The following is a 72,089-nucleotide window of genomic DNA, read 5'->3' as shown; positions in this document are numbered from 1 at the left end:
AGATACTATGAGATTCTAGTCCTGTGTACAGTACATGCAGATCCAATCACTTTTTTTTTGAGTAATGAAGCTGAACAGGGTGATACAATAACAACGCTGGATAAAGATATAACAAGCCGACAAAAAAGGAAGAAAATCACAACGAAATAGACAAGGAAGTGAAGGGTCCACATTACCATACTCGGGAGCCATTGAATAATCTTATATCAGCAGAGTAGTAGGTCTCCCCGGGCCTGGAGCTACGTGTTCCCAGGCTTTTGTACCTATGCCTATGCTTTCCCGATCTTTTCCAGAAAACAGATCCGCTGTCAAATTTCCCTCAGTGAGACGCGTTCAGTGATGCAGGATCGCTTTTATAAAGCGTCTCTAATGGACACAACCCGTACAGTTTCACCCATTTTTAATAACTCTCCTCGTTGGATAGAACCTGATAACGTTCATGCTTCAAAGCATTGCTAAATTTCGCAAAGACACGGCTCCAGAAAAATTAAAAAAAAAGACAGGTGAATGTGTAATAACTGTCCGAACACATCTTCATTTACCCATCTTCAGGCCTTGAAATATCACAGCCGGGTAAGACGGTCTTACGCGTGTTAACCCCGCGACACACCTGCCCACGGCATCACCTGCGGTCGAGATGAGGTTAAAAAAAGGACAACCTCCTCCCCTCATTCCGGATTGGCACTCACATCTCCACAGCCCGAACATCGAATTTCCAAACATCCGCTAACATTATGATTGCAGGACGTCTTTGGAATCCCTGAAATAGTCACAGAGGTTTCCGGGGCAACAGCTGATATCAAGTCGCCGTCTGCGAAGTGAGGTAACCAGACCGTTAAACAGCAGTGACTTCGGGATCCCAGAATCGCACGTCGGGGCGGAGCAGTGCAGCTGAACCAGCCGGACAGTGCGACATGCAGGGCGGAACTGGGGGTCACAATGTTGGCGGTGCTCTACAGTAACAAACACAGGTTGTTCCACTGGGGAAGAGAAAGGGATAAAAACCGGCAAATGCAGAAAATAAAAGCATTGAATGGATGGTCAGTGAGCAAGTGTGAGGAAAGGAGTGGAGGGTTATGGGCTGAGTGCGGGTAGGTGGGACTAGGTGAGATTAAGAGTTCGGCACGGACTAGGAGGGCCGGAATGGCCTGTTTCCGTGCTGTGATTGTTATATGGTTATATGGAATCATCCGCGATAGTAAAGTGGGTGGACAATGATCTAACAAGGAAAACGCCGGACTCTATACTCATTCCTGCCTGTTTATGCCCCTCACTAAGTACTGCTCAACGTTGCTCTCGTATCTGCTGACATCAGCGCGTTCTCAATAACAGTGTGCCGCCCACATTATTTCTCCATGAAACTGGTCCCTTTCGCGTTAAACCGAAGCCCACTTACACTTGAATATAAAACGTGGCAATTGCTGATCCAGATGCATAAAATATTGTCTGGACTGCATTTGCTGATTATGGTCCCTTTCACTGCGGAAGAAGCCTGCAATTCATGAAGAATTAGTCAGGAGACATCAGTGATTTATGAGATCCTTCCGAAAGTGAGCGCCACCGGATATTTTATCGCGATTTTGAGTTGCTCCCTGAACTTGGTCTGGGTGACGGCGTAAAGAGCCGTGTTTGTGCAGCAGCTCAGAAGCTGCAGCATCGAGCCCAGTCCTCGCAGAGAATCAGGAGGAAGCGTCACCGCAGAGGAAGCAGACAGCCGGTTCCACGCAGAGTACACAGTGAACGGTGCCCACAGCAGGACGAATTTGCCAGAGATGATTAGTAGTAAAACGAGGGATTTTCTGCGTGTTTCCATCTCCGGGTCTCTGGCACCCTGTCCGTTGTCAGCACACCGGAGTCTCCTGCGCCCTCTGCTGGCGATTAAAACGTGTCGGACGGTTAAACCATTCGTCAGGAGAACCAGCAGGAATGGGATTACAGGAATGAGAAGGTAATTAAAAACATTGATTGGCATTGAGACAGATAAAGACAAATAATACGCCGTATCGAGACAAATAAATGGAACAATTATCCCTGCATAATGCCCTGCGAGCCGAAAATACCAGTACGTGTTTCTTAAACAGCTGATCACAGTCACCATCCCCAGAACAACAGCCGCAGTTTCCCCGGTGCAGTATTTAGTTTTCAGCTTCTGGCAACAAATGGCCACAAACCGGTCAAAGCTGAAAGTGACGGTGAACCAGACCGAACAATCGGTGGCGGCGTAAAGCAGGACGGCGTGGATTTTACACACTGGTGTATCCCTACCCCAGAGGAAAAGTTTCACTGGCACGTAAGTGTACGGAATCTTGCTGAATATCAGGTCCAGGACAACGACCATAAGATCCGCCGCTGCCATGGCAACCAGGTAGCGAGTGACAACTCTGGAGAGACCGCACTTTCCTCTGGACAGGATTAAAATTGTCACCAGGTTCACTGCAAAGAGTATGAAAAAGATAATCAGTGGGCACGCATCCGGGAGCGTCCAATGTTACATGAACATACAATTTATCCGATTTGTTCCCGGTTCCTTGTCGTGTTAGAAAATCCTCAGGAAGTCTATCGAAAAAAATCAATCATTTGAATCAAGTCTTAAGTGAAGCCAATGAAAGATCAAACGCAATAGTTGCGGACGGATATCACCCAAAACAGCAGCGAATAATACAGATAACAACCACTGATAATTGGTAACTTTGTACATGATGAGGGAAAAGATGTAAATAGGACATAAAATGCGAAATCTACAGACACTTAAATTTCATTAAATAACTTTCCTCAACCCTGACTGTTTAGATCAAATGCAGGCTCCCTCTCCTGATCACTGTACACTATTATGCAAAAGTCTTAGACACATATATATAGTTGGGGATGTTGGGAATTATTGACAATTACAGAATGTATCCCTGGTGCTGCCCGCTCCATTCACTCTCTCACTCTCCCACTAAAAAAAACCAATTCCAACTATGATGCCCTCTCCCCAACTCCATCCAACTCTCAGTCTACAACAGAGACCCATATCAGAATCAGGTTTATCAGCACCAGCTTACGTTCACAAATCAGTTCCTTTTTTCTTGCGCCAGTAGTACAGTGTAATAGACACAATCACTAGGGTACGGTCTCGGGCATCCTCGCTATATATACAATGCTGTCACCGATCATCCTGTCAGCAGTAGCTCCGTTCAATCCGCTCGGTGAGCGAGTGATTCCGAACAGCGGAACCGAACCAAGTCTCACCCGACCCATGAATAGACACAATCACTAGGGTACGGTCTCGGGCATCCTCGCTATATATACAATGCTGTCACCGATCATCCTGTCAGCAGTAGCTCCGTTTAATCCGCTCGGTGAGCGAGTGATTCCGAACAGCGGAACCGAACCAAGTCTCACCCGACCCATTAATAGACACAATCACTAGGGTACGGTCTCGGGCATCCTCGCTATATATACAATGCTGTCACCGATCATCCTGTCAGCAGTAGCTAAGTTCAATCCGCTCCGATTCGAAGCCGCTGACCTAAAGCTGGGAGAAACTGGTCGACTCTCTGGGACATGTTGAGCGGGAGATCCGACTTTGCTGCGGCGGATGTTAGCTCACAGGCCGAGAGTTAACTGGGCAAATCGTATTCCTTCGGAATCTTTCCTACAACGTTCTTTATCCGCTTCAGATACTCCTGCCCTTATCAAAGAGATTTCCCTCCATTCCTTTGCATTTATTACACTCCCGATTAAGTTTTCCTTACCCGCATTGACATCCGTCTTTTATCCCCAAAGAAATGCATCACTGTCTGAATGTCATGGCCTGTTTGTCATCTTCCAGTTTGCAGACTTTCTGAACAACCACCGGGTGGAGAGTCAAATGTAAACGCAGACGGTAATAAAATAATCAGTTGAGGACGTTTTTGAATTGCAATCGGAGGAGGGAATCAGTTAGAGCGAGGACTACTCTAAATCATTGAGATCACAGTGAAATGCGGGGGCCGTGAATTAAAAACAGGACAACAGTAAGGACATTGGCGTTTTATAATTGCCGAGTTCCAATTGCAGAATGACGTCTGATGCAGACATCGTTTGGAGGAGGATAGTCAGAGGAGAGCGTGTGATCGTGAGATTACTTTAACGCAAATGCACTGGAAATTACGAACCCTTTCCTTTTTTTTTTGAATAGAATTTAAATGAAATTCGTCGAATAATTCCAAGCTTGGAACGGTATTGCACAATTCAGTCGATGCAGGCAACTACATTGTCTGTTGTGCAATGTTATTCAGATCAATATTGTGTGAAATGAGCAGAGAATGAGAGAGTTGCAAATATTCACCATAATGTAACTTTGTTCATGAGAAGACAGATGAGCCGTCTCTATTTTCATTGTAACACAATTCTGCGAAATCCTCAGAGTGACATTTAGAAAGCGAACATAGGATTTAAAAAAAAAATCACGTGAATTAACGTAAGAAAGGGCAGTGGAACATTTCGAAGCGATTGTCTGCGAGAATAATGCGTATTAGGAAGTCAAATTAAATTGCGTTGCAAACACACCGAGTTGAAGCATTTCCGAGGGGAATATGGAGAGACTGAAAGGAGGCAACGCTCCCGGAGGCAAAATATCAAAGCCTCGGTCATGAAATGATGTGAGCAACGATTGAACGGAATTTACCGATTGGATCATTGGCCATTACACCCGCACAATTACAAGAGCCACAGTGAACAGCATCGTTGCAGAATTTGGAGATTTCTTACCTGGAGGGTGCGACAGGAGCAATAATTTCAAATGGGTGATAAACATTAGAGAACAGTTAAATACTGTTGTGTAATTGAGCTTTGGAGAGAGACTCACCGGGAAGAGCGATGACAGCGAGGATGGGGAAGTAAATCACTTGAATGACTGTTAATGCGTGTGAGATTCGAAGATCCAAGGTCATCCATTCATACTTCGCAAAGACAAACTGAGCAGCCCAGAAGGCATTCTTCGGAATTTCTGCCACACTCCACGCTGCTGTTCCCGGACTCTGATCCATTACGGAACCAGCAAAACGTCCTTCTGCAGCGTGCTCTCTCTGTCCCGCTGTGTGGATCGGCGAATCACTGTGAGTGCCGGAGCGGCTGTTCAGTGAGAGCTCAGTGATTCAGATGCTTATTAATAGGAGAGGGAAACTCCCTTGTGACGCTGAAACCCTCCGTGGAAATAACGATATCGGCATTTAATGAAATGACAGATGCAGCTAACCCTTTTTGCATAGTACCTGAGCAGCAGGTGTGGAGAAGTGTTGTCAAACAGGTTTTATCTGTGCATAATCTGTATCTCAACAATTCAGTAGATTTAGCAAAAAATGAAGCTAAGCAAAATTTGAAGATAAAGGTAAAATAAAATGTGCAGATTCTCGTTTACAGGGAAATGATATTTGTCTCAAAAGCTTACTTTGAATATTGTGAATGTAAAGAAGAGTGGCATGAACATTTGTCTTAGAGAGAGAGGGAGAGAGAGAGAGAGAGAGGAGAGAGAGAGAGAGAGAGAGAGAGAGGGGGGAGAGGGGGGAGAGGGGAGAGAGAGAGAGAGAGAGAGAGAGAGAGAGAGAGAGAGAGAGAGAGAGAGAGAGAGAGAGAGAGAGAGAGAGGAGAGGAGAGAGAGCGAGAGAGGGAGAGAGAACATTATTATCCTTTGCACTCGGTCTTTCTGTTGCTTTTTAAGTGTTTAATAACCAGTTTTTATCTCGTCAGAATAAAGTGGTTTTCTCCATGAAACGTGCGGGAGAGTTTTTAAAGTACAAAAGCCGTTGCATTGAGGAAATACCACTCTCTTGACCTCAGAAGTCCATGACGCAGGTCCGTGTAGGAACAAGCGTCATAAACTGACCTCTTTCTTGGTTACAGTGAAGAATCATCAGGTCATCTGTGCCTTGACATGCCCTTCGCTCTCTCCGGAGCGTTGCAGTACCGAATGGAAACAGATATTTTCAGAATTAAAATCAGGTTTATTATCAACGGCATGTGTCGTGAAATTTGTTAACTTTGCAGCAATAGAGTGTCGGCGTGGGTGTAGGCCATTCGGCTATTCTAGCCCGCACCGCCATTCACTGTGATCATGGCTGATCATACACAATCAGTACCCTGTTCCTGCCCTCTCCTCATATCCCTTGACCCCGCCATCTATAAGAGCTCTATCTAACTCTCTCTTGAATGCAACCAGAGACTTGGCCTCCACTGCCTTCTGGGGCAGAGCATTCCACATATCAAGTTCTTCCGCATTTCTGTTCTAAATGGCCTACCCCTCATTCTTAAACTGTGGCCTCTAGTTCTGGACTCACCCATCAGCGGGAACATGCTTCCTACCTCCAGTGTGTCCAATCACTTAATAATCTTATATGTTTCAATCGGATCCCCTCTCATCCTAAATTCCAGTGTATACAAGCCCAGTCGCTCCAATCTTTCAACATTCCGCCATTCCGGGAATTAACCTTGTGGACCTATGCTGCACTCCCTCAATAGCAAGAATGTCCTTCCTCAAATTAGGAGACCAAAACTGCACACAATACTCCAGGTGGTCTCACCAGGGCCCTGTACAGCTGCAGAAGGACCTCTTTACTCCTAAACTCAATTCCTCTAGTTACAAAGGCCAGCATGCCGTTATCTTTCTTCACTGCCTGCTGTACCTGCATGCTTGCTTTCATTGACAAATCTACAAGAACACCTAGATCTCGCTGTACTTTCCCTTTTCCTAACTTGACTCCATTTAGATAGTAATCTGCCTTCCTGTTCTTGCCACCAAAGTGGATAACCTCACATTTATCCACATTAAACTGCATCTGCCATACATTTGCCCACTCACCCAATCTGTCCAAGTCACCCTGCATTCTCATAACATCCTCCTGACATTTCACACTGCCACCCAGCTTTGTGTCATCAGCAAATTTGCTAATGTTACTTTTAATCCCTTCATCTAAATCATTAATGTAAATTGTAAACAGCTGCGGTCCCAGCACCGAACGTTGCGGTACCCCACTGGTCACAGCCTGCCATTCCGAAAGGGACCCGTTAATCGCTACTCTTTGTTTCCTGTCAGCCAGCCAATTTTCAATCCATGTCAGTACTTTGCCCCCAATACCATGTGCCATAATTTTGCCCACTAATCTCCTATGTGGGACTTTATCAAAAGCTTTCTGAAAGTCCAGGTACACTACATCCGCTGGCTCTCCCTTGTCCATTTTCTTAGTTACATCCTCAAAAAACTCCAGAAGGTCAGTCAAGCATGATTTCCCCTTCATAAATCCATGCTGACTCGGACTGATCCTTCTACTGCTATCCAAATGTGTCGTAATTTCCTCTTTTATAATTGACTCCAACATCTTTCCCACCACTGACGTCAGGCTATTGACTCCAGAATCTTTCCCACCACTGACGTCAGCAGCAGTTCAATGCAATACGTAATATAGAAGAAAAAAGTAAATCAGTTAAGGTATATGTATATTTAATAGATTAACAAATTGTGCAAAGCAGAAATAATACATTTTTTTGAAAGTTAGGTAGTGTTTGGCAGAGAAGAAGAAGCTGTTGTTCAGATGGTCTAAGGCCGTGTGAAGAGCTATTTAGATTGCATCTGCCGTTGACCTGTTGTGGCGATAGGCAAACTGCAGTGGGTCCAGGTCCTTGCTGAGACAGGAGTTCAGTCCAGTCATGACCAACCTCTCAACGCATTTCATCGCTGTAGATGTGATTGCGACCGTGCGATGGTCATTAAGGCAGCTCACATTAATCTTCTGAGACACTGCTATAATTTTTGCCTTTGTGAAGCAAGTGGAAACTTCCGCCCGCAGCAGTGAGAGGTTGAAAATGACCTTAAATACATCCGGCAGTCGGATGGCCCAAGTTTTCAGAGCCTTACCGGGAACTCCATCGGAAGCTTTCAGCTTGTGAGGGTTCACCCTGTTTGAAGACAGCCCAACATCGGCCTCTGAGACAGAAATCACAGAGTCACCAGGTGCAGCGGGGATCTTCACAGCTGTAGTTATATTCTCCCTTTCAAAGCGCGCAGAGAAGGCGTTGGGTATATCTAGTAGTGAACCATCGCTGCCATTCATGCCATTGGGTTTCGCTTTGAGGGAAGTAATGTCTTGCAAACCCTACCAGGTTTGTCGTACATCTGATGTCGCCTCCAACCTCGTTCAAAATTGCCTCTTCCTCCTTGAAATGGCCCTCCGCAAATCATACCTGGATTTCTGGAACTGGCGCGGGAGGCCAGATTTTAATGCCACTGATCTAGACTTCAGCAGACGGCGTGCACTCTGTTTCATCCACGGCCTTTGGTTTGGGATTGTACAGTAATTCTTTGTAGGAACATACTCATCCACACAGGTTTTACTGGAGTCCGTAAGAACTACACCATACTCATCCAGGTTGGAAGATGAATCGCTGGATACAGTCCAGCCCGCCGATTCAAAGCCGTCCTCTAAGCGCTCCTGTGCTTCCCTGGCCCAAACGTTCTTGGTCCTCACTCCTGGTGCTGCGGTCTTCAGTCTCGGCCTATACTCAGGGAGCAGAAGTACAGCCAGGTGATGAGACTTCCCGAAGTGTGGGAGTGGAACCGCACGGTTGATGGTGGTGTAAGAGTGGTCCAGTGTGTGGTTTCCTCTGGTACCGCAAGCGATCTGTTGATGGTAATTGCTTGGTGATTTTTTTCAGACTGGCCTGGTTAACATCCCCCAAATCGCTGGTGAAGGCGTTAGGGGGCGCTGTTTCCTGCATGTTGATCCCATTGCTCCTTCCCTATGCCACCGAAAGTAGGGTTCACACCTATGAAGTTTGTGACTGAAATGTCTGTTCTCTCTCTTCTCTCTAACAACCTGGAAACCAGTGGAGTGATGGTCATTGGTCACGAACGAATTCCCCACTGACACAGGAGCGACGTGAAACGTCTCGTCCCCTCACAAGTGATCGAGTGTAACGGTCTGACTCTCAGTATCATCTTCATTTCACTTCTCAAAGCGGTCCCGGAGGCACATAACACATTTGACCCGATCTACATTGGTGGCACTTCGACAGTCTTGGCAATATTTGGGAGGAATTCTTCAAGTATTACTACTACTTCTAATATTATTGCTATTATAGCTATTATTATTCGGGTACCTATCTCAGAATTCCACACGTATTCTCACCTCTATTTCCTGCTCGCGACTGGGTGTCCTGGTGTGATATCCCAGGTATTATGGATTGCCCTACCCGCAATACTGGATCGCTCGTCATGTTATTGTCGGCCTCTGACTCTAAAACAGGAGGCGGATTGTATTTATAGTAATGTATGGCATCTTTTATGGGATTGCCTTTTAAAACAACATTTTGGTGAATGATGTTTGCCACGTGGTTGTGTCCGTGTCAGTAACCAGATGAGAAGCTCCCGCACGGGAGGCCGGTCACGAAGGTTCAGTCGCTCGGCATTCACGATGAGGTACTAAATGGGATCAGACATCGGCTTTGTAGTGGAAGCCAGAGAGTAGAGGGAGATTGTCGCATCTCTGACTGGAGGCCTGTGACTCCTATAGTGCCGCAGGGAGCAGTGCTGGGTACGTTTTTGTTTCTCGTCTATATCAACCATCTGAATGATAATGTGGTTTCCTGGAAATCTGCGGATGACAGCCTGATTGGAGGTGTAGTGGACAGCGAGGAAGGCTGTAATGACTTACAGCGGGATCCGCACCAGCTGGAGAAATGAGCTGAAATGGCTGAAGGAATTTAACGCAGAGAAATGCGAGGTGTTGCTCTTCGGTAGAACTAACCAGGGGAGGCTGGACGGTCGGGCACTGAGGAGTGCGGTAGAACAAAGGGAGCTGGCAATACAGGTCCATAATCTGTTGAAAGTGGCGTCACAGGTAGATAGGGTCGTAAAGAAAGCTTTGGGCACATTGGACTTCATGTATCAAAGAGTTAAATACAGGAGATGGGACGTCACGCTGAAGCAGTGTGATACATTTTTGAGTAAATTTACAAGGATGTTGCCGGGTCTGGAGTTCATGCTCTTCCATTGGTTAACAGTGTCTACTGTCGTGATACTTCCCTCAGTATTCATCCTTGTGCTTTCATTTAATTTCAGTTCCGTGTACTTCTTATCAGAATAGTATATGTTCGTTGGAGTGGTTAATCATGTCTCCATTAATGAAAATATATCCTTAGAAGTTTTATCTGACTGTTGTGTAAAGTATTTATGTCTTATTCTGTTCACCCTTCTTTCCCAGGTGGAGTTAATGTAAATAGGTTTGAGTGTACATGGTGTTTTCTGAAATTCCTCATTTCAGTCCTTATTTTCCTTTGTAAGGTTTCCAGATCGGTTTCAGACCGGGATATTATGTGATATGTGTGTTATACACGTCAATATGTATTATTTTGTTTTCCTCGGCTCAAAACCAGAGGTCCGGGCACACTCATTTCTCAATTGTTCAGAACTTTCCGACTATTCTAATGGTGGTCAGTATTGAGCTTTTCTGGAGATTTACTGACATACTGCTGTGTGAGGATGGTGACGGGTGAGGAGGATGGGGGGATGGAGGAGGTGAGGAGCGTGGACAGGGGAGAGAAGATGGTGAGGGAGCTACACACACTCAGACAGGGGATTGGGAAATTCCATTCACACTGACCCAAACACAGTAACCAAGTTAGCACAAGGGGAGGGGTCTGAGTTTCCCATTCTCGCTCCGTTCGCCATTTCCTCCTGTTCCCGAGCTGCGGTGCGAGTTTCCGCTACCATGGAGACGGGGAGACGGTGGGGGGGGGGGGGGGGGTGACGGGGAGTGTCAGTCACTGATTACAGATGGACAGTGCCGGGTGCGACCGGGTAAAGTTGGACTGCCGTTCTCCCGGTCGCACTAACTCTCACCGACCGGAGCGGTCCGACAGCAGTAGGGAGGAGGAGTGGAACAACTGTAGCAACCGTAAACAGGACAACAAACAGGCTGCGTTAACCCTCGCTGCTGGCAGCAGGCAGTTTCTGTCTGGATGTCCATGGCGATCCCTTCTTGTCCTTTCATCACAACCAGCGGGGCGGAGTTTCCCTGTTAAACTCGGCGAATCGAAAGCTGCGAATTTGCTCCAGCCCGGTTTCTGGGAGGGTCTGTGCTCCGCCCAGTGTGAAACAGTGCTGCCCGGCACAGAGCGAGTTTCAGCTCAAACAGCCCTCACCAGGGAGACGCATTTCTGCTGAAAGTAGACAAAACACGTTCGACAATTTACTCCCACCCAACAGGAACAAATTTTGTCAATTATTTTCTCAGTGATTCTAGAACTAAAGGAGTCTATTCACGTTCATTATTTAACACTAACATTAAGAGATTATTACCATACCATCCGGACAACTGCTGTCGCAAGAAACCCCCTCCTCCAGGGTAAACAGCCGGTTTCATTTCACAAGCAGGGGTTGTTGCCCCCACCCAACCGGAATGATTTGTGGAATTTGTCTCCCTGAAAGTCCACAAGACAAAATGACCATAAGACATCGGTGCAGAATCAGCCCATCAGATCCATCGAGTCTGCGCCGCCATTTCATCATGACTGATTCCGTTTCCGTCTGAGCCCCAGTCTCCTGCCTTCTCCGTGCATCCATTCATGCCCTGACCAATCAAGAGACGATCAAACTCTTCCTTAAATATACATAAAGATTTGGCCTCCACAGCAGCCTGTAACAAAGAATTCCACACATTCACCGCTTTCTGGCAAAATAAATGCCTTCCAGAAGGACGCCTCTCCATTGTGAGGTTGCGTCCTCTGGTCTCAGACTCTCCCACCAGAGGGAACATCCTCTCCACATCCACTCCGTCAAACTCTTCAGTCAGGCTTCAATGACGTCACCTCTTATCCTTCTGAAATCCATTGAATACAGGCCCAGAGTCAAACACTTTTCATATGACAAGTCATTCAATCGCAGAATCGTTTTCGTCAACTTCGTTTGAACTCCTTCCAGTTTCACGACACTTTTTCTAAGGTAATGGCCTGAACTGCTGACAGTGCGGCCTCACCAGTGCTTTACAAAGTCTCAACAGGACATCTTTGCTTTTATATTCTATTACTCTTGAAATGAATGCTAATATTGCACCTGCCTTCCTCACCACGGACTCACCCGGAAACTCACCTTTAGGGAATCCAACCCAAGGACTCCCAAGTGCACTTGCGCTTTCGTGTTTTTTCGTAACTTCTCTCCATTTCTAAAATACTCAATCCTTCCACTTCTTCAGTCAAAGAACCTGACAGTACATCTGTGGACACTGTATTCCAACAGCCACTTCTTTGTCCATTCTCCTAATCTGTACCTCCTCAACTTCCTCAAAACTACCTGTCCCTCCACCCTTCTTCAACTCACCTGAAACTTTTCAACAAGGTAATCAATTACATCATCCAAATTCTGGCATACAACGCAAAAAGAAGCAGTCCCAACACATGTCCCTGTGGAACACCACTGGCCATTGCCAGCTAACCAGAACAGGCTCGATTTATTCCCGCTCTTTGCCGCCTACCAATCAGCCACTGATTTATCTATGCCAGAATCTTTCCTGCAATACCACGAGTTCGTAACTTGTTAAGCAGCCTCAGTATAGGAAGGATGTGGAAGCATTCGAAAGAGTACAGAGGAGATTTACCAGGATGCTGCCTGTTTTAGAGAGTATGGATGATGATCAGAGATTAAAGGAGCTAGGGCTTTACTCTTTGGAGAGAAGGAGGATGAGAGGAGACATGATAGAGGTGTACAAGATATTAAGAGGAATAGATAGAGTGGATAGCCAGCGCCTCTCCCTCAGGGCACCACTGCTCAGTACAAGAGGACATGGCTTTAAGGTAAGGGGAGGGAAGTTCAAGGGGGATATTAGAGGAAGGTTTTTCACTCAGAGAGTGGTTGGTGCGTGGAATGCACTGCCTGAGTAAGTGGTGGAGGCAGATCCACTAGTGAAGTTTAAGAGACTACTAGACAGGTATATGGAGGAATTTAAGGGGGGGTGTTATATGGGAGGCAGGGTTTGAGGGTCAGCACAACATTCTGGGCCGAAAGGCCTGTAATGTGCTGTACTATCCTATGTTTTATGTATGGAATCTTGTCAAAGGCCTTCTGAAAATCCGAGTACACAGTTTCGATCGATTCTCCTTTGCCTCTCCTGCTTGTTATTTCTTCAGATAATTCCAACAGATTTATCAGTCGAGATTGTCCTTTGAGGAAACCATGCTGACGACGGCTTATCTTACCATGTGCCTCCAAGTACCCTCAGAGCTACTTAATAATAGACTCCAACACCTTTCCAACCCGAGATCAGCCTAACTGGCCTACAATTTCCTTTCTTCTGACTCTTTCCCTTCTGGAAGAGTGGAGTGACACATGCAAAATTCCAGTGTTCCGGAACCTTTCCAGATCCCAGTGCTTCTTGAATGATCATCACTAATGCTTCCACAATCTCTTCAGACACCGCTTTCAGAATCCTGGGATCTCACCATCTGGTCCAGGTGACTTATCTCCCTTCAGACCTTTTAGTTCCCCAACAACCTTCGCTCTAATGATGGTAACTTCACACACTTCATGAACCATGACACCGGGAAATCCCACCATATTGCTCGTGTCGTCCACAGTGAAGACTGATGCAAAATACTCAATCAGTTCGTCCGCCATTTCCTTTCCCCATTACTATCTCTCCAGCGTCTTTTCCCAGCGTCCGACACCTGGTCTCACATTTTGCTTCCGACTGTACGTTTCGAAAGAAACTTTCGATATCCTCTTGGAATGTCGCTTATTCCAAAGGGCCGGATGATTTAACACGGGAAAGAGTGATGGGCTGATCAAAACTGGGAACCATGGAGGCAGTGAGGCAAGAACTTCAGTAAGAATTGTTGTCAGAATGTCGTCTGGGAGGGAGAGATGAATTCACTGAAAATCTTCACCTACGTTAAAATGCCCGAAGGGAGGGTATTGCGACCTGATTGACAATCAGAGAAGGAGTGAGCCGCGGATTGAAAATGGCCACCCGTGATGAAATGCACTGACCTCTTCAGGCTGTAGAGCGGGGAAGGTGTCTTCAATGGATTTCTGTGCCAACTGGAGGCGAGGTTTAAAGGTGCGAGTTGGTTAGCGTCAATCAAGACCATCTTCTACAGGGGACATGGAGAGCGGGAGAGGGTGATGGGAAGAGATTGGGGAAGAGAGTGGGGAAAGCGAAGTGTAGAAGAGGAGGAAAGATGAGTGAAACCATCATCACCCCTGTGTGCTCCATCTCCACTTACCCTTCACATTTCTGTCCCTCTCTGCACGTCTTTTCACTCACTCTGCACTCTCTCAACCCCCTCGCTCTCCGCCCACACTCTCGCCTCTAGCTCTGCACCGCTCCGTCAGCACCCCTCTCACCACCACTATACTCTCCTCTGCACATCCTTTGTCCTTCATTCCCCTTTCCCCCGGTCTATCCCTCTCTTCCCATCCCTCCGCTCCATTAACCCTACCTGTAAGCCTCATAATTTGTATAATCTCTATCAAATGTCCCGGAAATCTACATTCCAAGGAATAAAGTCCTAACCTATTCAATCTTTCCTTATAACGTAGGTCCTCAAATCGCGGCATCATCCTTGTAAATTCTCAAAGTATTCTTACAAACCTATTTACATATTTCATGTAGTTAAGTGACCAAAACTGCAGACAATACTCTACATTAGGCCTCACCAACTTCAACATAACATCCCATCTCCTGCACCCAGTACATGAAGTCCAATGCGTCAAAACATTTCCTTACGACCCTATCCACATAGGACGCCATTTCCAACGCATTGTGACCTTGTATTCCCCGAACGCATTGTTGTACACACTCATCAGTGTCCAACTTTTAATCTGTAAACCCTAGTCTCCTGGTTCCCACCGAAGGTCCATTTGCTATTTTCCAGCTGATCCAAATCCCTCTGCAAGATATGATGGCCTCCTTCGCTGTCCAATATACACTCACTTGGTGTACATACAGAAACTTGGTTAAGTACATGGATGGGAGGGCATGATCTGACGGATTTACAGTTCGACACAATGATCGGGAGCAGTGCGTGGAAATCGCAATACCCCCAACCCCCGCCTCACCCCACAACACCCCCTACCCCACCCCAGCGTCGGGTTGCAGAACCGGGGCCATGTGCGGTAAAAGTTTCGCTGTGGGATTCCGAGACGAGGGCCACAATCTCAACTATGACTAACATATTCGCCACTGTGGATAAATAACTGGTTAGTTTAATCATTCTGACCAGACGCACCGCCTCTCACTCATCCATGACTCCTCACTGCCGCTCCCCGTCACAGTGGACTCTTTTTCTGGCCTCTCCCTCTTCCCTTCCAAATCGCTCCACACTCCTCGCCACCCAAAACACTGAACCCTCCTTTCTATGAACCCGAGCAGGTTACCACACTCTCCACACTGCACTCATTCACTCATTTACGCTGCAAACTCGTCTCCCCTCTCCTTTCTCTTGACGCCATTTTCACTCACCTCACCTTCCTCGCCACCCCTATAGCTCACCCCCACCACCTCGGTATCCTGCACACCCATCCTTCCTCACCCCTTTCTGTAGCCCACCACGCCGACTCCCCCCCCCACCAATTCCACCTTTCCATCCCAGTCTCCGTAAAAAAAACCTCCCACTCCCTTTCTTTTAGCCCTCTATCCCTTTCTCTCTACCTCGCTCTCCTCACTCTCCAGCTCTCTCCCCTTGGTCCAACCATCTCTAAATCCGCCTCTTTATATCCCCCGTGACTGTCCACTCTCAACATCAAACATTGCCAGGTGTGATGATGCGGCCATCACTGAATTGTGGCTGAAGGATGATTGCAGTTGGGAGCTGAATGCCCAAGGTTACGTGTTATACAAGAGGGATAGGAAGGCAGGCAGAGTGGGTAGTGCGGCTCTACTGGTAAAGGTAGGGAGATGTTACATAGGACCGGAAGATGTTGAATCCTTGTGGATTGAGTTAAGAAACAGCAAGTGTAAAAAGACGCTGATGGCAGTTATATAGAGGCCTCTAACAGTGGCCGGGAGGTGGACCACAGGTTACAACAGGTAATAGAAAAGGCGAGTCAAAAGGGCAATGTTATGGCAGTCATGGGACATGTTAACATGAAGGTCAACTGGGAAAATCAAGGTAGTAATGGATCTCAAGGGAGTGAGTTTGTTGAATGCCCGAGGGATAGCCTTTCAGAGCAGTTTGTCATTGAGCCTACTACGGAATCAGCTGGACTGGATTGGGTGCTATACAATGAACGGGAGGCGATTAGGGAGCTTAAAGTAGAAGAACCTTTGGAAAATGTGATCGCAACACGAGTGCGAGCAACTGAAATCATTAGAAGGGAAAAGATGAAATATGACAGCAAGCTAACAAATAATATCAAAGTGGAATATAAAAGTTTTTCCCCAAGTGTATATTAAAAATAAAAGAGAAATTGGAGTGGATCAAGGACCGCTAGAAAACGAGGCAGGAGAAATAATAACCGGGTACAATGAGATGGCTGATGAAACTAATTGAGTATTTTGCATCATTCTTCACTGTGGAAGACACTAACAACACGCCTGATGTTGTGGTGTGTGAAGGAAGAGAAGTGGGTGCAGTTACTATTACAAGAGAGAAGGTGCTCAAAATACTGAAAGACCTAAAGGTACACAAGTCACCGTGACCAGAAGAACTGCACCCTGTGGTGCTGAAAGAGGTAGCGTTAGAGATTCTGCTGGCATTAGAAATTATCTTGCGATAATCATTAGACTCCAGCATGGTGTCGGAGGACTGGAAAATTGCAGATGCCACTCCACTCTTTAAGAAAGGAGGAAGGTAGCAGAAAAGCAACTATAGACCAGTTAGCCTGACCTCAGTTGTTGGGAAGATGTGAGAATCAATTGTTAAGGATGAGGTGATGCAGTACCTGGTGACACAGGACAAGATAATACAAAGTCAGCATGGTTTCCTTCGGGGAAAATCCTGCCTGGCGACTCTTTCGGAATTCTCGAAGGAGATTACAAGTAGATTAGATAAAGGTGATGAATTGGATGCTGTACATTTGGAACTCCAGAGGTCCTTTGACCAGGTGCACACACATGAACTGCTTACCAAGTTAAGAGTCCATGGTATTACAGGAAATTCACTAAAATGGTTAGAACATTGGCTGATTGGCAGGACGCAGGGAGTTAAAATAAAAAGAACCCTTTTCTGGTTGTTTGCCAGTCACTAGTTCCACAGGGGTCAGTGACGGGACCGCTTCTTTTTATGCTTTATATAAATGAGTTAGATAATGGAATAGATTGTTTTGCGGCCAAGTTTTCAGATGATGCGAAGGTTGGTGGAGGGGCACTAGTGTTGAGGAAACAGGAAGGATGAAGAATGATTTAGTTTAGGAGAATGGGGAAGAAAGTGGCAAATGAAGTACAATGTGGGAAAATGCACGGTCATGCAACTTGGTAGCAGAAACAAATGGGCGGACTATTTTATAAACTGTGAGAAATTCCAGGAATCTAAGATGCAGGGGGAGATGGGAGTCCTTGTGCAGAACACCACGAAGGTTATCTTACAGTCTTAGTCGGTGGTGAGGAAGGCAAATGCCATGTTAGCATTCATTTCAAGAAGTCTAGCATACAAGAGCAAGGATCAGATGCTGAGGCCTTATAAGGCACTGGTGAGGCCTCACCTTGAGTATTTTGAACAGTTTTGAGACCGCACATCTTAGAAAAGATGTGCTGCCATTGGAGAGGGTCCAGAGGAGGTTCACAAGGATGATTCCAGGAATGAAAGGGTTATCACACGAGGAGTGTTACATGGCTCTGGTGCTGTACTCGCTGGAATTCAGAAGGATGAGGGGGAATCTCATTGAAACCTTTCGAATATTGAAAGGCCTGGGCAGAGTGAGTGTGGAAAGGATGGTTCCATCGTGGGACAGTCTAGGACAAGAGAGCACAGCCTCAGGATAGAGGGGCGCCCTTTCAAAACAGATCCGGAAAAATTTCCCGAGCCAAAGTATGTTGAATGTGTGGAATTCGTTGCCACATACAGCGGTGGTGGCCAGATCGTTGGGTATGTTTAAGGCAGAGATTGTCAAGCTCTTGATTAGACATGACAATGAACATTACGGGGAGAAGAGCGGGAACTGGGATTAAGGAGGAGGGAAAAGGTTTAATCATGATTAAATGGCGGAGCAGACTCGATAGGCCAGATGGCCTCAATCTACTCCCGTGTCTTATGGTCTGTCTTTCTCCTCCTCTCTCTTCCCCACCATCTCTCCACACACTCACTTTCATCTGCAGCTACCCGCTCTCCACTTTCCACACACAACTTTCTCAACACCTCACTCTCCTCCCATTCCTCAGCAATGGAGGGAGGTAGCGTTCTACCTCTACCTCCACCCTCATATAAAGATCAATTAACAAGTCAGTAGCTCTGTAACCGCGAACGCTGCAGATTCCAGATTCTCGGTAATGTTCGTTATATTGAGGAAATCACAGTTAGGAACGCCACGTGCTGGTTTATGTATGTTGCAAGCGGGGGGGGGGGGGGTGGGGCGGGGGGGTGCTGGTAGCGGATCCAAATGCAAGACACAGACACTGAAGTACTGGGAGCAGGGCTAAGATTATCATGAAAGCAAGGGAAGTCAGGAGGAAAGAACGCTGGACATGGATACAAGCCCTGGACGAGACACGCACACTGAGCCTGGTCTAGGACTCAGACTGTGAAAGCGGGACCTGGATGAGGAACTTGGAACTAGATGTCTGGACTAGGACTCCGAGTCAGAGACTGGACAGGGACCCGGGACATGGGTCTTGACTCGGGCTCGGAACCCGGATGCAGTCGAGGACTCGGGACTAGGAACAGACTAGACACAAGATAGCACTGGGATCACAGGGACGTGGCTTGGACTAGACCAGGATCTTGGACGTGGCTAGGACTGGGCGAGGAATCTCCAGCACCAGGCTGGGCGAGGTACTCCTGGGCTCAGGGAGGCACCAGAACTGGATGAGGACACGAAGCTCGGACTTGGACGGGGCTGGAACATGGCGCCCTGACTTGATCTTGGAACACAGAGCCTTGGTGTTGGAGTACAGGGTCACAGAGTCGGGACCCCTCCTTTGGAACAGGTCTGAGAGTCGGGGTTCTACACAGAACACAGAACCAGGACCCCTCCTTGGGAACAGGACTGAGAGCCGGGGTTCTACACAGAACACAGAACCAGGACCCCTCCTTGGGAACAGGACTGAGAGCCGGAGTTCTACACAGAGTCAGGACCCTCCTAAGGCCGGGACTCTTTCCTTGACGGACACTAAACACAGGGACACAAAGGGACAGATCCAAACTCAGTAATAGATACCTCCATATCTTGGCATGGCGAGGCTCCAGCCTCACTCCGGCGGTTGAACTTGACGGCGATACAGGCAAGGACGCAGGCGAGGTTACAGGCAAGGTAGCAGGCGCAGGAAACTGACGAAGGTTAGTGCCAAAATAACTGTTTTTTAAAAAACTTTTTTTTATTGTGTTTTCAGATAATTACAGAAAGAAGAAAAAAAAAATACCCTTCCCCCTCCCCTTAGCCCCTCCCCCCTATCATCCCTATAGAAAAAGAAAGAAAGGAAGGAAGGAAGGAAGGAAGGAAGGAAGGAAGGAAGGAAGGAAGGAAGGAAGGAAGGAAGGAAGGAAGGAAGAGTGCCTGGATATCAGAAGATCCCCACATGCTTCACGGAGTTCGTAATAACTTTAGTATGTATATTTCTTTCTTTCCCCAAATAGCCAATTACTTTATCTTCAGAGCACCTATATATTTAATCCTGTCTTTTGTAAATGAGGGCGCCAAACGTTCAAAAATGTTTCATATTTATCTCTTAGATTATAAGTAATTTTTTCAAGTGGAATACAGCTGGAAATTTCATTCTTCCAACGATCTATACTTAAGTATGCATCTGATTTCCAAGTAAATGCAATAGCCTTTTTGGCTATTGCCATTCCATTTTCATAAATTCTTTCTGATATTTATTCAATTTGGGTTTCGATTTTATCCCTTCAATATCGCCTAATAAAAATAATATTGGATTATGTGGAAGTTGTGTTCCAGTAATTTGGTCCAATAAAACTCTTAAATTTGTTCAAAAAGGTTGAATTTTAGAACAAGACCAAGTAGAATGTAAAAAAGTACCAATTTCTTGGTTACATCGGAAACACTGATCAGATAAATTTGGGTTTAATTTATTTATTTTTTGTGGTGTAATATATAATTGATGTAAAAAATTATATTGCACTAATCTTAACCGGACATTTATTGTATTTGTCATACTATCAAAACATAGTCTTGACCAAGTTGTTTCTTCAATTTTAATGTTCAAGTCACTTTCCCATTTTTGTCTTCACTTATGGACTCCTTGTTTAAATGCCTGTTTTTGAATCAAGCTATACATACAAGAAATAATTTTTTTAGTTTTTCCTTTCTGAATTAAAGTTTCTATTTTATTTAGATTTCGGCAATAACATTGTTTGTCCTAATTTTTCTCTTAAATAAGCCCTTAATTGGAAGTAACAAAAAAGAGTGTTGTTTGATACTTTATATTTATTCTTTAATTGATCAAATGACATTAATATACCTCCTTCAAAACAATCTCCTATATATCTAATCCCTTTTTGAAACCAATTATATAAAAGTTGATCATCGATTGTAAAAGGAATAAGTCTATCTTGAATTAAAGATCTCTTTGCTAATAAAGATTTCTTTGTCTCATCATCAACATTTATCTTATTCCATTAGTCAATCAAATGTTTTAATATAGGAGATTCTTTCTTTTCCCGTATCCATTTAGATTCCCATTTATATATAAAATCTTCTGGTGTATTTTCTCCTATTTTATCTAGTTCTATTCTAATCCATGCCAGTCTATCTTTCTCGAAAAAAGATGCAATAAATCTAAGTTGATTTGCATTATAATAATTCTTAAAATTTGGAAGTTGTAACCCTCCTAGATCAAGTTTCCACGTCAATTTTTCCAACGATATTCTTGACAGCTTACCTTTCCAAAGAAACTTCCTCACATATTTATTTAACTCTTGAAAAAACTTCTGGGTTAATTGTATTGGTAGTGATTGAAATAAGTATTGTAGTCTAGGGAATATATTCATTTTTACGGTATTTACTCTACCTACTAATGTTATTGGTAATATCATCCATTTATCAAGATCTTCTTGAATTTTTTTCAATAATGGTAAGTAATTTAATTTGTATAAGTTCTTTATATCATTATCAACTCTTATACCTAAATATTTTATACCATTTGCCGGCCATCTAAATTGAGTTATTAATCGACATTGACTATAATCTCCTTTAGTAAGAGGTAAAATTTCACTTTTGTCCCAATTTATTTTGTAACCTGATATTTTCCCATATTCTTCAAATCTATAGGATAATTTACGCAACGAGTGCAATGGGTTTGTTAAATAAAGCAGAACATCATCAGCAAATAAGATAATCTTGTATTCTTCCTGATTAACTCTGAAACGCTTAATATCTGGGTCCATTCTAATTAATTCAGCTAATGGTTCTGTCGCCAACACAAATAAAGCAGGTGATAATGGACAACCTTGCCCTTGTTAACTGAAATGGTGTTGAAATTTGACCATTTGTCACTACTTTACAGATATTATGAACTAGGTGAAAGATGACGTAAGGTCCTTGCATGGCAGTTAAAAACAGACCAGACTTCTAAAACGATAAATGCAATTCGAACAAGAGTAAATAAAATTACTTATAAACCTTTAGAAATTAATGAAACTTTCAAGAATTTTTATTCTGAATTGTATGAATCAGAATCACAAAATGATAATGTCAAGATAGAAAGGTTTTTATCACAAATAACTCTTCCAAAATTAAATACGGAAGAACAGAATGCAGTAGATATGCTTTTTACATTAAAAGAGGTTGAAGAAGCTCTAGGATCATTTCAAAGCAATAAATCTCCAGGAGAAGATGGTTTTCAACCTGAATTTTATAAAAAGTTTAAAGATTTATTAATTCCTCCTTTTGTGGAGTTAATACATCAAGCGGAAAGAACTCATAAACTTCCAGAATCTTTTTCGACAGCTATTTTAATGGTATTGCCAAAGAAAGATAGAGATCTTTTAAAGCCAACATCATATAGACCTATTTCTTTGTTAAATACTGATTATAAAATAATAGCAAAAATCTTATCCAACAGACTATCTAAATACTTACCAATATTAATACAGATGGATCAAACAGGATTTATTAAAAATAGACAATCGGCAGATAATGTAACTCAGTTATTTAGCATAATTCATTTGGCTCAAAAGAGGGAGGAAATTAGTGTGGCAGTTGCTTTAGATGCAGTAAAAGCATTTGATAGATTGGAATGGGATTTTTTTTATTTAAGGTATTGGAAAAATATGGATTAGGGGTATCTTTTATAAAATGGATTAAAATAACTGTTGAGATAAGCTGCCGAACTAACTGCCAAGGATTCAGAAGTGCGGGAACAGGAAGAAAGGAGAGAACAGTCCAGCAGACTGAAGATGAATCCCGAAGCTATTTATGGAGCTAGCCCAAAACGAGAATCAGGTGCCTCAATTAAGGCAGCCACTGGACCCAGGGAAAACAGAAAATCCCGGAATGAGGATCGATGAACCGGACCGTAAACCGGAATGCGGATTTCACGGACCGGACCATGACACTCACTCCAGTACAATCGCATGTTTATTGTGATTGTTTTTTATCTGTTAATGTGAGAGGGGGTAAGTTCAAAGGAGATGTGAGAGGCAAGTTCATTCACACAGAGATTGGTGGGTGTCTGGAATGCCTGGGGTGATGGTAGAGGCAAATATATTAGAGACTTTTAAGAGACGCTGAGACAGGCACATAAATGTGAAGAACATGGAGGGAGATGGACATTGCGCAGGCACAAGGAATCAGTTTAGTGGCCACTTGGTTGCTAATTTATTTGGCTGAGCTCAACATTATGGGCCGAACTTTGTTGACGTACTTTGTTACGTCAGCAATATTTCAATGTTATTTTCAGTTCGGTGCATTGTTTTACCATACCGAGCTGCAGAAATCCTTTCAGCATTTTGTCCAACTTTGCAAACTCATTCCTGATTCCCACATCACTCTCTGGGACTGGGAGCCTTTCCCCATCACCAGGTCTGAGGAAAAGCGGGGAATCCTCTGTCACGGTTTCCTTCTCTGTGAGTTCTGTGATTTCCTGTAAACATGGAAGGTGTTGAGTGATGGACTGAGTGAAAGAGAATGGAGAAGATATTATCTGCTCAATGATGAAACGTCTCAGTGACTTTGATCACAGGAACAGTCACTGCGCAGCCTGGCCACCCATACTGTATATTACTGGGTTCGGTAATTAGCAGCAAAGCACTGACATGTGGAAATTACAAATCAGAATATTATTAGAGGCACAGAGCCCAGCAGCACGGGAACAGGCTTTTCGGCCCTTCTAGTCAATGCGGACCCGTTTTTGTTTTTACTGCCAACAACCTGCATACACTTCCCATCCATCTCCTTACCCAAATTTATCTTTAGTGTCTAACTCGAACCCACATCCACCACTTCCACTGGCAGCTCATTCCACACTCTCACCAACCTCTGAGTGAAGAATCCCCCTTCAGATTCCCCAAAAATATTTCACCTTTCACCCTGAAATATCAAGTGTGACAGTGGGAGAGTGGGTATGGAACCGAAGGAAATAGCAGAGGTACTTAATGAATACTTTACTTCAGTATTCACTATGGAAAAGGATCTTAGTGATTGTACTGATGACTTGCAGCAGACTGAAAAGCTTGAGCATGTAGATATTGAGAAAGAGGCTGTGCTGCAGCTTTTGGAAAGCATCAAGTTGGATAAGTCGCTATGGATCTGAACATTTGGAGAGGTATAATATGATTAGTAATAGTTAGCATGACTTTGTGAAGGACAGGTCGTACCTTACGAGCCCGATTGAATTTTTTGATGATGTGACTAAACAAATTGATGAAGAAAGAGCAGAAGATGTAGTGTATATGGATTTCAGCAAGGCAATTGATAAGGTAACCCATGTAAGGCTTATTGAGAAAGTAAGGAGGCATGGGATCCAAGGGGACATTATTTGTGGATCCAGAACTGGCTTGCCCACTGAAGGCAAAGAGTGGTTGCAGACGGGTCATATTCTGCATGGAGGCCGGTGACCAGTGGAGTGCCTCAAGGATCTGTTCTGGGACCCTTACTCTTTGTGTTTTTTATAAATGACCTGGATGAGGAAGTGGAGGGATGGGTTGGTAAGTTTGCTGATGACACAAAGGTTGGATGTTTTGTGGATAGTGTGGATGGCTGTCAGAGTTTACTGCGGGACATTGATAGGATGCAGAAAAGGGCTGACAAGTGGCAGATGGAGTTCAGTCCAGGTAAGTGTGAAGTGGTTCATTTTAGTAGGTCAAATATGATGGCAGTGAAAATGTTGGGACTGAGATGAGGGGAAATGTCTCCACGCCGAGGGTGGTGAATGTCTGTAAATCCCCACCACAGAGGGTGTTGAAGACTCGGTGATCGTCCTCACATAAAACAGAGGCTGGCAGATTTGTGGAGACCCAAGGGATCGAGAAAATGAGGATCGGTAGAAGCATGAAGCTGAGATGGGAGAGTAGCCTCCATCTTGCTCATGGTTAAAGGGGCCGAATGGCCTCCTCCTGTTGTTTCTCACTTAATGTTTCAGTGTTCCTGTCCAGTGAGGCTAGAGGAATGTGAATAGAAATGAGTGTTTATAAACATAGACATTTAAATGACAAACACGAGGAAATCTGCAGATGCTGGAAATTCAAGCAACACACACAAAATGCCGGTGGAACGCAGCAGGTTAGGCAGCATCTATAGGGAGAAGCGCTGTCCACGTTTCGGAACGTTTCAGGACTGACGAAGGGTCTCGGCCCGAAGCGTCGACAGCGCTTCTCCCTATAGATGCTGCCCGACCTGCTGCGTTCCACCAGCATTTTGTGTGTGTTGACTGATTTAAAAGAAACCAGCTCATTTTCTGTGTGGGTCTGAATTGTGTGTCGGGATGGGAAGTGAATCAAAATTATAACTCTGTGACGTGGGGCTGGAGCGAAAGGGATCGGGGAAGATATGGAGGGAAAATCTAAATACGTATGGAAATTATATAGGGAAATAATGAAATAATGTGGGAAATGCGGCGGTGGGTAGGGCAGTATGTTAAGGGCGAGGAACAGTCACCGGTCACATGGGAGACCCTCCAGCGTCACGTGATCATGTTTTACCGCAGATCGGCAGCATTTGCGGGTTTGTTTCCGTGGCCCCGCCCACCGCCTGTGACGCAAAATGAAGCACATTGCGCATGCTCACAGGCCCGAGCCAGGCAGTGATGTTTTTTTCGTTCTTTGTGGAAGTGGGTCACCGGCGGGTCCGGGTTCGGGATCGGGATCGGGCGGGGGTCCTCGCCCCCTTGGACTGCGAGCCGGAGACGGATTATTCTCTGCGGGGCAACACCAACAATTTTCCTTCGGTGAGTATTGAAGCCGGTCTCGATCGGGGAGGTCTGACGTTGAGCGGTGAGTTAACTTTCCCGAACTCAAACAAGAGAAAATCTGCAGCTGCTGGAAATGCGAGCAACGCGCACAAAATGCTGGAGGAACTCAGCAGGCCGGGCAGCATCTAGGGGAAGAATACAGTCGACATTACCGGCCGAAACCCTTCGGCAGGACTGGAGAATAAAAGGTGGGGGTGGGGGAGGGAGAGAGAAACACAAGGTGATCGGTGAAACCTGAAGGGGGAGGGGATGAACTTTCCCGAACTGGCGGCCTCGCCTCGCTTCCTTCACAGAATCTGCCGGGGTCAATCCGGGTTGTGAGACCTTCACACCGAACCGTCTGAGATGAGCCGCCGCTCAGCCCCTGTTGTTCTGGTCCTATTAGCAGGATGAAGTAAAACATGTTTCTATCTTGTTACTGACAGAGAATTGTATAATCTGTGTTCCGTGTGTTATCTGAATGTACTTGCCTGTGATGCTGCCACAAGTCAGTGTTTCTCTGTCCCTGTACCTTCCCGTACTTGTGCACTTGGCAATAAATTCAACAGGACCTGAGAAATCTCAGTGAGATTTGATTAGTGATGATCATCTTGGCAGCTCGGTAGGTCGAATGTATGAGACAGTACACTGTTAAATGCAAAACCCTGAACAGTGTTGATGATCAGAGGGATCTTAGACTCCAAGTTCATCGCTCCCTGAAAGAGACTGCACAGATTGATCGGGTGGTTAAGAAGGCAAATGGCATGGTTGTCTTTATTAGTTGAAGCATTGAGTTCAAAAGTCGGGAAGTTGTGTTGCAGCTTTATAAAACTAGTTAGACCACATCTGGAGTGTTTCATACAGTTCTGGTCGCTCCCATTCTCGGAAGGATGTCGGGGCTTTGGAGTGGGCGCAGAAAAGGTTTACCAGGATATTGCCTGGATTAGAGGGCCTGAGCTATAACGAGAGGTTGGACAAAATTGTGTCGTTTTCTCCGGAGCCTTGCCGGCTGGGGTGAGACTGGATAGACGTTTATAAGATTACCAGAAGATTAGAAGCCATGTCTCAGAAAGGCAGCGTCCATTATCAAGGACCTCCAGCACCCAGGCCATGTGGTTTTCTCAATGTTACCAGCAGGTAAGGAGGTGCAGAAGTCTGAAGGCTCACACTCAGTGATTCAGGAACAGTTTCTTCCACTCTGCCATCCGATTGCTAAATGGAATTGAACCCTTGAACACTACCTCACATTTAAAATATATAGTATTTCTGTTTGTTGCACGATTTTTAATTTATTCACAGAAACATAGAAAACCTACAGCACAATACAAGACCTTCGGCCCACAGAGTTGTGCCAACATGTCCCTACCTTAGGAATTACTATGGTTACCCATAGCCCTCTATTTTTCTAAGCTAGAATTTCTTTATTTTTCTCCAGTGTTTCCAGGTACCTATCCAAAAGACCATATTCTACCCACCTCCACCACCGTTGCTGGTAGCCAATTCCACACACTCACCACTCTCTGAGTAAAAAAACTTATCCGTAACATTTCCTCTGCAACTACTCCCCAGCACCTTAAACCTGTGCTGTCTTTTCATAACCATTTCAGACCTGGGAAAAAGTCTCTGACTATCCAAACGATCAGTGCCTCTCATCATCTTATACACCTCTATCAGGTCACCTCTCATCCTCCGTTGCTCCAAGTAGAAAAGGCCGAGTTTACTCAAACTATTCTAATAAGGCATGCTCCCCAATCCAGGCAACATCTCTGTAAATATCCTCTGCACCATTTCTATGGTTTCCACATGCTTCGTGTAGTGAGACAACCAAAATTGAGCACAGTGGGGTGTGACCAGCGTCACATATAGCTGCAACATTACCTCTCTGCTCCTAAATTCAATCCCACGATTGAAGAAGGTCAATGTATCATAGGCCTTCTTAACCACAGAGTCAACCTGCGTAGCAACTTTGAGTGTCCTATGGACTGGGACCCCAGGATCCCTTTGACCCTCCACACTGCCAAGAGTCTTACCATTAATGTTATATTCTGCCATCATGTTTGACCTAACAAAATGAACCACTTCACACTTATCTTGTTTGAACTCCATCTGCCACTTTTCAGCCCATTTTTGCATCTTATCAATGTCCCACTGAAACCTCTGACAGCCCTCCACACTATCCACAACTCCCGCAACCTTTGTGTCATCAGCAAACTTGCTAACCCATCCCTCCACTTCCTCATCCAGGTCATTTATCAAAATCACAAAGAGTAAGGGTCCCAGATATGCTGTAAATGATTTAATTGTTTATTTTTATTATTTTATTTTGGGTTTTTTTTCCTTCTATAATATGTATTGCATTGAACTGCTGCCGCACGGTTTTCAAATTTCATGACACACACTGGTGATAATAAACCTGATTCTGATTCTGAGTGGACAGACAATCTATTTTTCCTGGGGGTTGAAATGTCTAATATATTTATGGTGAGAGGAGATGTAAGCAACATGTTTGTTTCTTTACACAGAGTGGTGGGTAGCTGGAAAACTCTGCCTGGGGTGGGAGACCCGGCTGGTCACGTGATCCCGTTTGCCCCTCCCATTTAACAGCAGATGGGCAGCACCTGTGCATCTGTTTCCGAGGCCCTGCCCTCCGGATGATGTGACACTCACTTCGCACATGTTCACTGTCTCCGGCCGGGCGGTGTTTTCTTTACCGCTCAGTGCTGAAGTGCATCATCTGTGGGATCGAGGGAAGGGTCCTCACCTCCTGGGTGGGGGAGCCAGGGGTCGGGATCACTGTCTGTGGGCCGAAGATATTGCATTCCCATCGGTGAGTATTGAGACCGATCCCAAGCAGGGAGTTCCGATGTGGGCCGTGAGCCCCAAACTGAGGACCAATTACTCATTTATCTTCCGATTATCTGGGCTGGTCAAAAATGTGTAGACTTCACTTAATCTGCATTGAACGATCCAAACCTGGAGCCCAGGCTGTCTATTTCCACAGAGTTGAAATGGGAAACCCACCAACAGGTCACGTGAGGCTGTTTACTGCAGATCTGCCCTACCCTTCACTTTGTGATGCAAGATGACATGGTGTGTGCTCAGAGTCCCCGGATGGGTCAGGATGCTTCCTCTATGTTGTGTTGGGGGATCTGACGTTGGTCACTGAGTCCCGTTAACTTCCCCCAACTCGCCTCGTTTCCTGAGGTTGCTCACATTTGTCCTTGAGCTTTCAGGCTGTTGTGTCTTCTCCCGGACTGGGGTGGGTGAGAAAGGAGAATGTCCCAGGTTTTGGATATCTTTGATTTCACTGCCTGCTTTACCGAGGGACTGGGAAGTCTCGGGGGGAGTGTGGTTTCTGTGATGTGCACGTGGCCAAGTGGTTAAGCAATCTGAAGGTCATGAGTTTGAGCCTCAGGCCAGGCAGTGCGTTGTATCCTTGAGCATGGCACTTAACCACACATTGCTCCTGCACGTTTATAGCCCAGATGGATCAAATCACCTAATCCTGTTCCTGTGTCTTATGTATTACCATGACAGAATGATGGCTCCTTCTTATCCCATATTGTTTTGTGATGTGTGAGGGACAATAAAAGATTGTTCACTGAGATTATTATATTTGGCTTCAACGTTTAAATTTCAGTGAGTTTTGTTCTTAGTAACATTAAGCAGAACTGTTTGTTCTCCTTTTCATTGTTAATGTGCTTCATTATCTCTCTGGTTAATGTTAGACCTGCGGTGAGAGGTTTATTGGAAGAAAAACCCCAGCTGGAAGCAAACCATGGCTAAAGATGTGGGAATAGCAACAAGTGAACTGGCCCGAGGACTGAGAGCATCAACTGGAGAGAACAACTCCAAATCAGCTGACTTGGAGATCCCAGTGAGTCAGTGAGGAGGAAGTTTGGTGAGTCTCATTTACTCAAACACTGGTCCTTTATACATTACATACCTGTACAATAGAAGGTGGGAAATAGTTGGTGAGACTGAATGTGCCCAGAAGAACCATTTATGCCTCTGTCAGACACAGTTGCAATCACACCAGGTCTGGTAATGTGCTTCCAGCAGCCCAGCCCTTTAAAACCACTCCCACTCTGTGGAAGTCGAATCTGGATAAAGTCACTCTGAGACCATACGGTACAAACTCTTTATTCCAAGCACCCGGGGCTTACTTAGTTAGTCGCTCAAACAGGAACAGTCTGTGACTGTTCCCACCCAATCCACTAACTGACTAACAATTCTCCTTACACCACAGATATATCCATCCAGATACCCCCACACAAGACAGGCTGGAGCCAAAGATATTTACTACATGACAGGCTGGAGCCCCTAAAGACAAACTACAAAATAGTCATAATGGTTTACACACACAGAACAGACTGAAGCTGTCCTATCTCTACATGTGAATGCGCAAGGAGATAAGCATCTTGAAACTCTAGCTAGCTACCCACAAGAAGAAACATGACTCAGCACATCGGTTGATCATCAGCAGTTTCTTTCAGAAAAACAGGCTGCTATTGTTTAACGAAGTGTTAACCATTTTACAGACTTTATCCTTCCCTCCTTTTGATCATTACATTATCAACAACGCAGTAACTTCTTACAGAGAAAGCAACTGATGACAGCATTGACTTATCAGTGGGTAAAGACATGGTACAACAGTGATTGTAACAAAGATATGTACAACTGTTAGGACATAATGCAGTATCATGCCACACATATTACCAAACAGGCCTTCAAAGATCACCATTTCGACCCTTCGGTGAACCCGTGTAAATCCTGCCCTGCTTTCTAGATGCTGTCAATCTCCTTTGCAGTGTGCTCGGAGAGGGGTGTAATGTTAGTAGATTCATCAGGGATATAGGTGCAGCATTCTGTGTCAATAACAGCACAGGTTCCCTCTTTCTCAGCTGGGATAAACTCTAAAGCTGTACGATTCTGTATGACTGTTTGCCAGATTGCAATCATTTCAGTGGATATTTCTGTTACTTGGGCCTGTGTTTCTGTCAGGGCCCCTGCAGTATTGTGGCCAGCTCCTCAAGTGCTGTATCCAAATTGATTTATCTCTCATGAATTCCTGGCTACTCCAGAGGAGAGAAAAGCGATCATCCAAAATCAATCAGTCTCAGTTGTTCCTCTCGGCTGCTGGGCACCTGCAAGTATGGCCAGGATGCATGTTTCCCAGTATTGGAAGTTCCGTTTGATGGGGGCCTGAGACACCATTCCTCAAAACACTGACAGCCACAGTCATCTCTGACTGGACCACAGGTCCTCATCTCACTTCCCCAGATGTTATTTGAGAAAGCCCAGGCTGAGAGTTCCTCACTCTGGTTGAGCGGGATTACTGACATTGGAACCTTAGTTTTACCATGCTGTGGAATTTCAGCACAAACGCAGCAGGCCCCTAGTTCTACCTGTTTGGCATAGGTATGACAGAAAGACAGAAATGTGTTAACATGAGGGCCCCCGGATGCTGGGGTGAGCCCTCTCAAAGACATAAACATGAACACCACTAACAACCAATACATTCTCCTTTAGTCCGAGAGAGACCTTCTACTCAGTTCCTTCAGTAACATGTTTGGCACCTAATGATGTATCCACCGAGATTGCCCCTTCAGTTTCACAGCTGTGGGGGTGGTCGGCAACACCTAATATGCTCCTCTCCACCGAGGTCCAAGATTCCCTCAATCCCAGTTGTTTGTCAGGAAAAAAATATCCCAGGTTCCATGGTGGGATAGTCACCCCTCTCTGCAGAGTAGTTCTCTTCCTTGTAAGTCTGTCGTACCTGTGAATGTATGCTTGGAAAATTTTGGTTAGTTGGCATATATATTTCCCCATGTCTTCCCCTCGGGTATGAATATCCAATTTTGCTGGTAGACTTTCTGGGAGCAATGGTACACAAGGTCTTAGTCCCCAGGGTGTCATCATGGGCCATCCATAAATGATTTCAGCTGGTGACAACCCTGTTTTCCCCTGTGGGGTAACCCTCATATGGAACTGGGTGACGGTAGGACCTTCAACCGAGTCCAGTCTCCACTGTTAGTTTGGCCAATTTACTCTTCAGAGTGCCATTGGCTCTCTCCACTGTGCCAGCGGCCCGTGGTTGGTGTACACAGTGGAATTGTTGCTTGATAGCTAGTTCATTACGTACGCCTTTGTTTACTTTCATCACGAAGTGTGGGTCATTGTCAGAGCTCAGCATCTCTGGCAGGCCGTACCCGGGAAGTATTTCCCGTAATAATACCTTCACAACAGTGATAACAGTATTATTGGTAGTTAGAACAGCTTCAACCCATCTACTAAACACATCTATAATACCTAAGCAGTATCTATAGCAATGTACTCTAGGCAATTCAATAAAATCAACTTGTAGACACAAAAAGGTCCACCTGGCAAGGGAGTCGTACCCGGTGTGCAGGGTACAGGTTACCAACCATTCCCTCCTTTCCCAAGTGTGTACAATTATGTATATAATCGACCAGTATTGGTAAAAACTGTGTAGGAACACAAACCTGTCCCACTTTGGTGATCCAAAAACCTAGGTCGTGGTCCTTCTGGCACCCCCATCTGGGACCACAGTTTTCACTCCTCCTCAGAGGCATCCCCCTGAGAAGAACAAAACTCGAGGTAGCTGTAGAGCGGTGAGTAAGTTGTTTACAAAGGTGGCATTACTAATGGGGTGGCCAGAGGAAGTCAGGAATCCCCATGTTCCCAGAGAGCCCCGTAGTCATGTACAATTCCAAATGCATAACGGGAGTCTGTGTAAACGTTCCCACTTTAGTCTGTTGCTGGGATACAGGCACGAGTCAGAGCAAACAGCTCAGCCTTCTGGGCAGAGACAGCTGCTTCAAAAGAGGCTTGCTCAATTACTTCACTGTCCATCACTATCGCATAGCCAGGATATCATTTTCCTGCTGGATCCACAAAGGAGCTTCCTTCCTCATAAAACGTTGCCTCGGGATTGAGGGGATATTACTAAATGGATGGGAGAGTCTGTCCTTCTTCTGTGGTGATCCAGACAGGGGGACAGTTGGTGCGACAGATTTCTTGGCCTGAAATTACACAGAGATGGGATACAGCATCTTGGGATTGAACACTATTAAAAGGTTGTCTTACCAGATATCCCGTCTTCACCTCAGACTCCTTCCCGTATTAGACTAGACCCGCGGCCAAGTCTTGCCAGTCTCCCTCGGTGCTGGAGGCTTATTTCGTTAGGGTGTAGGCCAGGAACCCTGGGCTCTTTGGCTTGAACCCAGTGCAAACCCTAATGGTGGTATGGGGAACTACCAGTTCTGTCTGTCGCCAAAGGAAATCCGGAAATTCGGCCAGTAATGCAATACCGTCTCTTCCTTTAACCTGTCTAATCACCGTGACTGGGAAATTCTGTCCATCGAGGGGTGCATAATATTGGCTTTCCTCAGTGGCGCACCCCGTAGGGTCAAAGCACAGAGTCACATGAGGGTCGGCTGCTGGCAGAAGGAGTGGAGTCTAAATTAAATGCCCTCCACTTGGGGTCGGAAACTGGAGAAGCTGTCGGTTGTTCACCTGTCAAGGGTGACAGCATTGTCTGTGCAAAGAATCTCGACTTCCAACAGACAGAGCAAGTCTCTCCCTGCTAGATTACACACCCCCCCCCCCCCCCCCATCTGGTGGTGACTGTAAATGAAACCTCACACTGGCACCCCTGGAATTCCACCTGCAGTGGCTGGGTACGTGAATACGTACGTTCCGTGCCTTCGAACCCTGACAGAGTGATTATAATGTCTGATAGCTGGAATCCCTTTTCCAATACTAGTTCCTGATCGAGAGTGGTTGTGGTTGCCTCATATCAATCATAAACGGAACTGGATTTCCAGCAACTTGCAATATTACATTGGGCTCTTCCTGAGGGTTGGCACTCATGGTTGGAAGCATCTTCTTGTCAGTTTCCAAACGGGTTGTTGTCCCTACCTGTCCTGTGCTAGATTTTTTCTCCCATTTCTGTTCCTCAGATATAGCCCGCTCGCGTCCTTCTTCCCGCTGAGCATATTCAGCTTTAATATTAGTTCCCTTCGGGGTTGATCGAGATTCGAAAGTTGGGTCCTAATGATATGTCAAAGCTCGTCACATTTGATTTCGGTCATTGTCAGTCCAATCCATATTATTTGTTTTAATCATGTTGGCTAACTTAGTTGGTAAGCATTGGAGCAGTAGGGCATTAAACTGGGGGGGACAGATTTGCTTGGTCTCCTGCGAAGGTGCCGTAGCAGGCCACAAATCGCTCTCAATAGTCTGGTCCTGATTTCCCAGCCTTATGTTTGCATTCAGGTACTTTAGTGATGTTTACAGGTTGCTGGAGAGCCCTTTCCAAAGCTTGAATGATTTGGTCCATCTGTTCATTCTCATTATGTTTTCCCGCCTGTGACTGCTGATAGGTTTGGTATCTCAATTCTGCCTTCAATTTCCACCCCTCATCAGCTGAGAGAATCATGCAGCAGAGACCAAATAAATCTTGCGGAGTCACATTAAACTTTTGTGTAGTACTGTGGACACACTGAGCAAACTGTGCTGGTTTTTCTTTTCTATCTGGGGCCTGATTCATGATCATTATCATTTCTTGAGGCTTCCAGGGTGCATACACAGGAATCACTGAGGGCTGTCCCTCCTCCTAGTCCGAGGCGGAGCATTTGCTACTGCTGTTCAGGAGGATTTAAACTAATGTGGCAGGGGGATGGGAACAAGTGCAGAGAGACAGAGGGGTGCAAAATGAGAGTAGAAGCAAAAAGTAGTAAGGTGAAAAGTATAAGTGGCAGGCAGTCAAATCCAGGGCAAAAATCAAAAAGGGCCACTTTTCAACATAATTGTATAAGGGCTAAGAGTGTTGTAAAAACAAGCCTGAAGGCTTTGTGTGCCAATGCAAGGAACATTCGTAATAAGGTGGATGAATTGAATGTGCAGATAGTTATTAATGAATATGATATAGTTGGGATCACAGAGACATGGCTCCAGGGTGACCAAGGATGGGAGCTCAACATCCAGGGATATTCAACATTAAGGCGGGATAGACAGGAAAGAAAAGGAGGTGGGGTAGCGTTGCTGGTTAGAGAAGAGATTAACGCAATAGAAAGGAAGGACATTAGCCTGGAGGATGTGGAATCGATATGGGTAAAGCTGCGTAACACTAAGGGGCATAAAACGCTGGTGGGAGTTGTGTACAGGCCACCTAACAGTAGTAGTGAAGTTGGGGATGGCATTAAACAGGAAATTAGAAATGCGTGCAAAAAAGAAGGAGCAGTTGTAATGTGTGACTTCAATCTACATATAGATTGGGTGAACCAAATTGGTAAGGGTGCAGAGGAAGAGGTTTTCTTAGAATGTGTGCGGGATGGTTTTCTGAACCAACATGTCGAGGAACCAACTAGAGAACAGGCCATTCTAGACTGGGTATTGAGCAATGAGGAAGGGTTAATTAGCAATCTTGTCATGTGAGGCCCCTTGTGTAAGAGAAACCATAATATGGTGGAATACTTCATTAAGATGGAGAGTGACATAGTTAATTCAGAACCAAATGTTCTGAACTTAAAGAAGGGCAACTTTGAAGATATGAGATGTGAATTAGCTAAGACAGACTGGCAAATGATATTTAAAGGGTTGACAGTGGATAGAAACATAGAAAATAGATGCAGGAGTAGGCCATTCGGCCCTTCGAGCCTGCATCGCCATTCAGTATGATCATGGCTGATCATCCAACTCAGAACCCTGTACCTGCTTTCTCTCCATACCCCCAATCCCTTTAGCCACAAGGGCCATATCCAAATATAGCCAATGAACTGGCCTCAACTGTTTCCTGTAGCAGAGAATTCCACAGATTCTCCACTCTCTGTGTGAAGAAGTTTTTCCTCATCTCGGTCCGAAAAGTCTTCCCCTTTAACCTTAAACTGTGACCCCTCGTTCTGGACTTCTCCAACATCGGAAACAATCTTCCTGCATCTAGTCTGTCCAATCCCTTTAGAATTGTAATCGTTTCAATAAGATCCCCCATCAATCTTCAAAATTCCAGTGAGTATAAGCCTAGTCGATCCAGTCTTTCTTCATATGAAAGTCCTGTCATCCCAGGAATCAATCTGGTGAACCTTCTTTGTACTCCCTCTCTGGCAAGAATGACTTTCCTCAGATTAGGGGACCAAAACTGCACACAATACTCTAGGTGCGGTCTCACCAAGGCCTTGTACAACTGCAGTAGAACCTCCCTGCTCCTGTACTCAAATCCTTTTGCTATGAATGCCAGCATACCTTTCGCCTTTTTCACCACCTGCTGTACCTGCATGCCTCCCTTCAATGACTGGTGTACAATGACACCCAGGTCTCGTTGCACCTCCCCTTTTCCTAATCGGCCACCGTTCAGATAATAATCTGTTTTCCTGTTCTTGCAACCAAAATGGATAACCTCATATTTATCCATATTAAATTGCATCTGCCATGAATTTGCCCACTCACCTAACCTATCCAAGTCACCCTGCATCCTCTTAGCATCCTCCTCATAGCTAACACCGTCGCCCAGCTTCGTGTCATCCGCAAACTTGGAGATGCTGCATTTAATTCCCTGGTCTAAATCATTTTTTTATATAACAAATAAAGCATTTATTAAACACTGAAAAACAAACTCCCAAAAGTAGACAAACCGCTAACGTAACTGGAAATCAGCTGCTGTGCGGCAGCATAAACAGTTCTTAAAGCAATAAAGCTTAAACAGTTCTTAAAACGATGTTGCAAAAACAGTTCTTCAAAGTAGTACTGCAAAAGTTCAAAATGCTTACAGTCCATTAATGGAGAGACTTTTTAGACAATTTCAATTCTCTTTCACGTCGTGTTGTTGTGGTACCCAGTCGAACTATACTTTTCCCGGAGAATTTACGAAGATGAAAATGAAACGGCTTAAAGGCACTGACCTTTCCTTTATAAAACTGTGCCCAATCGTCTCTGCTATATTTCGCAGGGATTAACATGGGGACAGCCAATGAATTCTTTCTGAATGTGGATCAAACAAGGTCGAACCTGTTTCACCGTCGAAGTCGACTTTTCTTGATCTTTTAGCTCCCGAACTCCGATCTTCACTCTCCACTGATTTTTAAATGGCAGTATTATAAAGCTGTCGATGACCTTTTAAACTTTAGGCATTAATTAAAACTCCACCTTTCAACCAAAAAACGAGATAACAATTCCTTCTCTATTGTCAAATGGTTTCTTTGATGCTTATTAAATTTCTTAGAAAAGTAAGCTACTGGATGATCAACCTCATCACTCTCATTACTTTGCATTAATACTGCTCCTGCAGCCTCATCACTAGCATCTACAGCTAATGAAAAAGGTTTTTCAAAGTCAGGTGCCTTTAGCACAGGCTGTTGACATATCATAGTTTTCAATTTTTCAAATGCTTCTTTTTAAAAAATATTTATTTATTAATTTTTAGAAAATTACAAAGAATAAATGTGATGATAAATAGTGAGAAAAATAACATTAACCCTCCCCCCTCCCCCCTTAAACCTTATCTAAAGAGAGAAAAAAAAAGAGAAAGTTTGCCTGGATATCGGAGGATCCCCACATGCTCCATGGAGTTCAAAATAATTTTAATATTTATTTTTACTTTCCCCAATTACTTTATAATTTTATCTTCAAAGGACCTATATATTTAATCCTATCTTTTGTAGGTATGGGAGCCAAATTTTCAAAAATATATCATATTCATTTCTTAGATTGTATGTAATTTTTTCAAGTGGAATACAACTATGTATTTCATTAATTCAACAATCCATAGTTAAATATAAATCAGATTTCCAAGTAACTGCGATAACTTTTTTGGCTACTGCCAATGCAATTTTTATAAATTTTTTCTGATACTTATTCAATTTAAGTTTCGGTATGTCCCTTCAATGTCTCCTAATAAAAATAATACTGGACTATGTGGGAGTTGTACTCCAGTAATTTGTTCCAATAAAAGTCTTAGATTTATCCAAAATGGTTGAATTTTAAAACAAGACCAAGTAGAATGTAAAAAAGTACCAATTTCTTGATTACATCGAAAATATTGGTCAGACATATTTGAATTTAACCTATTTATTTTTTGTGGTGTTATATATAATTGATGTAAAAAATTATATTGTATTAATCTAAGTCGAACATTTATTGTATTTCTCATACTATCAGAACATAATCTTGACCAGTTTTTTCCATCAATTTTAACATTCAAATCAAATTCCCATTTTTGTCTTGATTTATGAATTCCTGATTTAATTGTCTGTTTTTGAATCAAATTATACATACAAGATGTAAATTTTTTAATTTTACCTTTTCGAATTAATATTTCTATTTCACTAGATTTTGGCATCAACGTTGTTTGACCCAGCTTTTCTCGTAAATAAGCCTTTAATTGAAAATAACAGAACAGAGTGTTATTTGATATTTTATATCTATTTTTTAATTGATCAAACGACATCAATATACCTCCTTCAAAACAATCACCTATATATTTAATCCCCTTTTGGAACCAATTATGTAAAAGTTTATTATCTATTCTAAAAGGAATAAGCCTATTTTGAATTAAAGTTCTTTTTGCTAATAAAGATTTCTTTATCTCATCGTCCATAGTTACCTTATTCCATAAATCAATCAAGTGTCTTAATATAGGAGATTCTTTTTTTCCAGTATCCATTTAGATTCCCATTTACATATATAATCTTCTGGTATATTTTCTCCTATCTTATCTATTTCTATTCTAATCCATGCCGGTTTTTCTTCATCAAAAAAAGACGCAATAAATCTAAGTTGATTTGCTTTATAATAATTCTTAAAATTTGGAAGTTGTAACCCTCAAATTTACATGTCAATTTTTCCAATGATATTCTTGACATCTTTCCTTTCCAAAGAAATTTCCTTACATATTTATTCAGTTCTTGAAAAAACTTCTGAGGTAATTGTATTGGTAAAGTTTGAAATAAATATTGCAATCTAGGAAATATATTCATTTTTACAGCATTAACTCTACCTATTAATGTTATTGGTAACATCATCCATTTATCAAGATCCTCTTTTATTTTTTTTAATAATGGCAAATAATTTTGTTTATATAAATTTTTTACATCATTATCAACTCTAATACCTAAATATTTTATCCCATTTATTGACCATCGAAATTGAGTTACTAATCGACATTGATTATAATTTCCTTTGGTAAGGGGTAAAATTTCACTCCTTTCAGATTTTCGGAGAAGGACTTCTGAGAATCGGAGCAAGAGTGAGGTAGAAGCCATTTTGAATTTTACCGGTTTTCATCTGAGTTGAGAGAGGCGGGACTGCGCAGGCGTGTGACGTCAGGCAGTGAAGTGCGGGAGATTTAAAAGGAACATAGCCCGATACAGCGGGCAGCGTCGTTGCGGGCAGTGGAGTGAGCCGGGAGTAGAGTGGAGGCCTAAGGGCTTTGGCTCAACGGGCTTCGGCAGAACCGGGCGAGGCGAGGAAGACCGGAGCTGCAGAGCTCTCACAGCTAGTTGCTTGGTAAGTATTGGTAAGCAGTCCTGCTTCCTTTTACACTTATGACTTTAAAAGTATTGTTAAATAGTGTGATAGTTAGCTGTATTGGGGCAAAGGGTTCTTGCATAACTAATACTAGTACATTAAATTAACTATATAGCATGGAGCAGGTGATGTGTTACTGTTGCGAGATGTGGGAACCGGTGGACCCCATTGAGGGACACGGCGACTACATTTGCAGCAAGTGTTTGTTGCTCGAGGAAATCCAGCTTCATATTGATGAGCTGCAGTCCGAGCTTCAGACACTGCGACACATCAGGGAGGGGGAGAGTTACCTGGACTCTGTGTACCAGGAGATAGCCACACCTAATAGATTAACTAATGTAGATTGCAGTCAAGCACAGGATGGTGTGGCTATGAGTGAGGCAAGTAGGGGAATCCAGGAGGTAGGGCTGGAAGAGATGCAGGCCTTGCTCTTGTCCAACAGATTCGAGGCTTTAACTCCCTGTGAGGGCAGGAGCGGGGACTGTGGGGAGGATGAGCAACCTGCCCATAGCACCATGGAGTGGGGGGCCATTCCAGAGGGGGGAGTCAATAGAAATGTTGTAGTAATAGGGGACAGTATCGTCAGGGGGATAGATAGGGTTCTCTGCAACCGAGAGCGAGAGTCCCGAAGGCTATGTTGCCAGCCTGGTGCCAGGGTTAAGGACATCTCTTCTGGGCTGGAGAGAAACTTGCAGTGGGAGGGGGAGGATCCAGTTGGCTTAATACACATCGGTACCAATGACATAGATAGGACAAGGAAGAAGGTTCTGTTACAGGAATATGAGCAACTAGGGGTCAAATTAAAAAACAGAACCTCAGGGGTAATAATCTCTGGATTATTACCTGAGCCACGAGCAAATTTGGCTAGGTTAAATAAAATTAGGGAGTTAAATGCGTGGCTCAAAGACTGGTGTGGGAGAAGTGGGTTTTGCTTCTTGGGACACTGGCACCAGTACTGGGACAGGAGAGAACTGTTCCGGAGGGACGGGCTTCACCTGAACCAGGCTGGGATTAGTGTCCTGGTGAATCATATAACTAGGGCTGCAGAGAGGTCTTTAAACTAACTAGTGGGGGGGGGGGGGGGAGGATTCTAGAGAGCAAATAATTAAAAAGACAATGGAGAAGGTAATAGATGTAGGTAAAAGTGGAGGAATAAAAAGACAGAGTGTGTCAGGAGGGGAAAGAATGTACGGAGATAAGCGTAAAGTTGTACAAAAGGAAAAGGTAGGAAATAAGTGTCAAACATATTTGAAAGTCCTTTATTTGAATGCACGTAGTATTAGGAATAAAATTGATGAGTTGACGGTACAAATAATTACGTATGGTTATGATATTGTGGCAATTACGGAAACATGGCTGCAGGGTGACCAGGACTGGGAATTAAACATACAACGGTATTTGACAATTAGGAGAGACAGGCAAGAAGGAAAAGGAGGTGGGGTGGCTATGTTAATAAAGCAAGAAATCACTGCAATAAAGCAAAATGATATTGGCTCAAAGGATCAGGATAACGAAACAATTTGGGTAGAAATAAGAAATAGTAAAGGGAAAAGAGCAGTGGTGGGAGTAGTCTATAGGCCTCCAAACAGCTGTAACTCAGTCGGTCGGAGCATAAATCAGGAAATAGTTGGGGCTTGTAATAAGGGAACAGCTATAATTATGGGGGATTTTATCTTTCATATTGACTGGACTAATCAAGTGGGACACAGCAGCCTTGAAGAAGAGTTTATTGAGTGTATTCGGGAAGGGTTCCTTGAACAATATGTTACTGAGCCGACAAGGGGGCAAGCAGTCTTAGATCTGGTCCTGTGTAATGAGACAGGACTAATAAAAAAATGTCCTAGTAAAGGATCCTCTTGGAATGAGTGACCATAGCATGGTCGAATTCCATATTCAATTAGAGGATGAGAGGGTTGGATCTCAAACAAGCGTACTGAGCTTAAATAAAGGAGACAATGATGGTATGAGAGCGGAATTGCTTAAGATGGATTGGGAAAATAGATTAAAGGGTAGATCGGTACTTGATCAGTGGTGTATATTTAAGGAGTTATTTTACAACTATCAAGAAAAATATATTCCACTGAAGAAAAAAGTGTGTAAAAGAAAAAATAGTTATCCGTGGCTAAGTAAAGAAATAAAGCAAAGTATATGACTAAAAAGAAAGTTATATAAGGTAGCTAAATCTAGTGGGAAGATTGAAGATCGAGAAGCTTTTAAAGATCAGCAGCAAATAACAAAAAGATTGATTAAGAAGGGGAAGATAGATTATGAAAGTAAATTGGAGATAAACATAAAAGCAGATAGTAAGAGTTTTTATAGTTACATAAAAAGAAACACGGTGGCTAAAGTAAATGTTGGTCCCCTAGAAGATGAGACCGGGAAATTAATGGTAGGGACATGGAGATGGCGGAAACGCTGAACAAATATTTTGTATCAGTTTTTACAGTAGAGGACACTCAAATTATCCCAACACTCGATAAACAGGGGGCTCGAGGGGGAGAGAAGCTAACTACGATTCAAATCACCAAGGAAATGGTACTTGATAAATTAATGGGACTGAAGGTGGATAAATCCCCTGGACCAGATGGCTTGCATCCTAGGGTCTTAAGGGAAGTGGCGGTCGGGATTGTGGATGCATTAGTGATAATTTTTCAAAACTCGCTGGACTCGGCAATGGCCCGGCAGATTGGAAAAATGCTAATGTAACTCCTTTATTTAAAAAGGGCAATAGACAGAAGGCTGGGAATTATAGGCCAGTTAGCCTAAAATCTGTGGTTGGCAAAATGTTGGAATCGATAATTAAGGAAACAGTAACAGGGCATTTGGATAAACATAGCTTAATAGGACAAAGTCAGCATGGCTTTACAAAAGGGAAGTCATGTTTGACAAATTTGTTGGAGTTCTTTGAGGACATAACATATAGGGTAGATAAAAGGGAACCAGTGGATGTGGTGTATTTGGACTTCCAAAAGGCATTTGACAAGGTGCCACACCAAAGATTATTACTTAAAGTAAAAAATCATGGGATTGGGGATAATATTCTGGCATGGGTGGAGGATTGGCTTTCTAACAAAAAACAGAGAGTTGGGATAAATGGTTTATTCTCAGACTGGCAGTTGGTGACTAGTGGTGTTCCGCAGGGGTCGGTGTTGGGACCCCAACTCTTTACAATCTATATTAATGATTTGGAGAAAGGGACTAAGTGCAACGTATCGAAGTTTGCTGATGACACAAAGATGGGAGGGAGTGTAATGAGTGCGGAGGACATTGAAACCCTGCAGGGGGACATAGATAGGCTGAGTGATTGGGCAGACATTTGGCAGATGAAATATAATACTGACAAGTGTGAGGTCTTGCACTTTGGCAGGAAAAATAATGGAGCAAGTTATTATCTAAATGGAGAGAAACTGGAAAGTGCTTCTGTGCAAAGGGATCTGGGGGTCCTGGTGCAGGAAACACAAAAAGTTGGTATGCAAGTGCAGCAGGTGGTCAATAAGGCCAATGGAATGCTGGCTTTTATTGCTAGGGGGATGGAGTATAAGAACAGGGAGGTCTTACTGCAGTTGTACCGGGTATTGGTGAGACCACACCTGGAGTACTGCGTGCAGTTCTGGTGTCCATATTTAAGAAAGGACATACTGGCTCTCGAGGCAGTGCAGAGAAGGTTCACTAGGTTAATTCCGGGGATGGGTGGGTTGATGTATGATGAGAGGTTAAGTAGATTGGGACTCTACTCATTGGAGTTCCGAAGAATGAGAGGCGATCTTATTGAAACATATAAGATTGTGAAGGGGCTTGATCGGGTGGATGCGGGGAGAATTTTCCCAATGATGGGTGAAACTAGGACTAGGGGGCATAATCTTAAAATAAGGGGATGCCGTTCCAGGACTGAGATGCGGAGAAATTTCTTCACTCAGAGGGTAGTGGGGCTGTGGAATTTACTGCCCCAGAGAGCTGTGGAAGCTACTACACTCAATAAATTCAAAACGGAGATAGACATTTTCCTGGATAAAAATGGCATTAGGGGATATGGTGAGCGAGCAGGTAAGTGGACATGAGGCTAGGTTTAGATCAGCCATGTGATCTCTTGGACCAGTTTTCGATAGCCTGGATGGGTCGGAGAGGAATTTTCCAGATTTTTTCTCCTCAATTGGCAACTTGTTTTTTTTTCCCCGGGTGATCACATGGGTTTGGGCGGGATGAATAATAAAATAAAATGGGCGGCATGGTGCCCTGTTGATTGGCACTGTTGCCTTGTGGGATTCGGTGAAAACTAGAGTTAAGATTGGATCAGCCATGATCTTGTTGAATGGCGGAGCAGGCTTGAGGGGCCGATTGGCCTACTCCTGCTCCTATCTCTTATGTTCTTATGTACTTTATACCCTGATACTTGCCCATATTCTTCCAATCTAAAAGATATTCTTTGCAAAGATTGCAATGGGTTTGTTAAATAAATCAAAACATCATCAGCAAATAAATTAATCTTATATTCTTCTTGATTAACTCTAAAGCCCCCAATGTATGAATCTGTTCTAATTAATTCAGCTAATGGTTCCATTGCCAATACAAATAAAGCAGGTGATAATGGGCAGCCTCGTCTAGTTGACCTCGTTAAGCAAAATGGTGTTGAAATCTGACCATTTGTAGCTACTTTAGCTTGAGGATTAGTATTTAAGGTTTTAATCCATTGTATAAAAGATTTTTCTAACTCATATTTTTCCAATACCTTAAATAAAAAATCCCATTCCAATCTATCAAATGCTTTTTCTGCATCCAAAGCAACTGCCACACTCATTTCCTCTCTTTTTTGTGCCAAATGAATTATACTATGTAACCGGGTTATATTATCCATTGATTGTCTGTTATTAATAAAACCTGTTTGATCCATATGTATTAATTTTGGTAAATATTTAGATATTCTATTAGATAAAATTTTTGCGATTATTTTATAATCTGTATTCAACAAAGAAATAGGCCTATATGATGTTGGTTTTAAAGGATCCCTATCTTTTTTTGGCAATACAGTTATGATCGCTGTTAAAAAAAGATTGTGGGAGTTTATGCATTCTTTCCACTTGGTATATTAATTCCATAAAAGGAGGAATTAATAAATCTTTAAATTTTTTATAACATTCAGGAGGAAAACCATCTTCTCCTGGGGATTTATTACTCTGAAGTGATCCTAAAGCTTCTTCAACCTCTTTTAATATAAAGGACCTATCTAATCCTTTCTGTTCTTCCAAATTTAATTTTGGAAGGGTTATTTGCGATAAAAAATTATCTATCTCAGCAATCTTATTTTGTGATTCTGATTGATATAGTTCAGTATAAATTTTTTTTAAAGTTTCATTAATTTCTAAAGGTTTATAAGTAATCTTTTTTACACTTGTTCTAATTGCATTTATTGTTTTAGAAGCCTGTTCTGTTTTCAACTGCCAAGCAAGAATTTTATGTGATCTTTCACCTAATTTGTAATATTTCTGTTTAGTTCTCATAATTACTTTTTCTGTACGATATGTCTGGAGTGTATTATATTGTAGTTTTTTATTAACAAGTTGTCTTCGTTTTTCTTCTGTCATATATCTCCTCATCTAAATCATTAATATATATTGTAAACAACTGATGTCCCAGCACTGAGCCTTGCGGTACCCTACTAGTCACTGCCTGCCATTCTGAAAAGGTCCCGTTTACTCCCACTCTTTACTTCCTGTCTGCCAACCAATTCTCTATCCACATCAATACCATACCCCCAATACCATGTGCTTTAAGTTTACACACTAATCTCCTGTGTGGGACCTTGTCAATAGCCTTTTGAAAATCTAAATATACCACATCTACTGGCTCTCCCCTATCCACTCTACTAGTTACATCTTCAAAAAATTCTGTAAGATTTGTTACGTATTCAGGCAACAATAAATATATATGAGTTAGGCAAGGGTTTTTATAACAAATAACACGTTTATTAAACACTGAAAACAAACCCCCCAAAAGTAAACAAACATTAGCTTAACCGGAATTCAGCTGCTGTGCGGCAGATTCGCAGTTCTTAATAGCGTTGCAGTTCAAACAGTTCTTAAAGCGGTATTGAAAAATAACAGTTCTTTAAAGCGGTATGCCGAAAGTTCAAAAGCTCACAGTCCATTTAAAAGGAGAGACTTTTTAAGGCGATTTAAATTCTCTTCCACGTCGTTGTCCTTCTATCCCCAGCGTCAAACTTTCCCACGAAGAATTTTATGAAATATAACGGCTTAAAGGCACTGACCTTCCTTCCACACTATTCTCAATCTCCCGCTATCCCAGCGGAGATTAACACGAGAACAGTCAACGAAATCCTTCCGAATGAGGATCACACAAGGTCGAACTTTCCACCGTCGAAAATCGATTCTCCTCGATCTTTATCTTCCAAATTCTTATCTTCACTCTCCACCAGCAAAGAAACCGCTGGCAATGAACTTTTAAACTTTAGGCATTAGATAAAACTTCATTTTTCAACTAAACTGCGTCATCACATTAAATCACGCAGTGACATGAAGTCATCTTGGCAAATCTAGCCACGAACTGCCCCACCTGACAGGGTGGGTCTTCCTTTTATACCCTGTAAAAAAAAACTGTCACATGACCTCTACTGGCGGGAAAATGACATCACTCCACCATCACAAGACCATTACCTCAAGTCCAGTATAACTTCAACCCCAGTCACGTGACAAGGGTACCACTGTCATGTGTCACGGGTACGTAACAGATTCGTCAGACAAGACTTTCCTTTCACAAATCCATGCTGACTTTGTCCGATGATTTCACCTCTTTCCAAATGTGCTGTTATCACATCTTTGATAACCGACTCCAGCATTTTCCCCACCACTGACATCAGACTAACCGGTCTATAATACCCCAGTTTTTCTCTCCCTCCTTTTTTAAAAAGTGGGGTTACATTAGCCACCCTCCAATCCTCAGGAACTAATCCAGAATCTAAGGAGTTCTGAAAAATTATCACTAATGCATCCACTATTTCTTGGGCTACTCTGGGATGCAGACTATCTGGCCCTGTGGATTTATCTGCCTTTAATCCCTTCAATTTACCTAACACCACTTCCCTACTAACATGTATTTACCTCAGTTCCTCCATCTCACTAGACCCTCGGTCCCTTACTATTTCCGGAGGATTATTTATGTCCTCCTTAGTGAAGACAGAACCAAAGCAGTTATTCAATTGGTCTGCCATGTCTTTGTTCCCTATGATCAATTCACCTGTTTCTGACTGTAAAGGTCCTTACATTTGTCTTGACCAATCTTTTTCTATTCACATATCTGTAAAAGCTTTTACAGTCAGTTTTTATGTTCCCTGCCAGCTTTCTCTCATAATCTTTTTTCCCTTTCCTAATTAAGCCCTTTGTCCTCCTGTGCTGGTCTCTGAATTTCTCCCAGTCCTCAGGTGTGCCGCCTTTTTTTTGCTAATTTATATGTTTCTTCTTTGGACTTGATACTATCCCTAATTTCCCTTGTCAGCCACGGGTGCACTACCTTCCCTGGTTTATTCTTTTGCCAAACTGGGATGAACAATTGTTGTAGTTCATCCATGTAATCTTTAAGTGCTTGCCATTGCATATCCACCGTCAACCCTTTAAGTATCATTTGCCAGTCTATCTTAGCTAATTCACATCTCATACCTTCAAAGTTACCCTTCTTTAAGTTCAGAACCTTTGTTTCTGAATTAACTATGTCACTCTCCATCTTAATGAAGAATTCCACCATATTATGGTCACTCTTACCCAAGGGGCCTGGCACGACAAGATTGCTAACTAACCCTTCCTCATTGCTCGATACCCAATGTAGAATGGCCTGCTCTCTGGTTGGTTCCTCAACATTCCTATGCAATGGCAAGCATTTAAAGATTGCATGGATGAACTACAACAAGTGTTCACCCCAGTTTGGCAAAAGAATAAACCAGGGAAGGTAGTGCACCCGTGTATGACAAGGGAAATTAGGGATAGTATCAAGTCCAAAGAAGAAACATACAAATTAGCCAGAAAAAGTGGCACACCTGAGGACTGGAGGAAATTCAGTGTCTAGCAGAGGTGGACAATGGGATTAATTAGGAAAGGGAAAAAAGATTATGAGAGAAAGCTGGCAGGGAACATAAAAACTGACTGTAAAAGCTTTTATAGATAAGGGAAAAGAAAAAAATTGGTTAAGACAAATATAGGTCACTTACAGTTAGAAACAGGTGAATTGATCATAGGGAACAAGGACATGGCAGACCAATTGAATAATGACTTTAGTTCTGTCTTCACTAAGGAGGACATAAATAATCTTCCGGAAATAGTAGAGGACCGAGGGTCTAGTGAGATGGAGGAACTGAGGGTAATACATGTTAGTAGGGAAGTGGTGTTAGGTAAATTGAAGGGATGAAAGGCAGATGAATCCCCAGGGCCAGATGGTCTGCATCCCAGAGTAGCCCAAGAAATAGTGGATGCATTAGTGATAATTTTTCAAAACTCCTTAGATTCTGGATTGGTTCCTGAGGATTGGAGGGTGGCTAATGTAACCCCACTTTTTTAAAAAAGGAGGGAGTGAGAAACCGGGGAATTATAGACTGGTTAGCCTGACATCGGTGGTGGGGAAAATGCTAGAGTTGGTTGTGAAAGATGTGATAACAGCACATTTGGAAAGAGGTGAAATAATAGGACAACATCAGCATGGATTTGTGAAAGGAAAATCATGTCTGGCGAACCTTACAGAATTTTTTGAGGATGTAACTAGTAGAATGGATAGGGGAGAACGTGGTATATTTGGATTTTCAAAAGGCTTTTGACAAGGTCCCACACAGGAGATTAGTGTGTAAACTTAAAGCACACGGTATTGGGGGTATGGTATTGATGTGGATAGAGAATTGGTTGGCAAACAGGAAGCAAAGAGTGGGAGTAAACAGGACCTTTTCGGATTGGCAGGCAGTCACCAGTGGGGTACCGCAAGGCTCAGTGCTGGGAACCCAGTTGTTTACAATATATATTAATGATTTAGACGAGGGAATTAAATGCAGCGTCTCCAAGTTTGCGGATGACACGAAGCTGGGCGGCAGTGTTAGCTGTGAGGATGCTAAGAGGATGCAGGGTGACTTGGATATGTTAGGTGAGTAGGCAAATTCATGGCAGATGCAATTTAATGTGGATAAATGTAAGGTTATTCACTTTGGTTGCAAGAACAGGAAAACAGATTATTATCTGAATGGCCGATTAGGAAAAGGGGAGGTGCAACGAGACCTGGGTGTCATTGTACACCAGTCATTGAAAGTGGGCATGCAGGTACAGCAGGCAGTGAAAAAAGCAAATGGTATGTTGGCATTCGTAGCAAGAGGATTTGAGTACAGGAGCAGGGAGGTTCTACTGCTGTTGTACAAGGCCCTGGTGAGGCCACAGCTGGCGTACTGTTTGCAGTTTTGGTTCCCTAATCTGAGGAAAGACATTCTTGCCATAGAGGAAGTACAAAGAAGGTTCACCAGATTGATTCCTGGGATGGCCGGACTTTCATATGAAGAAAGACTGGATCGACTAGGCTTATACTCGGTGGAATTTAGAAGATTGAGGGGGGATCTTATTGAAACGTATAAAATTCTAAAGGGATTGGACAGGCTAGATGCAGGAAGATTGTTTCTGATGTTGGGGGAGTCCAGAATGAGGGGTCACAGTTTAAGGATAAAGGCGAAGCCTTTTAGGACCAAGATGAGGAAAAACTTCTTCACACACAGAGTGGTGAACCTGTGGAATTCTCTGCTACAGGAAACAGTTGAGGCTGGTTTATTGGCTATATTTAAGAGGGAGTTAGATATGGCCCTTGTGGCTAAAGGGATCGGGGGTATGGAGCGAAAGCAGGTACAGGGTTCTGAGTTGGATGATCAGCCATGATCATACTGAATGGCGGTGCAGGCTCGAAGGGCCTAATGGCCTACTCCTGCACCTATTTTCTATGTTTCTATGTGTGGAAAATTAAAATCTCCCACAATCACAACCTTGTGCTTACTACAAATATCTGCTATCTCCTTACAAATTTGCTCCTCCAATTCTCGCTCCCAATTAGGTGGTTTATAATACACCCCTATAAGTGTTACTATACCTTTCCCATTCCTCAATTCCACCCAAATAGGCTCCCTAAATGAGCCCTGTAATCTATCCTGTCAAAGCACCACTGTAATATTTTCTTGGACAAGTATTGCAAACCCCCCCCCCCCCCCCGCCCTTCTGAAGCAACGAAATGCAGGAATATTTAGTTGCCAATCACACCCCTCCTGCAACCATGTTTCACTAATAGATACAACATCATTTTTCCAGTTATCAATCCATACTCTAAGCTCATCCACCTTTCTTACAATGCTCCTAGCATTAAAATAGATGCATTCAAGAAACTTTCCACCTCTTCCTCTCTGTTTATCCCTAATGGTGCAAACAACTTGATTATCTCTTTTTTCCCCTTCTCCCCTACATCTTCGGTCTGAGTGCTCCTACATCAGGGAGGAAGTTCAAATCAGCTCTGTGTTAAATGTTTAACCATCACGGTGACTGAAGGCAGCTGCAGGTTCATGAGGGACTGTGACTGTCAGATTCTGCAGTTCTTGCGGCTGTTCATCGCACCCAGGACTGAACCCTGGTCAGTGAATATTGGAGGAGTCTGTTCTACCGATGTTAGCCTTAAACTAGACTGGCATTTAATATTGTGGATCTGTGAACGATAAATCAGTTCTCTATCAAATCCCGTGTCTCAGGTACTTACTGTCTCTACCACACTCACAATGTACACTAGAAAGGCCACTCAGCCCATCTGGTTCCTGCCCATGTTTCTGTTCCATATCAGTATATCAAAATCTATCCCTGCCGTTCCCCTCTCACTCTCCCTGAGATGACAGGTTGCAACTAGTCACCACTCCGTGAGATAGGAGATTTCCTGTGAATTTCATGGAAACATATAAATGCACAACACATTACAGATGCTTTGTCCCACTTTGCTGTGCTGACCATGTATCTTACTCTAGAAACTGCTTAGAATTACTCTACCACATAGCCACCCATTTTCCTAAGCTCCATGTACCTATCTGAGAGTCTCTTAAAAGACCCTATTGTATCTGCCTCTACCACCGTCACTGGCAGGGCATTCCACACACACACACCACTCTTTTCTTAAAAAAGTTAGCTCTGACATCTCCTCTGTACCTACTTCCAAGCAGCTTAAACCTATTCCCCCTCGTGTTAGCCGTTTCAGCCCTGGGAAAAAGCCTCTGGCAATCCACATGACCAAAGCCTCTCATCATCTTATACACCTGCATGAATTTCCTGCATGATTTTCTCCAGGCTGAATAAGACGATGAGCTCACTGTGGTTTTGACGTTCTCTCTCTCTCTCTCTCTCTCTCTCTCTCTCTCTCTCTCTCTCTCTCTCCTTGTTTTTGATGTCACAGCCCCGCCTCACTCAGGCACTTAAAGCGACACTCACAGTAAGCGAACCTGCGGTCTCGTAACACAATGCACCTCTAAAGTCTGACAGCAGACTAGCGAGTGAATCTTCGATGGTGCAGAATCAGAAACCAAAGAGTTGCCAGACTGAGTCAGGGCTTTGGGGCTCCAGAGAGAGATGGGGTCTAGAGTTTACCAGGAGGAGGAGGAATCAGACCAGCAGGATGTGGCTACAAAAGAAAGGTCAGAAACATTTGTAAACTGGTTGACCGAAAAAAATGTGGTTAATTTCACGCAGCAAATGTGGAGAGGAATAAAAAGACAACGTTTAGGCCAAGCCCCTTCAGCATGCCTAGCCTGTATACACCGCTTCTTAGTTGCTCTCTGAATTGCAGAGTTCCTCCAGCATTTTGTGTGTGTGCGTTTCTGTATTTCCAGCAACTGTAGAATCTCCTGTGTTTTATAACTGCATTTTACTTTGGCATTAGATACACGTTGATATTGAGTATATTGTTTATGGGAGCCGCTTTCTGCGTTAAAACAGCTGCAAATTTTTTCTATACACACTATGAAAAAAAATGAGGCATGGACATTGAACCGGTGCTTGCAGAAATGTTTAATGGCACCGTGATTACCCATAGGGCCATGCGTTAAGAATTTTGCTGTGCTGAAGTGCCGATGAAATGCGCCGGCGTCAGGCTGAGAACGTCCCCGAGTATCACGCATGCGCGCAGTACACAGAAGGCCTTGAAAATGTCGGCTGCAGGTAAGAACGATTCTCCGTGTTTTTATCTTAAACACTGAATTCACAACAATTCCTGTGAAATCTGGACACCGTGGCCAACAATCCCGGGACAGTCCTGCTCTCGTCCCTGTCTCTCAGCACCACGATCCGTACACGGGCCCTGGGGAGCTTCCGGCTGCAGAGTGAATGGGAACCGATGGATCTTTCAGACAGAGCTGAGCTCCAGCTATAATAAAGGCAAGGATTAGGAACTGAGAGAAAGGGAACAAAATCTTTTACATCACCAGTTGAGAAAATCACCTTTGTTCTACCTCCAATCACTAATAAGAGAAAATCTGAAGATGCTGGAAATCCAAGCAACACACTCACAAAATGCCGGCGAAATTCAGCATTAGTACTCTTTTCCATAGATGCTGCCCGGCCTGCTGAGTTCCTCCAGCATTTTGTGTCTGTTGCTTGTTCTACCTCCTCTTGTTCTGGACTTTTCTACCCGTGAGAGCATGTTTTGTCCCATTCTCTCTGAGTACAATAATGATATCAAACACCTTTGCCCTGGGCAGCAAGTAGCTTTCACATTACACATGTGCCAGACTCCAGTGAGACAGACTACTGCCCTTCCCTTCATATTCATTGGCATTGCCATCACTGAGCTCACCACTGTCAGTCATTGGGGGAGGCTTCAGGGGAATACAGAAACTGGTGATACTTGTGTGTATTCTGGTGTTGCAAAAGTTGCTGGGGAATTTGCAAGTGGGAAGAAGTGAAGTGATATTTGGAAATCTGACTTTTTAAAGCATAACTTAGCAAGTAAACCACATATGGACAATATGCAAAAACTTTGGTAAGAAAATCCTTCATTACTCATTACAGGCCTGCTACATAGGTTGTGTGAGTGTGCAGATGAACTGGATCGAACCCAGAGGAGATCAAAGTTCCTGTTGACAGTGATTTGCTCGCTGTGAAAATGAATACCTCTCTATAAAAAAATCACTGTGCACATCTTGTCACTGGGTAAAAAAAATGCACAGTGCAAGACTTATGTACACACTGGTTATTACAAATTAGAGGGGGTATTGGAGGGAAGATGGGGAGACCTGTAGTGTCCCTGATGCCCTCACTTACAAGAAATGCATCCAGCTGCAGCTTGTAACCCTGCACTTTAAGGAGTTGGAACTTGAAACACATATGGGGATTGATGGTCATTTCAGATACCAGCACTCTGCCCAGTCAGGAGATGATTTCTCTTCCAACTTCGGTTTAACCTCAATGTAACAGTGTGATACCAAATCAAACCTTGGCAACTCAAGTAATCTCATCTGAAATGTTGTCCTACATCCATTGATGGATTTTGTAAATCTTTTACAGGTTAAAAATGAGAAGGAATTCGTCTCCAGGAATCTCAAACACGGCACGGCAGTTTTGTTCTCTCTGTCTGGATATTTAAGAAGTGGAGCGAGGGATTCAATCGACCATCCTTCCTGCTCAGACTGTGGGGAGGGATTCACTTGGTCATTTGAACAACTAGCAAGCCCGGCATTTTACACAGGAGAAAGGCCGTTCACCTGCTCAGACAGTGGGAATGGATTCACTTGGTCATTTCAACTGAAGGTACATCAGCAAGATCACACTGGGCAACGCCATTCATCTGTTCTGTGTGTGAGAAAGGATTCAGTCTGTCTTCCCACCTGTGGACACACCAGTCAGATCACACTACACTGGGCAGAGGCTGGTCATCTGCTGAATTTCGGGGAAGCGATTCTCTCGGTCATCTGACCTAATGGCACACCAACGTGTTCACACCAGGGGGCAGCCATTCACCTGCACAGTCTGCGGGACGGGATTCACTCAGTCATCCACCCTACTGGAACATCAGCGAGTTCACACTGGGGAGAGGTCGTTCACCTGCTCAGTCTGTGGGAAAGGATTCACTCGGTTAGCTAACCTTCAGATTCACCAGCGAGTTCACACTGGGGAGAAGCCATTCACCTGCTCAGTCTGTGGGAAGAGATTCACTCAGTCATCCACCCTACAGATTCATCAGCGAGTTCACACTGAGGAGAAGCCGTTCACCTGCTCAGTCTGTGGGAAGGGATTCACCCGGTCATCCAACCTACTAGTACATCAGCGAGTTCACACTGGGGAGAGGCCATTCACCTGCTCAGACTGTGGGAAGGGCTTCACTCAGTCATCCAACCTACTGAGTCATCAGCGAGTTCACAGTGAGGAGATGCCGTTCACCTGCTCAGAATGTGGGAAGGGATTCACTCAGTCATCCAACCTACTGGTACATCAGCGAGTTCACACTGGGGAGAGGCCATTCACCTGCTCAGTCTGTGGGAAGGGCTTCACTCAGTCATCCAACCTACTGGTACATCAGCGAGTTCACACTGGGGAGAAGCCATTCACATGCTCAGAATGTGGGAAGGGATTCATACTGTCATCCCACCTACAGAGTCATCAGCGAGTTCACACTGGGGAGAAGCCGTTCACCTGCTCAGAATGTGGGAAGGGATTCACTCAGTCATCCAGCCTACTGGTACATCAGCGAGTTCACACTGGGGAGAGGCCATTCACCTGCTCAGACTGTGGGAAGGGCTTCACTCAGTCATCCAACCTACTGGTACATCAGCAAGTTCACACTGGGGAGAAGCCATTCACCTGCTCAGTCTGTGGGAAGGGATTCATACTGTCATCCCACCTACAGAGACACCAGCGAGTTCACACTGGGGAGAGGCCATTCACCTGCTCAGTCTGTGGGAAGGGATTCACTCAGTCATCCAACCTACAGAATCATCAGCGAGTTCACACTGGGGAGAGGCCGTTCACCTGCTTAGACTGTGGGATAGGATTCACTCAGTCATCACAACTACTGGCACACCAGTCAATTCACAGTGGGGACTGGCCGTTGTTATGAATCCCTGGGTTTCGTTTGCTGTGGACTGTCATTTTAAGACAGAGAGAGAGATTAAGAAGGCAAATCAGTCTGACTTGCAGCTTGTTTACATCGCTCGCAGCTTGTTTAGTTTTAAGCGAGGACACAGACACTCAGAGTCAGACGGAGATAAAGGAGGAAAAATGGAAGGATTGAAACCGGGGAACTAGTCGCCAAGGGTCACTGTTTGGAACTTTCCTTTGCCCACAAGTGTGGGTTAATTATCGATTCACCGTACATCGAATGTGTGGTTGTCACTTTGTTTGATCCATAGGGGTGGATCTGATTTGGTGTATCCTGTGGAGACCCCTTATGTGTTAACCCTTGCCTGGCTGTGGTGTGGTAGTTCACTTGAAGACGATACACCTTCTGACAAGTCACTTTCGGTGAGAATTTGTATGTGGATTTGGAACAATGATGGATAAAATCTACAGCAACTGTTCTCTCATTTTACCACCGTAGAACCTGTGGAATTCTACATATTTGCATGCTCTCGCCATTTACCCTGGGTTACAAATCTCTCATCACCTATTCTGCGGTTGAACTGAACTTTCATACTTTACCATCTCAAGACTCTAAGCCTTGTTTCCCCCGAGCTCAATAGTTTGGGAGTTATATTTACACACATTTATAAACTTAACACTGTTAACTTCTGTTTATCTTGTTTAAGTTGCAATATTACAAGTAGATTCTAATAAAGATAGATTTAACTTCAAAACCAGACTCCAGGTGTAGTCTATTGCTGCTGGTTTGTTTCTAAAGCATTATGGTTTGTAACAAATTTGGGGCCTATGTCTGGGATATGAACAAATTTGGGGGCTATTGATCGATGAATTATCGATTTGATTGGGGAAATCCCTTTTGATTTATTTGTGTGTGGAAATCAGCAGCAATGGACATTTATAAATTTCTGGAAGTGCCAACCCCTGAGGCATCAGAAAAAGCCAAAAAGAATGAATTGCTGACTGTTGCTAATGGGCTGAATCTTAAGCAGGTAAGGGGGTGTGAAGGACCAGGGCAAGCATAAAACTGGGAGAGGAGGTAAAGGTAAACCAATAGGGGTTTTATTATAAAATATAGGCATCCACCCCCTTTTTCAGAGACTGGGATCCCTGTTTCAAACGGTAATGATGTGCATTTCAATGTGTTCACCTCTCCGTCCTCGATTCTCTAAATGAAAGGGTTATCACATTTGATTTTTCATTATATGATGACCCAACCATTTCAGGGATCAGTCTATTGAAACTTCATTGCACTCTCTATAACAAATACTCTCTAACCACTTTGTTAATCCTCTGTGCAAAAAAAATGTCCATCTTCTGTAGCCCCGTGTTGCCCCAACCACTCACCTCCTACCCCTGTCATTGGCCCCACTTGCAGGTCAACTGTCTGCCGGTGTCCCCCCCCCCCCCCCAATGTGAATCCCTCTGCTCGCCACCATCGTGGGCTCAGACATTTCCACCGGGACAAACATCCTGTCCGCCCCCTCTCACACCATCGTTTTCCTTTCAATAAAATCCCTCCTCTCCCTCCCCAGGGAACTAGCATCATACCGACGGGCCGAGCGGTCTCCTCCTACCTCTCGGCGACACATCAGACTCCGGCCGCAGAAGACGCTTCACAAAAGCCCCAACTTCCCTTGGAGGGAAATGGAAATAAATCAAAAAACGGACATTTACTCCGCTGTGATGTGGAGTTTGAGGCCGGAGCGGGAGGCGAACTCAGCGGGGATAACGCCCTCTGGACTTGTCCACCTCTGCGACTGGTGGTAACAAGTGATTGACATCGCTTTGCACCAATGGGAATAGCGCAGCTCCTGAATCCTCTGTTGACAGCGGTGGGGGAGGGCTGGTCACGCGATTATTAGCCCAGCTATTAAACTGATAAAGCCCGAGCTCAGCAGCGCATGGATGACGTAAGACGCTGTACACGTAAGGGCAGATCCCGGTGTGGGAAGACCATGCGTGACGTCAGGCACGAGGGGGGTCTGTGTGATGTCACCTGTGGGATGCGCTCGCATTTAATTGCACCTTAATGTGCGTTTCTTAAGATTTCAGAGGGACAACAACATTTATCACGGGTTTCATTACTGAATCCAGTGTTGTGAGATGTAAAGTCCCCTGTTATGTGTCCGGCTGTGCCGTGTTGTTTGGGGGCTATTGATCGATTAATTATCTATTTCATTGGGCATATCCCTTTTGATTTATTTGTGTGTGGAAATCAGCAGCAGTGGATATTGATAAATTTCTGTGGGTTGGATGACTGAGTGAATCCCTTCCCACGTATTTCCTCATCCAGGTCATCCACTCTTGGTCTTCCTGGAATCATTCTTTGAAACTTCTCCGGACCCACTCCAATACGAGCACATCTTTTGCTCAGATAATAAGTCGGAAGTACAGGTCGGAATCTGCTCACAATACACCAACAGTGATCTGCCCAATGCGTTATAAAGCTATAGTATCGCATCCTTGCTCTTATATTGCTAACATTGCAGTTGTCATCCTTAATCAACTCAATCTGCAAGCAAACCTTTAGGGCCTCTTGCTCAAGGACTCACAAGCACTTATGCACCTCTAATTTTTTCAAGTTTCTCCCATTTATTTTTCTACGCCCAATTACTTCTACCAAATGTACATGACTTGCATACACTGTATTTCAACTGCTACTTTGCTGGCATTCTCCAGACCTATCGAAGTCCTTCTGCAGACTCCCGCTTTGCTCTAAACTACCTGTCCCGTACCTATCTTTGTATCAACTGCAATGTTCGTCACCAAGGTATCAATTCCATCATCCGTATCATTCAGATTTAACATGAAACGATGCGGTCTCAATACTGACCCCTGCAGAACAGCATTAGTTACCGACAGCAAAACAGAATTGCCCACATTATTCTGACTCTTTCTCCCTTGTCAGTACAAGTATCTTTCCTGTAATTCCATGAGCTGTGATCCTGTTAAGCAGCCTCACGTGCAGCACCTTAGAAACATAGAAAACCTGCAGCACGTTACAGGCCCTTTGGCTCACAAAGCGATGCCGAACATGTCCTTGCTCTAGAAATGCCAAGGGTTACCTACAGTTCTCTATTTTTCTCAGCTCCGTGTACCTATCCAGGAGTCTCTTAAAAGACCCTATCGTGTCCGCCTTCACCACCATTGCTGGCAGCCCATTCCAAGCACTCACCACTCTCTGTGTCAAAAACTTACCCCTGACATCTCCTTTGTACCTACTTCCAAGCATCTTCAAACTATGCCCTCTCGTGCTAGCAATTTCAGCCCTGGGAAAAAGCCTCGAACTATCCACACGATCAATGTCTCTCATTTTCTTGTACACCGCTATCAGGTCAACTCTCATCCTCCATCACTCCAAGGAGAAAAGACTGAGTTCACTCAACCTATTCTCAAAAGGCATGCTCCCCTATCCAAACAACATCCTCGTAAATCTCCTCAGCACCCTTTCTATGGCTTCCACATCCTTCCTGTAGTTTGGCGACCAGAACTGAGCACAGTATTCCAAGTGTGGTCTGACCAAAGTCCTGTATAGCTGCAACATTACATCTCGGCTTTTAAACTCAAGCCTGCGGTTGATTAAGGCCAATGCACAGTATGGCTTCTTAACCACAGAGGCAACCTACATAGCAGCTTTGAGTGTCCTATGGACTCCGTCCCCAAGATCCCTCTGTTCCTCCACACTGCCAAGAGGCTTACCATTAATACTATATTCTATCATATTTGACCGAAGAAAATGAACCACATCACACTTCTTTGGGTTGAACTCCATTTGCCACTTCTCAGCCCAGGTTTGCAGACTATCAATATCCCCCTGCAACCTAACCCAACCTTTGTGTCATCAGCAAATTTACTAACCCATACCTCCACTTCCTCATCCAGGTCATTTATAAAAGTCACGAAGGGTAGGGGTCCCAGAACCGATCCCGGAAGCAGACCACTGGTCACCGACCTCCATGCAGAATATGACCAGCCTACAACCACTCTTTGTCTTCTGTGAGCAAGCCAGTTCTGGATGCACAAAGCAATGTGCCCTTGGATCCCATGCCTCCTTACTTTCTCAATCAGCCTTGCATGGGGTACCTTGTTGAAGATCATCTGAAAATCCAAGCAAACAACATACACTGCCTCTGCTTTATCTATCTTGCCTGTTATTTCCGCAAAGTATTCCAAGAGCTTTGTCAGTCAAGATTTCCTCGAAAGAATCCGGCTGACTTTGGCCTACTTCATCATGTTTCCCCAATTACAGTACCCAAAAAACGCACTCTTAGTACACTCTAACATCTTCCTGACCACTAAGGTCAGACTAACTGTCCAATAATTTTCATTCTTGTGCCCCCTCTCTTCTTAAAGAGTGGAGTGGCATTTGCAAATTTCTGGTCCACCAGAACCGTTCCAAAAATCTAGTGATTTCTGAAAGATCATTACTCATCACTTGAAGAGAAAACTAAGGGGGAACTTCTTCATTCAGAGGTGGGGAGAGTGTGCACCGAGCTGCCAGAGCAAGTGGCAGGGACGATTGTAATCTTTAAGAGAAGTTTGCTTTGGTCACTGGATGAGAAGCATATGGAGGGCTATGGTCCAGGTGGAAGTTGTTGGAACTCAGAAGATTAATGCTTTAGCACGGACTAGACTGGCCGAATGGCATTTTCCTGTGTTGTAGTGTTTTATGACTCTAATGCCTTCACAATCTCTTCAGCTACCTCTTTCTGAACTCTGCGGTGTCTTATCTACCTTCAGGCCTTTCAGCTTCAAAAACACCTTCTCTCCTTGGTAAAAGCATGTATCCTCACTTCTGCCCCAGGTACTGCTGAATGTTTGGCATTTATGTAATAAATTTAATGACACAGCTGTAGTGGGTGACTTCAATCTGCAGGAGGATTGGCAAAGTCAGATTGGCGTGAGATCGCAAAAGAGGGGATGTACTGAATGCAAACAAAATGGCTTTTTAGAGCAGCTGATGGTTGAGCCTACTCGGGGAACTGCTATCTTAGATTGGGTGTTGTGTAATAACCCAGATCTTATTGGAGAGGTCAATGTAAAGGAACCATTAGAAGGCAGTGATCATATATGATTGAATTCCTACTGCAATTTGTGAGGGAGAAGCACAGGTCACATGCGTAGTATCGCAATGGAATGAAAGGGAATTTCAGAGGCATGAGAAAGGTGATTCCCCAGGTGGATTGGAGGATGCTGGTGGAGATGACGCCAGAGCAGAAATGGCTGACGTTTCTGGGAATAGTTCATAATGTACAGGATAGATATGTCCCACAGACGTAGTTCTCAAACAGCGGGGCTAGGCTATCGTGGCTGACAAAGGAAGTTAAGGACTGTATAAAAGCATATAAGGTAGCAAAAGTGAGTAGTAGGTTCGATAACTGGGTAGCTTTTAACATCCAACAACAGGCAAATTTAAAATAAAAGCTATAAGGGGAAAGGCGAAATATGACAGCAAACTATACAATAATATAAACCAGTTATTAAAAAAAATACGAAAGGAAGGCGAGAGTTGATATTGGACCACTGGAAAATGATGCTCATGGGGTACAAATGGGGAAGAGATGGTAGATGAACTTGATAGGTACTTTGCATCCGTCTTGTCTGTGGAAGACACCACCAGTGTGCCCGAGATCTGTGAGTGTCAGGGAGCAGGAGTGAGTGCCATTGCTATTACAAAGGAAAACGTGTTAGGCAAACTTCGGTTCTTAAAGTGGATAAGTAACCTGGAGCAGATGGACTACATCCCAGAGTCCTGAGAGAGGTTGCTGGAGAGATAACAGATGCCTTGGCCATGACACGTCAAGAATCACTTGATAACAGATGAGGTTTTGGGGTACTAGGAGACTAATGATATAATAAGTCAAAGCCAGCATAGGTTCTGTACAGGGAAATCTTGCCTGACAAATCTGTTACAGATCTTCGAGGAAGTCATAAGCAGGATGGACAAACGAGAGGCAGTGGATATCATTTATTTGGATTTTCAGAAAGCATCTGATAAGGTGTCACACATGAAACTGCTTAACAGGATAAAAGTCAGAAGTAATACTGGCATGGACAGAGGAATGGCTGACAGCCAAGAGACAGCGAGCGGGAATAAAAGGGGCCTTTTCTGGTTGGCCAGCAGTGACTTGTGGTGTTCAGGGGTCAGTATACGGTCCGCTACTTCTCACATGGTTTGTCAGTGATCTGGATAATGGAACTGATGGGGTTGTGTTGCTCAGACTGTGGGAAGAGATTCACCACATCATCTCACCTACTGACTCACCAGTCAGTTCACACTGCAGTGAGGGATTTCACCTGCTTAGTCTGTGGGAAAGGATTTGCTCAGTCATCTAACCTACAGAGACACCAGCGAGTTCACACTGCGGAGAGGCCGTTCACCTGCTCAGACTGTGGAAAGGGATTCACAGAGTTAGGTAGCCTAAAAGTACACCAGTTAGTTCACACTGGGGAGCGGCTGTTCACCTGTTCAGACTGTGGGAAGAGATCCACCACATCATCTCACCTAGTGACTCACCAGTCAGTTCACACTGCAGTGAGGGATTTCACCCGCTCAGATTGTGAGAAGGGATTCACTCAGTCATCTGATCTGCTGGCATACAAGTGAGTTCCACTGGGGAGAGGCCTTCGACCTGTGAATGTGGGAAGGCATTCACACGATCATCTCATCTATTAAAACACCAGCGAGTTCACATCACTTAGAGGCCGATCGTCCGCTCAGACTTTGGGAAGAGATTCTCTCAACCGTCTCCACCAAGGCTGCATCATTGTGTTCCACTGGGGAGAGGCCGTTCACCTGCTGTGAATATAGGAAGGGATTCACTCAGTAATCTAACCTTGTAACACACGACTGGGTTCACACTGGGGAGAAAGTTTCAATAAGCTGTAGGCTGGATATTTGCCCATACCCGTTGCTGAATGCAATTTCGAGAGTGACTGGGGGAGTCTAGTACAAGAGGGCATGACTTAAGGTTTGCAGGGCGCCCATTCAGAACAGAGATGCGAAGAATTTTTTTTAGTCAGAGGGTGGTGAATCTGTGGCATTTGTTGCCATGGGTAGCAGTGGAGGCCAAGTCATTGGGTGTGTTTAAGGCAGAGATTGATAGGTATCTGAGTAGTCAGGGCATCAAAGGTTATGCTGAGAAGGTGGGGGAATGGGACTGAAGGGCAGATTGGATCAGCTCATGATGAAATGGTGGAGCAAACTCGATGGGCCGAATGGCTGATTCTGCTCCTCTGTCTTATGGTCTTATGTGATTTTTTTTTCTCATTTGTGTTATTCCTCTTCCTCCTTCTGTCCAATGTCGTGTTAATCTCAGTGGGTTTGAGTGTAAATAGTCTTTTCTAAACTTGTCATTTCAGTTCTTACTTATCTTTGTAAATTTTACTGATTGAAATGGGACTAAGATATTTTCATTAAAAAAAGTCAATGTCGGTATTGATGGAAGTGTTTATTGCCTTTGTTGTATTTGTTAACTATTGAGCTCTGTTCGGCAGTTTTTTAAAGCCTTGAAATAAATTTTGTCAAAGGTTTTCCCAATATTGCACAACTTTCTGTTGTTTTTGCTTGTTGATTTTTCAGATACGTGGATATCACGAGTCCCGGTGAAGGGTCACGGCCGGAAATGTTGATTCCCATCCATAGATGCTGCCTGACCTGCTGAGCTTCTCCAGCACTTTGTGTGAATTTCTCTCGATTTCTTGCATCTGCAGGTCCTCCTGTTTCCCAGATATTTATATGTTTAGTGAAATAACAAGCCGGCCGTGGGGTTGTGTGGCTCTGTTGGTGAAATATTAAATAAAATCATTAGATAAGAGGTGGCATAGGGTTGGGCGGTGTAGAATCTGTGGGTAGTATTAAGGAATAGCAAATGTACAAAAAGACCCTGATGGGAATTGTATAGTGACCCCAAAACAGTAGTAAGTATGTGGTCCACAAATTACAATGAGAGATAGAAAATGAGTGCCAAAAGGGCAATGTTACAATAGTCATGGGGGATTGTCATGCAGGTGATTAGGAAAATCAGGATGGTGTTGGTCTCAAGAGGAGAAATTCCTAGAATGTCTACAAGATGCTTGTTTAGAGCAGCTCGTGGCTGAGCCCACTTGGGGATCAGCTATTCTGGATTCGGTGTTGTAATGAACCGGAATTAATTAGGTCACTTGAGTTCAAGGAACCCTTCGGGACAAGTGATCTTAATGTGATCAAATTCACCCCGACATTAGAGAAGGAGAAACTAAAGTCAGATGTGGAATAAAGAGAATTAGAGAGGCATGAGAGAAAAAATTGTCAAAATTGATTTGAAAGGAACACGCACAGGGATTAAAACAGAGCAACAATGGCTGGAATTTCTGGAAGCAATTCGGAAGTCACAGAGAGGAAGTGGTATTCTAAAGGTAAGGTGACAAAACCGTGGCTGATAAGAGAAACCAAATACACCATATAAAACAAAGAGAGTGCACAGAACAAAAAATACTGGGAAGTTAGAGGATTGGGAAGCTTTTAAAAATGATCAGAATGCACCTAAAATCATTAAAAAGGAAAAGATGGAATACTTAGGTGAGCTAGCCGGTAATATTAAAGAGGATATCATTTCTTTCTTCAGATACATACAGTGCAAAAGAGAGGCAGAATTGGATATCAAACCACTGGGGAATGATGCTGGAGAGGTAGTAATTGGGTGATGGTGAAAGGTGATGGCTGATGTACTGAATCAGTGTCGTACTCTTTGGAAGACGCTGGCAGGAGTATCGAAGTCCCAGATGTCAGTGGTCAGAATGTGTAAAGTTACGTTACTCGGGGGAAAGTAGAAGGAAAGGCGATGAGCTGTGATTTTTTTACTGGAAGGAGAAATCGATATTCATGCCTTCAGGTTGGAGCTATGCAGTTGGAATATGATGTGTTTCATTTCAACCCTGAGGCTGTCACGTTGAACAACTCCAGCCATTGCTATTCTGCCATCATCCCTGCCGGTATCCCCTTCAATCAACTTCGGTAAGCTCTTCTCCCGTGCCTCCGTAGTTCCCCTCACCCTACTAATAAAGATGCATCTTGTTGTACCTTTCCCCTCTCAAAGTGCAGGGTGAATTGCAACATGTTATGATCACAGCGTCAACATGGTTCCTTTACCATAAGCTCCCTAATCAAATTTGGTTCTTTGGACAACACCCAATCCAGAATTAACATTTCTCAAGAGGGCACAATTACAAGCTATTCTAAAAGGCATTGCATTAGTATTTTCCAAATGCCCTCTCTTGAGATCAAACACCAACCTAATTTTCATAATCTACCTCCACCCATCCCGCTCATGGATTGTTTGTCCCACTCACATCGGGGGGTAGATACGCAGCATCCTCACCAGGACTACCAGCCTTTGGGACAGATACTTTTCCCAAGCAGTAAAGCTAATAAATATCTCTACCCACTAACCCACCCTTCCACACCGCCAAATACCTCTATCATTTCCAGTCTGTCATCTTATATGCAGGCATCCTATGCCGAGCGTCACTTTATGAACATATAATCAATCCGTGCACAGTATATAAGCCGTGGATATATGTTGCTACTATTGTGTTTCTGTATTGCAGTGGAACTGGAGTAATAATTATTTCAACCTCATTTACACCTGTTTGCTGGAAATGAAATTAAACAACCTTGAATCTTGAATAAACATTTCAGCAGGCTGCAGCGTCACATTTCTGTCTCTCAGCGTTTTTGCGGCAGAGCGCCATCGGGTGACAAAGGACTCCACCGATCTGGGGGTCCTGTTATTATGGCAAATCACCACTAAGTGGCAGTGTTGTCCACAAAAGCGAGAGGTTTACAGTGATAAAGAGTGGTGTAGTGGACTGGAAGCCAACTGCAAGTGGATGAAGTGCCAGAGATGCCCCAAACCACTCTCCTCATCACTAGTCAGGGTCCCAAACAGTCCTTCCATTTGAGGCAAATTTTCAACATCGTGCCTGTTGGGATCATCTACTGTTTCCAGTTTTCCAGGTGGGGCCTCCTCGACATCAGTGAGACCCGATGTAGTCTCTGCATTCTGCTCTCCGTCCCGGTGAGATTCTGCAGATGTTGGAGATGCAGAGTAACAGACACAAAATGTTGGAGGAAGTCAGGAGGTCAGGTAGCTTCTATAGAGGGGATAAAGCAAAACAGATTTCCTGCCGGGTCCCTTCATCAGGACTGGAAGTGGGGAGAAGCCGGAATAAGATGGTGCGGGGAGTGGAAAGAGTCGAAGCTGGTAGATGACATGTGAAGCCAGATAATAGTGAAGGTGAGTGTGTGGGGGAGGTGGGAGATGAAGTGAGACGCTGTGAGGTGGTTGGTGGAAAATGCAAAGGGCTGAAAAGGAGGAATCTAATAGGACAGGAGAGCCGACAATGGGGAAGAAAGTAAAGGGGAACCAGAGGAAGACGATCTGCAGTGGAGAAGAGAGAAGTGAGGAGACAGAATGGAGGAGACTGGCGTGTGGGTTAATGAAATGAAAAGGTGGAGATAGAAATTAAAGGTATCGATGCTCATGCTACCCGGATGTAATATGAGGTGTTGCTCCTCCAACCTGAGAGTGCACTCATTGTGTTAGTTAAACAATGAACCGGAAGGGAGAGTGGATTAATAGTTTTCCCCTGGGATCCCTATTAACTCAATCCTCTCTCACCTTAAACCAGTCCTCTCTGTTTGTTGATTCCACAAAAATGGGGTAAAAGAAAAAAATAAACATAGAAAACCTACAACATAATACAGGCCCTTCGGCCCACTAAGTTGTGCTGAGCATGTCCCTAAATTAGAATTTACGAGGGTTACCCATAGTCCTCTATTTATCTAAGCTCCATGTAGTCTCTTAAAAGACCCTATCGTAGCAGCCTCCACCACCATTGCCGGCAGCCCATTCCACACACTCATCACTCTGGCATCTTACCAGATGAAACTTACCCCTGACATCTCCTCTGTACCTGCTCCCAAGCACATTAAACCATTGCCCTCTGTGGTAGCCATTTTAGCCCTGAGGAAAAGCCGCTGACTATCTACACGATCAATGCCTCTCATCATCTTGTACACCTCTATTAGGTCACCTCTCATCCTCAGTCGCTCCAAGGAGAAAAGGCGGAATTCTCTCAACTGCGCACATTCTCCGTTTCTGTACACTTATAGTTTGGAACACCTGCATAATGTCAGCCTCATTAGTAAGTCTTCGGAATCTGTTGAATTTATAACACTGCTAGTGTACAGTAGAGTCATCTCAGGCCTGCTAAACCCTACCACTGATTCTGTTCCACGACAGTCCTTTTAAATCCTCCCCTGTTGCTCCCCTCTCGTTCTCCCTGTGGAATGGGTTGCAGTCACCACTCTGTGGGTGAAGATTTTTCCCTTGAATTTTCTGCAGACTGAAGAAGTCGAGCTGACTACAGTTCTGTCTGAGATGTTCTTCGCCCCTCTAATCTCTGGGCTGAGGAAGAATGACATTGGTAGTTAACCTCCTCAATCATGACTCATTTCCACATTATGGGTCATTTTCCCTGCTTCTGAAGGGTTGTTGAAAACACTACTGTACTCTAAAGACTGAAAGCAGAATGGGAAACCATCTGTTGGATGTTCAACGAAGCAGGGTCAGAAACCCGAGGAGGGGTCTACACAGGGCAGAGTTTGGGGCTCTGGGCAATGGTCGGGTGATGAAGAGAAGGGAATCAGCAGCGGGGCGTGGCAACGAATGACAGAGTAGCAACATTTGGAAGTTGATTGACAGAGAAAATAATTTGTTTATCTGACTGATGACACAAACAATGCCTGTGGTGAGGTGCTCCACTGGTCGAGGAACACGTGTGTGTTGGGAATGGTTTAATCTGCTGGGGGAGTTGTTCCTGCTTGTTTATCCTGTAATATTATATCCGGATGGTTATTATGGATTGTCCTATCTGAAATAATGTATTGATTATCATATAATTTGTAAGATTTTGACACTAAAACTGGATCAGGCTTGAATTCATGGTACCTTTATGAAGTGATGGAGGGCATTCATGAGTTTGTGTTTTAAAGCAAGATTTTGGTGAATGATATTTGCCATTTGTTTGTACCTTTGTAAGTAATGTGTTTGAGTTACTGCTGCAGGATCCTGGAACGTGTTGGATTGTGTCTGGTTTCTCTGGCATTTGCTGCACTAACTGCCTCGTTTGTTAATATTTCTTGTATTTTTGATGTTTCCCCCCTTTTGTCAAACATCTTGTCCTGTATTTCTGCAGCGAACCCCTTTGTTTTTTGGGGAGAGTTCTCCAACTCTGTCAGGTGCTCGAGGCTTCCTTGTCACCATCGAGTCTACTCAGATCGTTGGGATGTCTCCCATGGAGGGTCATACTAATTCCACTCGTTCATGTTTTCTTCCAGAGTGATGATTTATTGTTCTGAGTTGGCCTCTCATGTACGTGTTCTGGTCTGTATTTCTTATCACGATTGCAAATACACACATGGAGTGCTGAATCCTGTTCATTTTTGATGAAAATATATATTTAAAAGTTTTATCTGACTGTTTTTCTTGTTTTTTTTATTGAAGTTCATTATCAAACATTTCCAGAAGATGTATTTCAGACATTGTAGATATATATCATATAATCATATATGCCACAAATCTCCACATAGAATTTATCTGAGGTATACACTTATAGAAAAGAGTGAAAGAAAAAACAAGCAAAAGGAAAAAAAAACTATGTACAAGTAGGGAGTGATCTTTTTTTATATACAACATATTCATTGATTTGTGAGAATAAAATCAGGCCTATGAGGCATTACGTAGTTAAACCATTTTTCCCAGTTTGAATCAAATTGTTCCAGATTATGATTATCTTCTCCATTTTGTAAATGTCCATTGTAATTTCCATCCATGCATTTAAACTTGGGCTCTCCTGTGATAACCATTTCCTAGTAACAGTCTTTATACCAGCCGCCAACAATATATTCATTAAATATTTATCTTTTTTCAACCATTTTTGAGGTATATATCCAAAATATATGGTCTTACTCCCCAAGGGTATTTCACATTTAAAGATGCCATATCGGGCATTGTGTATCCCCCTCCAATAGTCTTTGATAACAGGGCAGTCACAAAAAATATAATGATGATTTGCATTTCGATTTCCACAGTTTCTCCAGCAAACAGCGAGGTTACTACCATAATGGGATTTCTGGGAGGGTGTAATAAAATATCTTATCAAGTTTTTCCATCCGAACTCCCTCCATTTCTGAGAACTGGTACACTTCCATTGATACCTCCATATTATTGTCCATTCTTCCTCAGATATAATTATCCCTCCTTCCTTCTCCCATTTTGTTTTAATGTATGAAGTCAAATATGTTTTAAGATTTGACAAACCCTGATGCATGCTTGAAATAATTCTACTACCGTTATCTGAATTATATGCTTTTCTAACTAGCTCTATCATGCATGTACTTGCCTTGGTTACAATTTTAAGCATCCTATTAACATACTGTCACATCTATAAATACTGATAAAAATCTTGTTTTTCTAAATGTTTCTCTTTCAGCTTTTCAAAGCTGAACAGTGTTCCTTCTTTCATTATGTTGCAAAGAACTGTTATTCCTTTAGCTGTCCAGTCCTTAAATCTAGCATCCAATTTATTTGGTGTAAAATCCGAGTCATATGCACACCATTTAAGAATTGCGGTATCTCCCTCTAGGTTATATTCTTTTATAGCCGTTTTCTATAGTTTAAGAGTCAATTTCACCCATGGATTATCAATAGTATTTATGTACCTTTGCAAGTTATTATCAGCCAAAATTGCTTGTATGGGGAATGGAAGTACCCGCTCCTCAGTGTTTTTCCATTGAGCGTCATACGATGGGTTGCTCCAGCATATCACAGCTCTCAACTGTGCTGCAAAGTAATAACCTCGAAGAGAAGTTAGGCCGCATCCACCCTTTTCCTTTGCTAATTGCAAAGTTTTGAGATGAACTCTAGGCCTTTTACCTTGCCAAATATACCTTGATAACATCTTGTTCCATTCATGGAATTGATTTTGATTAATCTCTATTGGTAGAGATATAACAGTCTGGGCAGTATATCCATTATAATAGACTCAATCCTTGAACTGAAACTAAAAGAAAGGAATCAGGTTCCATCTTGCTGTATCTTCCTTAAAGTCTTGTGCCCCTTTCTAGGGTAAGACTATTTGATAAATATCCATTGATTTTAATCCTAGCGGTAGGGTTGTCATATAGTGCCTGTATAGTTTTAATAATTGTTATGGAAACCAAATCTATGTAAAACTCTGTAAAGAAAATTCCAATTAACTGAATCAAATGCCTTTTCAGCGTCCACGCTTATCACTATTGCTTTGATTTTTTTGTCTATATGATCCATAATGTACAATATCATTTGTATATTGTGCAAACACGAGGAAATCTGCAGATGCTGGAAATTCAAAGAACACACAGACAATGCTGGTGGAACACAGCAGGCCAAGGAAGCATCTATATGGAGAAGCACTGTTGACGTCTCAGGCCGAGACCCTTCGTCAGGACTAACGGAAAGGAAAGATACTAAGAGATTTGAAAGTAGGAGGGGGAGGGGGAAATGTGAAATGATAGGAGAAGACCGGAGGGGGTGGAGTGAAGCTGAAAGCTTGAAAGGTGATTGGCAAAAGTGATACAGAGCTGGAGAAGGGAAATGATCATGGGACAGGAGGCCTAGGGAGGAAGAAAGGGGGAGGGGAGCACCAGAGGGAGATAAAGAACAGGCAGAGTGATGGACAACTAAATATGTCAGGGATGGGGTAAGGGGAGGAGGGGCATTAACGGAAGTTAGAGAAGTCAATGTTCATGCCTTTCTTTCTCCCTTATCACTATTGCTTTGATTTCAATATGAATTTGTATACAAGTTCCCTCTCTTCAGCAAGAGTCATTCCTTTGCCGCCCGGCTGGCAGTTTTCGCAGCCGCAACCCGCGCATTTTGGCTCGCGTGCTGCGCCAATACTATCCCACTTCCGATTTCCACGCTCGATTTCCACAGCAGTTTTCTAGAACGCGAAAGATGTCATCTACAGTTTTATAAGTATTGAGGCAAAGGTCTCTTCTGACTTTGTTGTCCAGACTGTCCAGCAGTTGAACCTTTTTCACCTCTCTTGAACCGGTCGGCTCTCCCTGCCTCTGGAGTGCTTCCCAGTCCTTTCTCCACCTGTGAAAATCACGTCTGCTGCCAGTAAACTTAGGAAGGGCCGTCGGTTTCAGTCTGATGGCTGGCGTGGGAAAATTGGAGGAAAAGCCCAATGCTGTCGGTGTTAGTCTTTCAGCATCCTCCTTTCTCCTTGCCTGTATGAAATGGGCCTTCTTGGAAACCAACTTGGGGACGTGGAGTTCGAGCCCCTATAGGTGACTCTGAAGGTGCATCCAATCCCCTGCCGGGATCCATCGTTCCCACCGACCATACACCTCCTTTGCTGTCATTACCAGTCCTTGCAGGTGGTTAAGCATGAAGCCATACGCCTCCTGGTGGCCATTGGGTTGTACAGCAGCAACATCATCACATTCATCATCTGCTGCTTGTAGTACTGTGAGCAACTCAACATTTCCAAAGTTGGTCCAAAGAGTCTCCTGGATCAGCCTTCTGATTTCCTTTAGTTTCAACTCACACTCATTTGCCGTCTTTGCCAGCTCGGCTTTTTGCTGTTCAGTTGACACAGCTACTTTCTCTGTGTTCAGCTCCGCCTCCCGTTCTGCAGTGAGTCCGGCCTCCGCATCATCATTGGCTTCCATGACTCTCTCGGCTTCTATTGTGAGTTTATTGAAACTCACTCTGAGCTCCTCTTCAGACATGTCTTCATAGGTCCTGGTAATGCTGTTGGCCAGACGAGAAAACAATCTTTTTGCTGTCATTCTCTCCAGCTTGAGTTGCTCAACTGATTTCCCAATAGCTTGATCAGACATGTTTGATTCCGTCTGCAGGCTGTTCACAGATGAGAGTACAACTTTTTAGTGATGCTTTGATGTTGTTTTATCTGAATTTGATTTCCTTCCTTCTTCAGGACTCCAGGTTATTGCTCTTGCTGTTCCAGCTCAAAGCTCCCAGATTTCTGTTTCCTGGTCAAGCAGTATTTTCACTGTCAACCAGTTTTTCACTGTCAAGTCGGAGTTCTTGCTCCCATGTGCAGCTTCCCCACTTGAAAGGGACTGAATATGCCTACCCGAAGGTTTTAACCGGATTCCATTCAATGACCAAACAACTTTCCTTCTTTTTCCTTTTTTATTTTTATTTTCGCAAGTGTGGCAGTTGGTAATTATTAGTCAGTAGTCATAAATAATCAGCGGTAAGTCAGTCATTAGTCTAGTCAAGGATAGTCATAAGTCAGAAGGCAGTGGCAGTAGCATTAGCATTAGCATTAGGATCAGGTGAAAAACTGGCTGCCTGTCAGACTTCGGAGATGATTTCGGACCTGCACCTCCGTTTCTCTACTGGACCATTATGGTTCCAAACTGGGTGAACTCTCTTGAAGGTTCGCGAGCTCTTCTTAAGCCTCACGCCGTTTTCAAGAAGTGCCTGTGTGCGATGATCTCGGTAGCAGAGTTAACCCAAATGCAGAGACAGCAGTGCTCCTTTCCCTGAAACAGTCTCAACAATTATTTAAAGTTCGGCATCTTACCGCGGGTTGTGACGCTGCTCCTGGCTGCCGATGTGACGCTGCTCTCGGACTGTCACTGTGACGCTGCGGGGTCCGCCCAAATGTTCTGGGCAGAAACCACCCTCAGGCAGTAAGTTCTGTCCTCTCTGCCAGTGAACTCTTGCTCTTCTTTAATACCTTCCTGAAACTCAAGTTTGACTTGACAATCATGCACAGTTGGTGGAGATAGCCGAGAGAATCTCTGCCCAAAGACTGAGCAGGTGATCGGCCTCTACCCAGTGTGATCTCGTTGGTGTGCCAGGAGTTTGGACGACTGAGTGAATCCTTTGCCAAATTCTGAGCAGGTGAACGGCCTCTCCCCAGTGTGAACTCGCTGGTGATTCCATAGGGTGGATAACTGTGTGAATCCCTTTCCACAGTCTGAGCAGGTGAATGGCCTCTCCCCAGTGTGAACTAATCTGTGTGCCAATAGGGTGGATGACCGTGTGAATCTCTTCCCACAGACTGAGCAGGTGAACGGCCTCTCCCCAGTGTGAACTCGCTGGTGACTGTGTAGGGCGGATGAATCACTGAATCCCTTCCCACATTCTGAGCAGGTGAATGGCTTCTCCCCAGTGTGAATTCGTTGGTGACTGTGTAGGCTGGATAACTGTGTGAATCCCTTTCCACAGACTGAGCAGGTGAATGGCTTCTCCCCAGTGTGAACTCGTTGGTGACTGCGTAGGGCGGATGAATCACTGAATCCCTTCCCACAGTCTGAACAGATGAATGGCCTCTCCCCAGTGTGAATTCGTTGGTGACTGTGTAGGGTGGATAACTGAGTGAATCCCTTCCCACAGTTCGAGCAGGTGAACGGCCTCTCCCCAGTGTGAACTCGCTGGTGATTTTGTAGATCAGATAATTGAGTGAATCCCTTCCCACAGTTCGAGCAGGTGAATGGCTTCTCCCCAGTATGAACTCGCAGATGTCTCTGTAGGCTGGATGAATTACTGAATCCCTTGCCACAGTCTGAGCAGGTGAATGGCCTCTCCCCAGTGTGAACATGTTGGTGACTCTGTAGGTTGGATGACTGAGTGAATCCCTTCCCACATTCTGAGCAGGTGAACGGCCACACCCCAGTGTGAACTCGCTGATGTACCTTCAGTTCAGATGACCGAGTGAATCCCTCCCCACAGTCTGAGCAGGTGAATGGCCTCTCCCCAGTGTGAACTCGCTGATGTACCTTCAGTTCAGATGACCGAGTGAATCTTTTCCCACAGTCTGAGCAGGTGAATGGCTTCTCCCCAGT

The 72,089-nt window shown here is 44.0% G+C and overlaps 1 protein-coding gene across 6 annotated transcripts; it reads left to right on the top strand.

The window, feature by feature from the left end:
* Positions 1-25,361: 25,361 nt before the first annotated feature.
* Positions 25,362-54,888, top strand: LOC140721281 (uncharacterized). 6 transcript variants are annotated; one of them, XM_073036135.1, is made up of 7 exons: positions 25,362-25,505; positions 29,237-29,409; positions 38,737-39,032; positions 48,075-48,182; positions 50,499-50,736; positions 51,135-51,259; positions 52,604-54,888. In XM_073036135.1, the coding sequence occupies exon 7, from the start codon at positions 53,016-53,018 to the stop codon at positions 54,150-54,152; it is 1,137 nt and encodes a 378-aa protein (XP_072892236.1). In that variant the 5' UTR covers positions 25,362-25,505; positions 29,237-29,409; positions 38,737-39,032; positions 48,075-48,182; positions 50,499-50,736; positions 51,135-51,259; positions 52,604-53,015; the 3' UTR covers positions 54,153-54,888. The 6 variants fall into 6 exon arrangements, with proteins under 6 accessions (XP_072892236.1, XP_072892235.1, XP_072892237.1 ...); XM_073036134.1 differs by lacking the exon at positions 50,499-50,736; XM_073036136.1 differs by lacking the exons at positions 48,075-48,182; positions 50,499-50,736.
* Positions 54,889-72,089: the final 17,201 nt, after the last annotated feature.

The sequence above is a fragment of the Hemitrygon akajei genome, unplaced genomic scaffold, assembly GCF_048418815.1.
Source record: "Hemitrygon akajei unplaced genomic scaffold, sHemAka1.3 Scf000053, whole genome shotgun sequence".
NCBI classification, from domain to species: domain Eukaryota; kingdom Metazoa; phylum Chordata; class Chondrichthyes; order Myliobatiformes; family Dasyatidae; genus Hemitrygon; species Hemitrygon akajei.
This window is presented reverse-complemented; position numbering and strand designations above follow the sequence as displayed.

What these genes read in the sequence shown, in the direction of transcription:
- LOC140721281 (XM_073036136.1), top strand. Translation starts at nt 53,016, where the DNA reads ATGGCACACCAACGTGTTCACACCAGGGGGCAGCCATTCACCTGCACA.